Source organism: Halictus rubicundus, unplaced genomic scaffold (genome assembly GCF_050948215.1).
Source record: "Halictus rubicundus isolate RS-2024b unplaced genomic scaffold, iyHalRubi1_principal scaffold0022, whole genome shotgun sequence".
Lineage (NCBI taxonomy): Eukaryota > Metazoa > Arthropoda > Insecta > Hymenoptera > Halictidae > Halictus > Halictus rubicundus.
In genome coordinates this window covers 909,434-981,522 of record NW_027488563.1, presented here as the reverse complement: position 1 = coordinate 981,522, position 72,089 = coordinate 909,434, and the positions used below count along the sequence as shown (strand labels likewise).

Below are 72,089 nucleotides of genomic sequence, written 5' to 3'. Positions count from 1 at the left end.
GTGCCGTCGCGAGACGGAAATCTTCGACGCGGACGACGGAGATCTTGACGCGAAGCAGAAGGCTCGTAACGCGGCGCGAAAGAGCGCGAGAAAAATACAAACGAGTATTTTTCGAGAGCGCGAGAGATCAGCGAACGGGCGCGAGAACTATTACTGTGCGAATTGAATATACCTTGGCGACGGCAATTGACGAACGTTACGAGAGCGATGCGAGAGGCGAACATTAAGAGAGCGAGAAGGCACGCGGGACCCACCAGCGGAAACACGAAACTCCGTCGGACGTTCGACGAAAATTTTTCTAAGTCCCACCGCTAAGAGGAAACTTTTTCCGTATCGGTCCTAGACGATTTTCGACGTGATATCACTGTAATATAGACGGTTTCTAACAATATATATCATAACACCAAACTCGCTACAATTATTATTTATCGAGTTATTAGCAAATAATGGAAGGATGTACTACTCCGTCGGACGTTCGACGAAAATTTTTCTAAGTCCCACCGCAGGTGCCTTAAATAACAAGGACCATCGAATGTGGAGCACCGTGATTGGTGCTCCCGAATCGGATAATCCTTGTTTGTCTCGATTTGAAGGATTCAAGCGTTGAAATTCGGCCAATGAGAGACGAAACTGTTGCTACGCGGTGTCGAGCAACGGCGACACGCGTTCTTGCCGCGTGTTGACATGCGAGACAAAAACCGTATGAAACAGCGGTCGCCAGCTAAGACAATAGCCGCCGAATTCCAACGCTTGAATCCTGAACAAAATCTAAGTCTAAAAAATCTAACAATCTAAATTTACCGGGGGGGGGGGGGGGGGACTCGACTTCCTTCGCTCGCTCGCACCTATATCTATATTATCGCACGCCAAAATTTTTTGTGTAAAACTATAATCTAATCTAAGCTAAGTTAACTTAAAAATTATTTTAATTACAGTTTCGTTTGTTACCCTAGAGGTAGGTCTCGCCAAAGCCTCCGTATTTTGCAAAAAACCGCGTTTTTCGTGCTCGGGGCAAGAGCAAACAGGGGTTTTTTGGGTAATAAAACCTGTAACCGTTCTTTCCTTCCGTTTCTACCGATTCGCGTACGCTGTTACTCGTATCTCTACTTTGCGTCTCGAGACTATCCCTAACCGTCTCGCAGGGTCGGTTACTACCCTAATTTCTCGAAGCTTGCACGTCCGCGAGCAGGAATGGATTCGTGCCTCCAGGCACTGGAAAGCGGCGAGGTATGGACGAGTTAAATGAGATATTCGTAGCCCAGATAAGGTAACAAAAGATGATATATTCTCGTAAGAACCATCGTGTGTGTTTGGATACAGTAATTCCAGGTAGCGTGTGGAACAATAGGTCGGCCTCCCGTGCCGACGGCTCGCGACAAAGTATTATGAACGCGTGAAAGACGCTCGCTCGACTCTACGCCCGGTTTTCGGAATCGGTTTAGAAAATCACTCAGCACGGATCGCGCCCCGCGACAAGCAGTTCGTGACCCGTCTGACCGTCCCTACACTCGGCCGGATAATCGTACGAGTGATCAGGATGGAGACAAACACGAAATCGCCGTCACTCCACGCTTCCAATGATTCTGCTCTTCGGCACGTAATCGTGGCCTCTAAGCAGTCTCGGGCGAGGCGGCGGCAGAGTGTCAGTGTCCGTGCAAAGTCCGATCGCTCCTATCTGACCCGAAATCCGCGATCGAACGACGTCGTACCCGTCAGACCATCCAGGCACCTGGACGATGTTCGGACAAGTGGCCTGAGTGGAGACGCACACTAAACCTTGGTCACTCCACGGAACGCACGAGTCTACCCTCTGGCATGATACATGGCCTCGGAGTATTCTCGGATATTGGTCACGGCAGAGTGTCCACGATCGTGCAAGGCGCGATCGTCTCGATTCAGTAGAGACGTGCACTAAACCTCGATTATTCCACGGGACCTATAAGTTCACCCTTTGGCACGATACGTGGCCTCGGAGTGATCTCGGACAAAGGTCACGACAGAATACTCGGGATCGTGCGATGCTCTTTCGTACCGATTCGGGGGAGACTCGCACTAAACCTCGGTCGCTCGACGGGACCCAGGAGTCTACCCTTCGGCACGATACGTGGCCTCGGAGCAAGCTCTGATAAGGTCACGACAGAGTAGCCGCGATCGTACGAAGTACAATCGCCTCGAACCTGGTCGAGACCCACACCAAACCTCGGTAATTCCACGGGACCCAGAAGAGTACCCTCTGGCACGGTGCGTGGCCTCGGAGTACCCTCGATTAAGGTCACGGCAGAAGAACCCTGATTGTGCGAAGTGAAATAGTCTCGATCCAGACGAGACTCACAGAAAACCTCGGCAGTCCCTCGGAACCCAGGAGTTTACCCTTTGGTACGTTTCGTAGCCTCAGAGTACGCTCTGTTGAGGTTTCGGAAGAACCACCGCGATCATGCGATGATTGACTGTCTCGCTTCGACCCGTATAGTACGTACCGTATCTTTGAAACAATACTTATACGTACCCTATACTAATATTTATATTTGAAGGACGAAGTGAATCTACTGTGTCTGTTCGACGCGATGATCGCACGCTTCGCGACGCGTTTCTATCGCTGCGCGACGCAGTTCTCTAAATTTTATAAAATCGTGTCGTACCGACACACGGCGCCTTCCACTCGCCGTCGCTCCTAAATCGTACTCGCGATTTGCTCGCTGCAAGTGATCTACACTGACACTAGTACCGCCTCACTTCGGAATCGATAATTAAACATTTCTCGATCAATCTTTAGGCGAGTGAAAATTATGTAATTTCGTTTGACTACTACGCGGTCACGTCCGAGAGTCACGAAGCTTTATATAAAACGTTTCGACAGTGCCACGGCGCGGTTTGCGCTCGTGACTCCTCGGTTTGAGGCGCGTACGCGTTGAGAGCAGGAAGGACGGTTTGCCTTGCTCTGCCGAGTCGGTTTGACTCCTCGAACGGGTACCGTGTTTCGTCGAACAGACACAATTCTTAAACGCGTGTTTCTCGGACCGCTTCCAGACGTAGAGTGCTCGATCGCTGGCTCGCATCGACCTCCTTCGATCATTATCGAGTGGGGATCGATGCGTGCGCAACTCGACAAGGATCGCGATATCTCGCGATCCCTCACTATCTCTGGACTCGCGAACAACGTAGTATGGTACGGTGGTGGGGTCGTATCGCCGACCGATACGTGCGGTATGTGTGTATGTAACCGACACGGTTACAAACCCAACTTTTTTTGGTCTTATCGTAGAGCCCTAGGGCTTCCTATCACCCGCACTAACCAGTATTTTTTCCTAAAATCGTGTCTTTTAGTTCGCAAAAGCCGGAATTTCGTTAAAAAGGGGGGGTTTTCGGGTGTCGGTCTCAAGACGGGGTCCGAACCCCACCCCTTATCCTTCTCCTAAAATCTCCCCTACAACCGGCCCACGCCCTCAGTTTTATTATTTTCTTCCGAACTACTAATTCGCCACCCGGTATACAAATTTTTCAACTTGCTCCGATTTGCGCGTTCAAGGGCTCGTTGGATAGGTCTTGGCCACGCCTACCGAGTAATGTACACGGCTCCCTTCCAACTCCCAAAAACGACCCTCCTATCCTCGATATCTCCTGGGGGGGGGGGGGGGGTTCGGGAAATGGTTTGCAAGGGGGAGAAGATTTCTCCCTTTTACCCCCTACTTGCTCGTCATCCTCGAAAATAGCCCCCTATAAATTTTCAAGTCGATCGGATCAAGTTTGTCTTTTCGTCCCCCTCACCCCTTCTACCTGCTCCAAATCTGTTTTCACCGGGTGTCCTAGTGAGAAAACTATCGCTGGTAATCTTTTCCTACTAAGTTCCCAATGACGCACCCTCTACATTCCTGGGGTCCCAACCTATATTTCAGGTTCTATAACATGAACTCATCGTCGTCCACCTCCCATGCCGGTGTGCCACATCCACAATCCAAATCAACTCCGAACTCCATCCTGAGATCTTTCAATTTTTCCTCCATCTTCATCCTAAACAGATGCTTGCTCCACACCCATTCCGGGTAGATTGGGGGTGTTTCCCCCCAATCTACTCCTTCCTCTGCACAGCGGCGGCCTCGAGCTGCTGTTGGGCTTCTTTTGGCCCATGTTCTTCTACCCCAGATGGGGTGGCTATCACTTTCCCGCTCACTGTTGTTATCTGCGGGTCCGTTATCTTGATCGGAACCTGCCAGTCTGGATCTTCGAAATTCTGATATATTCTCTGTTCCGCCGGGCGGACCGCACTCAGCACCTCTTTTTCCCTCTCTAACTCCAACATCCTTTTCGTTCTCAGTTCGTCTTTGATGTTGGGGACCTCGGAGGCAGCATCGGGCGCTGATACTCCCCCTCTTCCTTTTAACCTCCCCTTAAATGTTGGGTCCTTGACTCCTATCGCTCTCTCAAGGTAGTGTTGGTTTATACCGGTGACTGGAGGATCGGCACTGCCGTAGTACAGCATGGTCCCGGAACTGAACCCTGCCGCCATGATAACATTACCTGTGCCTCTAGGGATGACTACTGACTTGAGACTCTTCTGTTGATAATCTTTTATGAGAGTCTGCAAACCCCAACCCCATGCGTCTTCTTTCGGCACTCCCGCCCCCCGGTCGTGCCAGCCCATACTGTACGCCAACACTCCGCCGAACGCCGAATCGACGGGGAAACAGATCCCACTAACCTCCGTATAGTTCGGGTGATCATCGTATGGCAACCCCCAATCGTGTGCGTCATACCGCAATAAGTCTAATCGACACAGCGCCCGTTCAAGTTGAGGGTCGTCCTCCCCCGGGCCGAGTTGCCTGTAGCAACCCTCCGACCAATGGCGACCCGCGTCGTCCAGGACATATTTGTCGTTCACGGGTCGTCCTGTGCCCGCTATGCAGAACCCACTCCATTCTGTGTTCTCTTTACTACGCATCCACCCGGAGATGGTCCGCACCCCCGTTAAAGTCCCAACCCCCCCTATAGCCGGGCAGAGGTTCATATTCCAAAACCAAGAGATCCCCGCCATCAGGAAATTCTCGGCAAACCACGTGACGCACGCACCATCCACACCTATACGCCGGATTATTCCACTCCAGAACCGTTCCACTCCCGGAACGTCTCCAGGAAAGGCTACCCTATCGGTTTGTCCTGCACAGCGTTTTCACTGCTCAAAACAGCAGCGGAGGAACCTACCCCTGCAGAGCCTACCAGCGGCTCCACTAGCCGTCCTAGCCATCCTCTGCACCTTGTCACACTCTACAGGAATATCCAGAACTGCGTAACCACTCGCCAATGCCAAGCTCACCTCGTTGGGCCATGCACCGACAGAGAACATGGGATTCATCCGTGCTTTTGATTTCTGGACAAATCTTTGATCCATTCCGTTTACTGCCCCACTCCCGCCATAATCCGCGTACGATTCGTTTGTGACAGCAGGGTCCGGCTTTAAGCCCATAGCCTCTAATACTCCCTTAGGCGCTCCGACACATTGGAACTCTGCACCCCCGGGCCCAGAGAAAGCCTCAATCCTTTGGTGCCACCTCACTGTTGACACCACGGACAGGGCATTCACGGCCACCCAATCCACACCTTTAGGAACCCATGGGGTTATGTAGGCCTCAAAGGCCGCCCTCAACGAAATAGATGACCGCAGGACTCCCTCCACTATGCGGCAAATACTTCGGTCAACGTTTACCGTGGGTATTACTGTACGCTGAGGCAGTGCACCGTGTCTGTCCGTCGATATCACGTTGTAATTCCTTCCCCCAAGCAACACGCTCCCCACATTCTTCTGAATCGACACGAAGATAATCTTATCTGCTTTATCGTGAATGTCTACTAGTCCTGCCGTCCTCGCGAATATTTCAGTTCTTGATTGTTTGCCCCCGCCAACAACACGCATGTCAAACGCATCAAATACCATACTCAGTGGATATTTTAAGTGGACTAAAACCCACATATCTCTCCCTACGCCCCCTGGATCGTTGTCCCCTAGCGGAATGATTCTGATTTTTTCATCGTTCAGCGCCCAGAGTTCTCCCCCTTGTCCGTTTACCCTCAGCAGACTCTGGGTCCGTAATGCGTCGTTAAGCACATCCATCGTCACGAAGACGGCCTCGTACGACCATCCTCCCATGCCATTCATGTGCACTATTTCGGGCTCCTCCCATCTTGGTATCCCTCCCATGGTCGGGCTCCGCCCACGCGTACTCAACGCCGCTCGGTTGGGCCATCCTCTTTCCCCTCAGTTCATCGTAGAGATCCACCTTGAGAGCCAGTCCCCTAATGTCGGGCTGGCATCCGGTTATAACACTATCTACTGCTGCCGCTAAGTGCGTTAACCCCACCAAGTATCCATACGCGATCGGGGCTTTCGCGACGTTTAACAACCCGGGTGCACTACACTGGGCGTTCGTGGCTGCTTCAATCATGTGGTCGCCAGAGCCTGTACGCACTAGATTCCCGCAGCTCACACCCGGATGAACCCCCACAGCCGCCCATTTCAACTTCTTAGCGCCCTCTTCGAACGCTTTGGCTCCAGCTTCGGTGATTTGCACGTCAAAATCATCCAGTAGCGATTCTTGTCCCACCTCACCATCTTTAACCATGCTGGTGACCGATATTGCCTTCGCTCGTGTGCGCGCTCGGAGAAGACTTGATCGCAACTTACCTTTCTTTGTACTTGTACTAGGACTTGCTGACCCCGCAGCATTCCCCGCGGCCTGGGACGAACCGACCGTCCCACCGCCTTCCTGATGGCCAGGTTCATCGCGACGCTCTCGCGTGGAAAATAACTGGTGTAGAGTCCCTGCATTAGTGTAGGCCTGGTGGCCACGTTGTGCTTCACGTGAGTAGTATACCTTCGGTAACTCACCCGTCAGCTTGACCACTGCAGAGCCCTCCCCTCTAACCGACTCATCCTGTATGGTAGCTTTATCCCAAAACATCCCATGCATGTAGTCCATTGTAAGCGACCGGCTCGGATGGTTTTCATAAATGCAATCAATATTGCCGTTGGTAGCGTGCATTTCCTTGTTATGTGCTGCAGCAGCAGCCTCCAGCCAGCCCTAATTGAGCAGGCCTCTCGCGAGGCGTTCCTCCAATTTGCCAGGCCCGTATTCTCGGCAAGCTCTCCCACCATATTCTACCACCTTGGGCACCTCCTCGCCCGACAGCTCGGAAAACAGACAGAACGGGCACACCCCGCACTCGCGTACGCCTGCAGCCACAGGGCTGGAGATTAGCATCCTAGAAAAGGCGTCACGAGCACGGATCACGTCCCCGGTCCACCGCTCACCGCCGTCAGCGAGAGGCATTCCCTCCATGGTCCTATCCCTCGTCATTGGTTCCCCTTCACCGCCCACGTCCTCTAACCCCCCCCCTACCGTTGGCCCATAACTCAACCGCATCCTTTACCTGTTGCGCGAATTGGCGACGATCCGTCCCGGCCCAAGCCGGTGCCCTGGCAGCCCAGCTGCGAAGGGTACCCTCGCCTATCCCCCCACGCAAAATCGCCCGTGCTACCTGGATCGCCCACCTGCGATTGTTGCCGCCGGCCCCGAGCACACCCATCACCCTCAAAGGGTCACTCTTGATTCTATCCGCCATGGCACCGGCCCGTAACCCCAAGGCCCTTTTCGGACGCGAGTGGCCCTCCTTCTTCTTCTCACCTTCTCCAGCAGAATTTGTAGCTACCCTTCCCTTCCTCTCTGCGTCTTTCCTGCTCTCAACTTCGTCCACACTGGGTGCCAACCGGTTTCCTTCCTCCTCCCACTTCGTCAGAGGACGTCGGTTAATATATGCGGGTGGTACCGCACCGGCTCCAGCATACATCGTCCAGAGCCTCAGGCGATCATACTCCGCTCGCTCCTCTAGCCTCTGCTCTCCTGCCAGCTTCAGGATCCTACTGGACATCTCTCCCAGGTCGCCCTGAAAGAACGGGACATCCCCCTCGCTCTTACCTGTCATGACATCCTTGCCGCATATGGGCAACGCGTCCCCACAGAAAAGCCCCGCCCCTCCAACACACTCCCCTTCCGTGGCATCTATGCCTCTACTGCTGACCTCTACTGAACCTGGCTCGTTTGCGTCTATCGCAACCTTCCCTTCAACCCTCCAATCTGAAGCTTGTATCACCCTGACCGGTATTTCCTCAAGCCTTAGCACCATATCGTCCACATGTCCGGTATTACTACCGGGCTGTGGGCTATGCCCATGCTGCTGGAGATACCCCCCCCCCCCCATACTGCGCCTAAACACACCCAATCTACTCATCACTTTACACACTGTCGCAACTCCCGTTTATGTATCCTTGGGATAAAGACAACACGGAACGCACAGCAAAGAACAGAGCATACAATTTTCGTACTAGTGTCACCATATGTCAGAGGGAAAAAAGAAAAAAGTGGACGTGTTCTTGATCACCTGCGAGAACACCCGAAAGAAGCAGGGGGCATAGACCGTCCTACGTCAACAACTGGTACCTCCGACAATCCCAGAATAAACGGGTGACGTGCTGACCAAGTCTAGATATCTCCCGGGGCCGTAGCTCCTTTACGCCCCCGAGAACAGGGCTTTACCCTAGACGGTTTGTGCTCCTCTCAATGAGAGGGCGCCACTGGCTGTACATGGTTCGGCTACTCTTCCCTCTGCTGTAGGATTGCTCCCAAAGTGGCCGGTAGGTGCCTGTTTTAGCAGGTAGGAGGGGACCCCTTTTTCTTGCACCAGCACCACAACAGCTTGGGGTTGTGCAACCTCCTTGCAGTACCCTAGCCTTGAGCATACACTACTCCAACCTTCTTCTCTTTAACATCCTGCACTACACCGATTGATCCTATGCACAGCGTGGGGGTCTACCCGGTCTGGGATGATCCCGGGTACTGCTCGCCGTCCTCTGGGTAATACTGCGCGAACACACCACCGCAAACCTTTCGGAGTATGCATCTTCACAACCTTTCATACAGAACCCCGTTCAGAAACGAGTATTATGGCTTATTTTCTACACGTCTCGGAGTTGCCAACCTCCTTACACCATTTACTAAAAACCCCCTTCTCTAATTCTAGAGAAGCGAGAATGGAACCTACGAGTGCTCGGAGGTTCCACTACCCTAACCCTAACCCTAACCCTTTTTTTTCGTGGGAAAATGCTTTACGAAAGCTTTTGGGTTCCGGGGGAAGTATGGTTGCAAAGCTGAAACTTAAAGGAATTGACGGAAGGGCACCACCAGGAGTGGAGCCTGCGGCTTAATTTGACTCAACACGGGAAACCTCACCAGGCCCGGACACCGGAAGGATTGACAGATTGATAGCTCTTTCTTGATTCGGTGGGTGGTGGTGCATGGCCGTTCTTAGTTGGTGGAGCGATTTGTCTGGTTAATTCCGATAACGAACGAAACTCTAGCCTGCTAAATAGACGTAACTATGGTATCTCGAAGGCCCCCGGCTTCTGTCGGTGGGTTTTTACTACCAACGTACAAACAAATCTTCTTAGAGGGACAGGCGGCTTCTAGCCGCACGAGATTGAGCAATAACAGGTCTGTGATGCCCTTAGATGTTCTGGGCCGCACGCGCGCTACACTGAAGGAATCAGCGTGTTTTTCCTGGCCGAAAGGCCCGGGTAACCCGTTGAACCTCCTTCGTGCTAGGGATTGGGGCTTGCAATTATTCCCCATGAACGAGGAATTCCCAGTAAGCGCGAGTCATAAGCTCGCGTTGATTACGTCCCTGCCCTTTGTACACACCGCCCGTCGCTACTACCGATTGAATGATTTAGTGAGGTCTTCGGACTAGTACGCGGCAATGTTTCGGCATTGCCGATGTTGCCGGGAAGATGACCAAACTTGATCATTTAGAGGAAGTAAAAGTCGTAACAAGGTTTCCGTAGGTGAACCTGCGGAAGGATCATTACAAATCAAACATCTGCCAGATCCATGAATATATATATATATATATATATACATACAAAAATGCTTTCAAAGCACACAGAAAAGACCAACAGGAGAGTACAAGGTTATAATAAAAGGAATTCACTCTCCTGTGTAATCATCGTATGATGAGAAAATAAAGAAAAAGGGGTGTAGGGGATGTGTATAGCGACGAACTACTCCCCATGCAACGGCTTACGTGTGGAGGTCATAGTTACGCATGGAGTACATAGTTACTCAAAGCGTACGATTCTCCCGTCCAAAATTAAGGCGCAGAGAGCCCGCCAGACCATTTGTGCACAAACACGGCAATATATAATATATGCACTCTTTCGACAATGGGACGAAAGATCTCAATGAGAATGACACACGAGGAAACAGAGGGTGCTTGCGTGAAGGTGGAGCATCGCATCGTTTACTTGTATTGGGGAGTGAGTGCGAAGAGCTGTACTTCGGGTCTTCGGGAATCGTCACCGACGTTCACATTGCAAACTCGAACGATCAATAGGGTGCGGTTTCCCGTCGGACGCTGAATGTTATAGCTTAACCACGAATATAGAAATACCCGTCGTTACGAATCGATGTTTTTCACCCGCCACCTGATGGATCGTGTTCTCTTTGATAAAAATACCTCGTGTCAAAGAGACGTGTATACTATAATATACGCCATTGGTCTGCCTGTGTGTAGGCTCTCGACAATTATATGGACAATTACGGTCGCAAGAACAGGGATGTAAGCGTCGATTCGAATCCACATATCGCGCTTCCTCGGTCTTCGCCTGTGGTGTCCGAGATACGTCCATTGGAAACGGTGGTGTTGTCTCTCCTCTAGAGAAAGAGAGGACAACAACAGGGTAGCCTGTGGAAAACTTGCGGTGAACGCGTTGTGTTCTGTCACGAACGTCGAGGAATAGGATGAGAGAAGGACCTGCTGTGAAGCTCGCTTTTAAAGCTGCGTGAGTCTGACACCCTACTCTGTGTGGCGATAGCGCACACACGAGCGTGGGACGAATGACCGCTGCCAGAGCCGGCTGTGAGTCCCGCTCTATTTATCGAGTTCGCGTATAACATAGAGCACAAAACGTCGCCGCATGCGTGTTCGTTGACGAACACGTATATTCGAGAGGACCGGCTGCGTAGCTCGCGTAAAGCTGTGTGCGATTCTGACACTCTACTCTCTGTGTGGCGATAATACAGTGCACAAGAGCTTGGGACGAACGATCGCGCACGGCCAGAGCCGGCTGTGAAGTCCGCTAGTATCGAATAATCGTTCTCCGTGCACAAGTGGAAATGTGTTTCGAGAGGACCGGCTGCGTATCTCGCGTAAAGCTGTGTGCGATTCTGACACTCTACTCTCTGTGTGGCGATAATACAGTGCACAAGAGCTTGGGACGAACGATCGCGCACGGCCAGAGCCGGCTGTGAAGTCCGCTAGTTATCGAGTTCATTCTCCAATAAGAGAGGAGGAGGAGAAGTGTCGGGATCCAGTATCGGGTTGTCTATGATCCCCGTCGTTTTGTGAATTCTCCTCCTGTGTTTTCCACTTTAAAGGTTTTTCAATGTATTTTCCGCCCGGCCGTCGGATACGTGTGCGCATTGCATCGCGTACTCGCGACGGTTTCCGTTTCTACGGACGATCGTGTGTCGTCCTTAAAAACGACGCCTGAATCTCCTTCGCGCGCTGGTTGGAGCTTTCAGGTATCGGCGTTCTTATGAACCGCAGAACAAGAGACATAATTATATATTGATTATAAATCAAATTATACGATTACCCTGAACGGTGGATCGCTTAGCTCGTGGGTCCATGAAGAACGCAGCTAATTGCGCGTCAACGTGTGAACTGCAGGACACATGAACATCGACATTTCGAACGCACATTGCGGTCTACGGATACAATTCCTGGACCACGCCTGGCTGAGGGTCGTTTACGTAACCAAATACTGCTTGCGTTGCTCTTGTAAGTCCCCGCCGTCGCTTACCTCTCCATCTCGAATTGTGGAGGGCGCAAAGAGCGTTTCTGAGTCGGGTTGCAAAGATGCTAGGTACGAGCGAACGATGGACGTTTCGTCGGCGTTTGACGCGGTTCTGTGAAAATTGCAAATTTTACATTGCGTCTAACGGTTTCGTGAGAAGAAGGGAATAGGAATGGGTATCACATTCGGACTTGCGTGAGTGTTTTGCGGCGTCGTGAGTCGTATTTTCAATACGACCGCCTGTGAACACCGCTCCGACGATCGAAATCTCTCTCTCCTCTCTCTGGAACGATTCGCATTGCGGAAGAAGCGTTTCACTCTCGAACATTTTACGCGCTCCCGACGTCGTCTGAAATGATGCGTATATGAAAGGTATAAGAGTCTCAAGAGACTACAGTGAATGGACACAAATAAAGAAGGAGATACCGGACACCCGTGTAAAATCTGTGTGCGCAACTGTGGTGTGCAACGTAAGCCCCAGGGAGATATATAAAATAAAATACGTCTGTGCGTGGATGTGTCTCTCTACACATAATTGCGGCGGAGGGTCGTCGTTGCCAGCGACTTCGACAAACATATTCTTAGAGTTCGCGAGACAGTGGTCTCTCGTTCTACGAACGCTTTGATGACTGATGGACATAGCAACATTTGGCATTGTGCGGGATGCGCACGCGTACTTGTATCGGGTCGAATAATTTCCCCGTCGTCGCGTGTCCTCGCTAATCCGTTGCGGATTCCATCGCCACGTTCGTTGAATTGAATGACGACCGAGATCTCGTGTCTCTTTGGTTTGATCGATGATATCGCGTCGTGCAGCGTTTCTGTACCCCCGTGTGTCTAGTGTAGTAGAGAAACCCCACCGGGTGTTGAAAATATATATATATACTCCTCTATGGAGTGGCTTTCGAACATCGTTGTCACCACAACGTGTTGTCACGCAGAGCACGAGAAGGTGAAGGTGAAAACAAACCTTTGTCGGTCGCCCCATGTCTTTTTTTCTTCATTGTCGATCGCGAGACCGCGCGATCTGTCGGTCGTCCAGTCCCCGGAAGTTCTTTTCGACGGACGTTAAAGTTAACCGGCCGATCGTCTAGCGAGAGTTTCCGATCGACGAACAAAATGAAGAAACCTCTACTATATATATTATATAGAGAAAAGACACTTTGGTGTGGCGCATAAGACATATGGTTTTGTTTTTTTTTTTTTTGTGCTCCTCTGTACGTTCTCGCGTACTTTTAAAGCTTTCGGTGAAATATACGAAACATTTTTTTTCACGTTTGACGACCTCAGAGTAGGCGAGATTACCCGCTGAATTTAAGCATATTACTAAGCGGAGGAAAAGAAACTAACAAGGATTTCCTTAGTAGCGGCGAGCGAACAGGAATGAGCCCAGCACTGAATCCCGCGGTTCCGCCGTTGGGAAATGTAGTGTTTAGGAGGGTCCATTTATCCCGTGACGTCGAACCGCGTCCAAGTCCATCTTGAATGGGGCCATTTACCCGTAGAGGGTGCCAGGCCCGTAGCGATCGGTACGCGTTTCGGGAGGACCTCTCCTTAGAGTCGGGTTGCTTGAGAGTGCAGCTCTAAGTGGGTGGTAAACTCCATCTAAGGCTAAATATGACCACGAGACCGATAGCGAACAAGTACCGTGAGGGAAAGTTGAAAAGAACTTTGAAGAGAGACTTCAAGAGTACGTGAAACCATTCAGGGGTAAACCTGAGAAACCCAAAAGATCGAATGGGGAGATTCATCGTCGACGAGGCTGGCTTCCGTTGGTGCGCAGATACCCCGTATGGGCCTTCGTGGTTTCCAGTGCGAGGGTACACCATCTTCGGCAAATGTTCCGGTCGCGTAGTCGTGCACTTGTCCCTTAGTAGAACGTCGCGACCCGTTGCGTGTCGGTCTACGGCCCGAGTTGTTGCCTGTCGTGTCGCTACGTGCGCACACGACAGACGCTCGATCGCCTGGCCGGCTGCGTGACGGTACTCTGACGGTATCGGGCCGCAACCAATCCATTCTCGAATATGTGTGAGTCAGGCCCACCGCAAGCTCGGTTAGTTTTACCCGAAGGTACGGACCTGGTGCCGGCTTCGGGCCTAACCAGCTGTTAGCAGGCGGTGTCCTCGGACTGGCCAAGCTTCGAATTACCGGTCAGCGACGCTACTGCTTTGGGTACTCTCAGGACCCGTCTTGAAACACGGACCAAGGAGTCTAACATGTGCGCGAGTCATTGGGACATGTAAACCTAAAGGCGCAATGAAAGTGAAGGTCGTACCTTTGCGTCGACCAAGGGAGGATGGGCCGCGTTACGATGCGGCCTCGCACTCCCGGGGCGTCTCGTTCTCATTGCGAGGAGAGGCGCACCCAGAGCGTACACGTTGGGACCCGAAAGATGGTGAACTATGCCTGGTCAGGACGAAGTCAGGGGAAACCCTGATGGAGGTCCGTAGCGATTCTGACGTGCAACTCGATCGTCGGAACTGGGTATAGGGGCGAAAGACTAATCGAACCATCTAGTAGCTGGTTCCCTCCGAAGTTTCCCTCAGGATAGCTGGCACTCGCTCGTTCTCTTTGGTGAACGTGTGCGAGTCTCATCTGGTAAAGCGAATGATTAGAGGCCTTGGGGCCGAAACGACCTCAACCTATTCTCAAACTTTAAATGGGTGAGATCTCTGGCTTGCTTGGATCAATGAAGCCACGAGATATTATTTGGATCAGAGTGCCAAGTGGGCCAATTTTGGTAAGCAGAACTGGCGCTGTGGGATGAACCAAACTCAGAGTTAAGGCGCCTAAGTCGACGCTTATGGGATACCATGAAAGGCGTTGGTTGCTTAAGACAGCAGGACGGTGGCCATGGAAGTCGGAATCCGCTAAGGAGTGTGTAACAACTCACCTGCCGAAGCAACTAGCCCTGAAAATGGATGGCGCTGAAGCGTCGCGCCTATACTCCGCCGTCAGCGGCAAGTGGGGTTGGACGTTTGCGCTGTTGCGTAAACGTCCTCCATGAAGCTCTGACGAGTAGGAGGGTCGCGGCGGTGTGCGCAGAAGGGTCTGGGCGTGAGCCTGCCTGGAGCCGCCGTCGGTGCAGATCTTGGTGGTAGTAGCAAATACTCCAGCGAGGCCCTGGAGGACTGACGTGGAGAAGGGTTTCGTGTGAACAGCCGTTGCACACGAGTCAGTCGATCCTAAGCCCTAAGAGAAATCCTATGTAGATGAGGTGTCCTAAGAGCAAATGTACAAACACAAAACACACTCCCATCGGGCGAAAGGGAATCCGGTTTCTATTCCGGAACCCGGCAGCGGAACCGCATACCATTCGGGCCCTCGTAAGTGTGTTCGTCGGGGTAACCCAAAATGACCTGGAGACGCCGTCGGGAGATCCGGGGAGAGTTTTCTTTTCTGTATAAGCGTTCGAGTTCCCTGGAAACCTCTAGCAGGGAGATAGGGTTTGGAACGCGAAGAGCACCGCAGTTGCGGCGGTGTCCGGATCTTCCCCTCGGACCTTGAAAATCCAGGAGAGGGCCACGTGGAGGTGTCGCGCCGGTTCGTACCCATATCCGCAGCAGGTCTCCAAGGTAAAGAGCCTCTAGTCGATAGATTAATGTAGGTAAGGGAAGTCGGCAAATTGGATCCGTAACTTCGGAATAAGGATTGGCTCTGAGGAGCGGGGCGTGTCGGGCTTGGTCGGGAAGCGGGTCTGGCTGACGTGCCGGGCCTGGGCGAGGTGAACACATTGATGGGAATCCGAGCTCGGTCCCGTGCCTTGGCCTCCCGCGGATCTTCCTTGCTGCGAGGCTTCCGTCTAGAACGGTCGTCCTCTTCGGCCGCCATTCAACTCTCAGCTCAGAACTGGCACGGACTAGGGGAATCCGACTGTCTAATTAAAACAAAGCATAGCGATGGCCCCCACGGGTGTTGACGCAATGTGATTTCTGCCCAGTGCTCTGAATGTCAACGTGAAGAAATTCAAAAAAGCGCGGGTAAACGGCGGGAGTAACTATGACTCTCTTAAGGCGATCCAGGTCGTTCAATCGGCGCCGTCCTCCAGCTCAGCCGTCCACCTGTCTCCAGGTGGACGTTGCCCAGCTCCCACCTCGTGGAGGTGTGGAGGAATGGGAGCCACATTCCATCATGTGGCGCCGATTGGACGACCGGTTTCGCCCGCGGAGGGTCATAGTTAGCAAGCAGCCCCCTTCTCGTGGGTCCCGCTGTCTAGTACCTCCTTAGGGAGGGAAGCTAAGAGCTGCCTCTGCGATTCAGGGTCTTGTGGGGATGCCAGCCCGCCTGACCACATACCGTTGGCCCAAACAATAATATCAATGCCTCCGACATGGAGCAACCAGGTCTCGGGTGTTCCATGACGGATTTATCCGTTCGGCAGGAGACCACCGTTGACGACCAGGCTAATGTTAAAAGGTTAAGCGAGAAATCTATCATGATTACAGTACCTACACCGGAGGAGGGCGTGAATTGTATCTTATGCCAAGAAAAGAACCGAAATCTAATGTTCACAGACCTCAAAAACTTTGTTATACACTGCCAAAATGAACATTTGATTGAGGAAATCAAGTGGAAGTGTGGGAGGTGTGAAAGGCTTTGGCCCGGCCTCCACAATTGGCGGTGCCACTTCCCAAGATGTAAAGGGGAAGTAAAACAAGTGAAGAGGTATGGTTGCGAAGAATGTGCAGAATGGTTCGACACATTGGTGGGACTCTCAATGCACGAAAGGCATATGCATCCCTCCGTCCGAAACCGAAAAAGACAAACGGCACATGAAAGGGAAAGGCTCCCAGCTGGTAGGAAAGCCACAGTGTGGACCGTAGAAGAAACAGCGCTGTTAGTCGAACTAGACGATAAGTACAAACATCTAAAACAACCTAACGTCGAAATTATAAAATATCTCCCCAATAAAACCCTGAGGCAAATCAGTGATAAGAGAAGACGACTACAGCCAGAAAGCAGAGAAACTATCATAATAAATAATAATGAGAATATGGGTTCCGATAGTTCCTCGAACGAAGAGCCACAAGAGCTATCTCGACCAGAATCGGGCACTGACACCTTAAATAATCCCAATCTCAGGGATATCAAAGAAGCGATATCCAGCAGACCCGAAAATCCTCCCGACGAGTGCAAAGATATATTCGACAAGATAGCAAACCTATGGGAGAAAATCGAGGAAATATCTGATGAATCAACATATGGCTCCGAAATAGATAAAGGGCCTAGCCGATTAAGATGGTCAAAACTGCCCTTAGAGGTTTTTCAATGATTAATGAATCATTCGAAAGCTGACCCAGAAGAACCCCTCTGAGCAAAATTTCAACCCCCTATCTTGCCCGTGAGGGTAGTTACAGGTTAAATTAGATTTCGCGCTTTTCCACGCATTTTCCACACTCTGATGCTTCCTAAAATTCTGAAAAAAATGTGGCATATTTTGGATCTTAGGACAGATTTTTGAGAATTTTTTCAGATTTTTTTCTTGCAAACTGTGATCGCAAAAAATGAAAAACCTCCAAAAAATCGGAAAAATGTACATTTCTCAAAAATATGAAAACATGCTATTTTGCTGTTTAGTGCCCCGATAAAGTACCATAACAGGCAGTGTCGTCAATTTTTTTTAGATTTTTTGTTGTGGGAAGTCCTTGTCAAAAACAAGAAAAACCGAATTTTTTCGCCGTTTCTGCTATTAGGAGGAAAGTTACACTTGTTGGTTTTATCACAGGTATATATTAAGTCATTTTAAACATTATTACATTGAAACAAGTAAATGTTTGACCTAAGAAATGTTTTAAGAGAAAAAATGGATTGTATTTTGTGCGGTATATACCAGAATGTTCGTAACGTTTCCAACATCGCCGGTTGGCACATCGGTTAGGGAGTCGGACTACGGAGCGGATACGCTGGGGTTCGAATCCCCTTGGTGGGAAAGTTTTTTTTCCATACGTCATCTTTATTTTTTCAATTTCTTATATGGTTTATTCATGTGATTTTAGCAATGAGGTGGGTAAGGGGATATACAATACCAGAGACTGTCCTCACTTCATTTATTACTGATATCGGTAAGCGCGAAGGTCAGTGCAGTGTTGGCGTTGTCGTCTCGGAGGCTTACTATCGACTGGCGACTCTCGTTGCAATCTTAAGCACGACGGAGTTAGAGAAGGCAAAAAGATAGGGGAGAAAAAGAAAAGAGAATAGAAAAGGAAAACTTGAGAAGACAGTGACAGCGATAGGGACAGCCGAAAAGAGTCATAAACAGAGAAAGTTAAGAGGTAGGCGAAAGACCGAGACTAACGAAAACCAGAACCCTGGCGACGTTCTCAAGGATGCATGGGAAATTCGTGAAGGGCCGGTTACCAAGCATGCGACTAGCAGACAGGAAATAGAGAATAATAGCGTGACAGAGTTAGAAGGGAAAGAGAAATTCTTAGAAGAAATATATGCATTGGCGTACGTGGTGATATTGCCACCACAGTACCCCCCTGCCAGTAATTGAAACAATTACGAAAAAGTTAATAACGCAAACTACACTGAATACCATAATTGTCGAATACAATGCAAAATAACATAAAATATGTAACGCAAAATGTAGCATAACTATGAATAAATACAATATACATACGCATAACCGCTTAAATTCATAAAACATATTACACACAAATACATACACGATACATAATATGAGACTCTAGATGTAATACTATGTCTAAACTTTACACATAATCATGATAAACACGAAAACATTGCGAATAAAACTGATAGAGAGAAAAAAGAATTCGTACCCACGCATATACTCTACCGAGTGGCTTGAAACCGGTCGGGAAAACGTACACGTCTACCAGAGCGTGTGACACGCGCTTGTAAATCTGGCGTATGCGTTGGCGTATTTATAATAGTACTGGGTACATCATGCACCGATGTAGGGTTCACATTGTCTTCCGCTAAAATATACGCGGGCTTTAATCTGTCAATAGATACGGTTACATCTTTTCCTTTAATATTTACAACGCAATTTTTGTCATCTCGACGAACTACGGCGTACGGACCCGTATATGGAGGTTGTAAAATGGTTTTAGCTGAATCTGTACGAATAAAAACGTGGGATGTTGTATGTAAATCTTTGAAAATGAACGATTTTTTTAGTGAATGTCGTGATCCGTTAACTGGGTTTAATTTTGCAAAATGATTACGTAATCTAGAAACGAAATTAGAAACATCCTCTGTATTTTCGGCTGAACCTGTAGATAAAAACTCTCCAGGTAATTTCAAAGGTTCGCCATAAACTAACTCGGCCGACGTTGTACTGAGGTCGTCCTTCCATGCCGAACGAATACCCAATAAAACGGTCGGTAATATTTCGGTCCACTTTTCGGATTGGTGACATTTAATTGCAGCTTTGAGCTGTCGGTGAAAACGCTCTACCATCCCATTCGCTGCCGGGTGGTACGCCGTAGTACGCAGATGCTTAGAGCCAATCAGGTTATTAAGGGCATAAAATAATTTGGACTCGAATTGTCGGCCCTGATCGGTCGTAATACGCAAAGGAGTCCCAAAACGCGATACCCAACCGTCATAAAAGGTTCGGGCTACCGTCTGGGCCTCCTGATCGGTCATCGGAAACGCCTCCGGCCATCGAGTGTACCTGTCGACGCAGGTCAGGCAGTATCGATACCCTTCGGACACAGGTAATATTACTATATCCAAGTGAATATGTTCAAAGCGGGCGGAGGGTTTAGCAAAAGCAGAAATGGGTGAATTTACGTGTTTTGTTATCTTAGATTTCTGGCACGGTATACAACAACGCGCCCAGGCACGAATATCGCTTTTAATCGACGGCCAAACATAACGCTGTGTTATGAGCTTGACCGTCGCATTAATGCCCGGGTGTGACAAACCATGTATTTGGTCAAAGACTGCACGTCGGAAAGGGAGAGTAATATATGGCCTTATATTTTCTAAAGATGTATCGCAGTACAATTCGGCACGTGAACCGGTCAATGATATTTTACGCAAGTGCAACCCTGACGTACTATTTATTAATTGCTGTAATTCTTGGTCGTGGGCTTGCGATTCTGCTAATGCCTCGAAATTAATAAACGAAGACACTGCGTTAATTCTAGACAACGCGTCAGCCACCACGTTTTCTTTTCCGGAAATATGAATAATATCGGTTGTAAATTGTGCAATGTAGTCTAAGTAACGGAATTGACGCGGGGAACATTTGTCTGGTTTTTGTCGGAATGCAAAAGTTATAGGTTTGTGATCTGTGAAAATACTGAAATGTCTGCCTTCTACCATATGTCTGAAATGCTTGATTGCCAAATAGATTGATAATAATTCACGGTCGTATGCAGAATATTTTTGCTCGGCAGTTCCTAATTTCTTGGAGAAGAATGCAAGTGGTTGCCACGTATTGTCGACATGCTGTTGTAACACAGCTCCCACGGTAAAATCAGAGGCATCGCAGGTAATGGCCAGAGTGGCATTGACCTCAGGGTGTGCAAGAAGGGTCGCACCTGCCAGAGCATCCTTGCAGGCAACGAAGGCCTGTTGCGCCTCAGGTGTCCAGGTCAGTGGAGCCTTGCCTTTTACGTTGCCCGCTAACAGGTTGTTTAGGGGTGCTTGGCTGATAGCGGCGTTAGAAATAAAACGACGATAGAAATTTAACATGCCTAGAAACTGTCGTAGGTCTTTTGCAGTTTTCGGTAACGGGTAATTTGTAATTGCCTCTACCTTATCAGGCAAAGGTTGTGTGCCTTGGCTATTTACACGGTAACCTAAAAATTTTACCTCTCCTTTTCCGAACGTACATTTATTGGGGTTAATGATTATGCCGTATTCCTTTAATTTGCCAAACAGAAGTTTCAAATGATGGAGGTGCTCGGCCGGAGATTCTGACGCTACTAAAATATCGTCTATATAAGCATAACAAAAATCGAATTCGCGTAAAACTTCATCTATAAATCTTTGAAAAGTTTGTGCTGCGTTACGTAAGCCAAATGACATAAAGGGGAATTCGAAAAGTCCAAACGGGGTAGCTATTGCGGTTTTCTTGACATCTTCAGGAGCGACGGGAATCTGATTATAAGCGCGGACCAGGTCTATGGTGGAAAATATTTGTTTACCAGATAACTGCTGTGCGAAATCTTCTATGTGACGTACGGGGTAACGGTCCGGTATTGAGCGTGCATTTAATGCTCGGTAATCGCCACAGGGTCTCCAAGCATCACCATCTTTCTTCAGCACCATGTGGAGCGGCGATGACCATGGGCTCTTCGACGGTCGCGCAATGCCCATATGCATCATTAATTTAAATTCTTCCTTAGCTGCCCTGAGCCGGTCCGGGGCAAGCCGCCGTGGCTTGCAGGATACGGGTGGTCCAGGGGTGGTTTGTATGTGGTGAACGGTATGATGCGTCGTTTCGCACGGCACTCCGCAAGGCCGGGTGAGCTCTGGCATTGTAGCCAGAAGCTCATGATATTCCGTATTTCCGAAGACTGTCTTTATTGAGGATATCTCCTCATCGGAATATTTTCCCCGAACCTTAACCGACGTTGTTCTGTCCACCAGGCAGCGGTTACGTATGTCGACCAGCAAATCGAAATAATTAAGAAAGTCGACTCCGATTATTGGTTTCGACACGTCTGCCACTACGAACCGCCAAATAAAATCGCGCCGGAGACCCAAACGTAAATTTAATGTTACGGTGCCGTAGGTGTAAATGATGCTTCCGTTTGCCGCCGTCAGTTCGTAGCTCGACCTTTCTCGCGGGCCGTGCAATAGTTTGCGCGGGTACACGCAAAGATCGGCGCCCGTGTCTATTAAAAATTGTACCTTGGTATGGTAATCGGTAACAAATAGACAGCGGGATGGGGGAAAAGGGTCGCTGGCCGCCATCAACGTCCTCCCTGGTCGTTTCCCGCGGCAGAACCGCTGAAGTTGCATGGCGACACGCATTTATGTGCATTCCCTCCATAACGCCAATGGTACCAACACTTTCCGTTGTAATCAGGAGGTGCCTGATACTCGTTGTGTCTGCGACTCCCTCGATCGCGTGAACCCGATGGCGAACGGTTCCGGGAATTCGATCGGCGGTGGTAAAAGGGTCTGCTTTGTCGTCCTCTATCCTGATAAATCAGCTCCTTCAGTTCCGAAATCTCTTGGCGTAAGGACAACGTCATCTGTGCCATCCTTGCATTCAATAATAACTCCGTATCCGGATTAACCGGTGTTACCGCACCGTGAGGCGAGGGACCCGGATGGCCAGTATCGCAAATATGCGCTCGCGGTGTCGTCGTGTCCGCTATGGCGTCCGCTAAATCGGCGACCTTGTTTAGTTCGGTGTCCTTTTGTGTAGCCAATATTACCTGCATATTGGTAGGCAACCGACTCACCCAAAGTGTGCGCAGTACGGAATCCGGCACGGTCGTACCTGCCAACCCCCGCAGGTGTCGCAAGAATTGCGACGGCTTGCGATCCCCGATCTCTTCGCGTTCAAGGAGCCGTCTCGTCTTTTGGTCTTGTGACGCGCCGATCCGACGAATCAATTCTTCCTTTAATTTTGAGAAAGGGGTCGTTGGGGGAGGGTTGATGATGATATCCCTCACTTCTGTAGCGTACTGGGGGGTCAGTGCCCCTAAAACGTAACCGAATTTCGTAGCTTCGGTGGTTATTCCGGACGCCTCAAAACTTCTCTCGACCATCGAGAACCACATTTCCGGATCGCCTGGACAAAACTCGGGTATTCTCACGCCCACTTTCGCTATCGCTGGCGCGGTCGTTTCCATAATTGAGGTTTATTTCGATATAAAGTCATTAAACTATGTCTATTATAACACGAGGCGTTACACACACAAATAGGTCTATGGAAAACAAACAAAAAAAATGTTAAGTCACTTAAATGTTACTATGTACACTTACACCACCAAAGTCTAAAGTTATTGTTATTATTAAGCACACTGACACTGAAATACATAAACCGCACAAACCGATCACGTCGGGGTCACCAATGAGGTGGGTAAGGGGATATAAAATACCAGAGACTGTCCTCACTTCATTTATTACTGATATCGGTAAGCGCGAAGGTCAGTGCAGTGTTGGCGTTGTCGTCTCGGAGGCTTACTATCGACTGGCGACTCTCGTTGCAATCTTAAGCACGACGGAGTTAGAGAAGGCAAAAAGATAGGGGAGAAAAAGAAAAGAGAATAGAAAAGGAAAACTTGAGAAGACAGTGACAGCGATAGGGACAGCCGAAAAGAGTCATAAACAGAGAAAGTTAAGAGGTAGGCGAAAGACCGAGACTAACGAAAACCAGAACCCTGGCGACGTTCTCAAGGATGCATGGGAAATTCGTGAAGGGCCGGTTACCAAGCATGCGACTAGCAGACAGGAAATAGAGAATAATAGCGCGACAGAGTTAGAAGGGAAAGAGAAATTCTTAGAAGAAATATATGCATTGGCGTACGTGGTGATATTGCCACCACAGCAATATTTTTTTAATGTTTTAAAAATATTGATTAACACTTTTAACTAACTTTTATTTACATCACTCTGATTTTACTTCGAATTTAATGATATTATTTTCTTGGATTAGGCAATAAATTAATATTTATATTATTGTGTTCGTCCACGATTTCCGCCAGATATGAAATTGCTTGTGAAAATTGGTAAAATTCCGTGAAAAGAATTTTTAAATCTACTTCTGTCATTTCCGGGAAATCAAGAGGATCTACCGAGGATACTGTTTGAAATGGAGTCTTTTTGCAGTTCCAAGTGTTTCCAATTTTTGGAAAGGTTTTGTTGTCTACTTGTTTGTGTAGAATGTTACGTATGGAGACGTTTCTCCACGTTCATTTCGATTAGAAGTTCTAATCTCTTTTCTGAGAACGAAAAGCGTCCCAACAGGCCCCTTGTTTAATGATTGTACTCCGGCTGGACGCAACTGGCACGAAGCATGATTCAGTAACAGCACCGTACGATTTCCTAAATTGGAAATCTTCAAAACATCCCCTTCTGGAATGTTTTGTCAAGATAGTCTTTGATAGGAAACATCGTGGCTAACCCTTCGTTTTACCCCTATAAACAAAAGATCCAGCTGCAAACCTTAAATTCACTTGAAACGACAAATACGAGTATGCGACCGTAAAATAAAACAGATACATTCCTCTCTCATTTTTAGGGTATATAAACCCATGCATTTTCATCCTCTTCGGTTAGTCGAGAAGCGGTTCAGTCAAGATTCAGACGCGGTTCAGTACTCGTGCAGTCACGTCGCGTCAAGTCTAGTGAGATCAGGTTAAGCCCCTTTCGAATCAAACGTAACCTTATAGATTCCGTCAGTTCGGTATATATTCTATTTGGCATTCAACAATCGCTATCTAACCCCGCATTGCCAGTGCGTCAACACCGTGCATCATTAGGTAACAATTTCTCTAATTGTACACTTACTACATCCACTCGCGACACAAACAATCACACTTGTAACTATTCCAAATCAGAATATATTTGTCTTGTTTGTTAACTCGCGTAATCTACAACCTTTAATTATTGCCTGATATCCTAATCTAATAATTGAACGTTCCCACATGATACAATCTTACCGCTCGGATTGTATCCATTAAATTATATATAAGTTACGAGGCTTACTAATCTTAGATTCAATTCAACGAAGATTTCTCCAACCTAGTGGCTCCCCGGTTTCGCATTGGGTGCGTCCACGAAAATTATACCATCCTAGCGGAACCCTGATTTCGCATTGGGTTCTTCCGTATCCTAGCAGCTCCCTGGTCTCGCATCAGGTGCGTCTGTGAGTTATCCACCTTCCTTTAAATCGGGTTCGCCGCGTGTCTCTCCTAGTGACTCCCCGATTCCGCATTGGGTGCGTTCACGAAGTTTCATCCTCGTAGTAGCTCCTCGGTTTCGCATCGGGTGCGTCTGCGTTTGACTCCAACCTTCCAGAGGTTCCCTGATTTCGCATCAGGTGTGTCCTCGACGTCAACTATCCTAGCGGCTCCCCGATCTCGCATTGGGTGCGTCCGCGTACCTAACTAACAAATTGAAACCATATTCCTGGGGTAACAACCCCTCGCCGGCCTCTCGCGTTGCTATCAGCCCTGGCTCGTAACAAAACTGGTGACAGCGGTGGGATTCATTCAATTATTTTAGGATCGCTTTAATTTTTGGTTTTTTACAAGTTAAATTACTCGTAACTGAGTATCGACAATATACTAGTTTTCGCTAGTCACGTCGTAATATTATAAGCAATATACTAGTTTTCGCTAGTTACGCTTTTATTAAAAAATTGTATACTAGTTTTCGCTAGTTACGTTTTAAAAAATGCTGAACGGAATAGCAAATACTTCTAACGCTGACATAATGAACTTGACGGTATCACTTGCAAATTCTATGTCGCTGTTGACGCAAAGGACATGTTTACAAAACGTTACTTCGACAATTCCGACTTTTAATGGGGAAGACCCACCCTTGTCTCGTTTCGCGCAGACTATAGAGGACGGGTTAACGTTGATTCCTGAGGGTACGGAAACCGAGTATCTAGCAATTGTTCTTACTAAACTCGTCGGGCCAGCACGTAGAAGCACATTAGAGCACAAGTTTACGACCGTAAAAGCATTAATTCAGCACTTAAAGAAAAGATTCGCGCCTGGCAAAAGTTTGTCATATTTCCAAGTGGAAATCGCGAAGTTACGCATCCGCGAAGGTGAGAGCCTACGACAATACATCGATAGGACAAGCCACCTAGTCTATTGTACGCGCGGAGCCATTAAGGAAAAATACGAGGTCCACGCTGAAGAATTCATCAAGGAAATGGAGAAGGACGTTCTGGAAAACTTCATCGATGGATTACCGGATCGTATTGCCTTGAAGGTGTCGGCTCTCCTAAAAGATACAGAAAATCTGGAGGAAGCTTACGACGCTGTGCTGCAAATAGATAAAAAACTAAGAAATCGAAGACGATCGCCTCGGAATGAATCACCATCAAGGTGGTCCCGCCGAGATTCTTTTGACCAAGATCCTCGTTATCGCGAACGTGAAGTGTCGTATCCTCTATCTCCGAGCAGATATGATCGACACAGAGATCGACGCACGAGACCATCTGGTTTTGAGGACATCTGGAAAGAGAAGAACGCGCTTCTGCCTGGACCTTGCGTCACAGGAGCCCCTCACACTCCCCCTCTAATCGCTCCGAGTCATCAATGGGTGATGACGGAGAAAAACGGTATACGATTCTAAAGGGTACCGATAAAAATCGCATCTCAAACATGTATTGTTGGCATTGCGGAACTTTCGGGCACGACGGGAAATTCTGCAGGAATCGTCCCCGTAGCCCGCGATTCCGACGAGATTCGCGAGATTCGCGAGATTCGTCCGTGGAATCAAAGAAATTTTTAAACTACGATCGCGCTCACCGTACAGGCGACACGATGAGCGAAAAGAAAGAAGATCGCCCAAGATCCGTCCGCTTCGAAGAGAAACCCTCATCAAGGAAGCACCTGCACCACGGATAAAAATTACGATCCCAGAACTGGAATCAGGAACGGGAGAATTTTTAATTGACGGTGGAGCGTCCGTAAATTTAGTAGTCCTCGACGCTCTAGAAAGAACAGCAGAGATTTCACGAGAGGAAATCGAAATAACTGGACTCACCACAACCCCGATTTTCACCGTAGGGACGACAATTCTTCATATCCATGAAGCCCCAGCAATATTTTATGTAGTAAAACACCTTGCCATAGAAGCAGATGGACTAATCGGAAGCCCATTCCTAAAACAAGAACAGGCTGAGATTTCCTATTACCATGGAACCCTGGTATTAAAGAACAAACCTATCAGGCCTATTCGATTTTCAAATTATTTAGAAGCACCAGAAAGAACAACTAAACACCGCATTCCAGCAAGAACCTCACAACAAATCGCTATTCACATAGCTAATCCGAAGATCAAGGAAGGCTACTTGCCTCGCATAAGCACACATGACCAATTGTACATAGGAGAAGCAGCTGTCATAAACGATCAAGGAAGGTGTCATGTTATGGCAACCAACACCAGCGAAGAAGACCTGGATATAGAAATAGAACCACAAATTTTGGAACCCTATGACATTGTAAGCACTTCGGACGAAGACATCTACTCAGAGGTACAAGGTCATGCTAATTTCAACAACAGAGAAGATAGGGCACAGGGAATCTCCCAAATGTTAAATCTCAAGCACTTGAACAAAGAGGAACTGTGCAGCATCACTGCTCTGTTAAAGGAGTTTCCCGACCGATTTTATCTCCCCGGAGATAAGCTAGGGAAGGCCTCCGATTTCAAACATTCCATACACACGACCGACGAAATTCCAATAAACACAAGACAATATCGCTATCCTCCGATACATCAACATGAGATAAAAAGGCAGATAGACGCATTACTATCCGAAGGAATAATAACTCCGTCGAAATCCCCATATAATTCACCTTTGTGGATTGTACCTAAGAAACCGGATGCACAGGGAAACAAACGTTGGCGTATGGTCATAGACTTCCGTGCGCTTAATGATAAAACAATTTCTGATAAATACCCGCTACCACAGATTACAGAAATATTAGATCGTCTCGGTGGAGCTAAGTACTTCTCCGTTTTCGATCTCGCAAATGGTTTTCACCAAATAGAGATGGACCCGAAAGATAGGCAGAAAACAGCCTTTACCACACCTAACGGACATTATGAATTTTCACGAATGCCGTTTGGTTTAAAAAATGCACCACCCACCTTCTGCGGAAAATAGACAAGAGATTATTCACGAAGCACACGATAGTTTAATCGGAGGACATAAAGGAGTCACAAAAACCTACAATCGTATTCGAGCAAGATTTCATTGGCCACACATGCGTAATGAAATTCAAGATTACATCCGAAAATGCAAAAGTTGTCAGGAACAAAAATTAGTCCGTGTAAAAACTCGTCAGCCTATGCTGATCACCGACACACCTTTGGACGCATTTGATAAAATTTCTCTGGATACCGTTGGACCATTACCAGTCACACCAGGAGGCAATCGATACATTCTTACTATGCAGGATAATTTAACCAAATATTGTATTGCAGTAGCAATACCCAACATCCGAGCCACTACCATTGCCGATGCTTTCGCAAGGCATTTCATCGCAGTTTATGGAACACCTCGAGCCATATTAACAGACAAAGGAACCAGTTTTATCGGAAGCCTCATGAAAAACTTATCTGAAATTTTCAAAATCAAACAGATCACTACTTCAGGATACCGACCGCAAACCAATGGATCATTAGAACGAAGTCACACCGTACTCACGGAATATCTTAAGCATTACATGGATAATTACGAGGACTGGGATTTGCTAATTCCTTTTGCAATGTTCTCTTACAATACCTCAGTTCATGAAGCCACCAATTTTACACCATACGAATTAATTTTTGGTAAACAAGCTCGGGAACCAACCTCATTTCCTACTGGTACGAACTTGAAAACGTATGGAGACTATTTAACAGAGTTAATAACCAATATAGTCCGAATACGTAATTTGGCTGCAAACGATCTTAATAAAGCAAAAGCTCGCTCAAAAAGCTACTACGATTGCAAGGCAAACCCTGCCACATTTAAAGTAGATGATTTCGTTTACGTACTCTTGGAACCTCGTACTAGCAAATTCGACCCCCATTACATTGGACCGTACGGAATATTAGACGTGACAGACTTGAATAATGTTGTATTACAAACACCAAACAAAACAATAACTAAACATCAAAATAAATTAAAACACGCTTATTTTGAACCAACAGCCGGGAATGACCATGATTCTCTTTTGCGTACTCCTGCTGCCACTGACAATGGGTCAACACCCGGGAAATAAAGACTCAACAATAGAGATATTACAACAAAACACTGGTTTATTCTTTGAGAAATTGTCGGACATCCGGATCTATCAAACACAATGGCGCCTAGTAACTTCGCTTGACGTCAACAAATATCTTACAACTTGTCATCCTTACTGCCAGAAATAACTGAGCCTCATATCAGAGTAATCGAATCGAACAAATCAAATGGAGAACCCTCCAGTAACCATTGGGAGCAACTTCCAGCAGCTATATCCCTCAGTGCAATAGAACAAGAGGTGAAGACAATTACAACACAGCGGGAAGTAACAAAACACCAACAATTTTCAACCTTTCCCACCATAGCAGTGATGACGACATTCCTACTCTTTGTTGCCTTAATCATCATCAAATTCCGAATATTTCGGAAACAACCAAATAGTGTTCAAGAACAAAAAGAAACAAACGAGATAGAGGAAGAACAAACACAGGCCTCGCATGCAGATGTCAAACCCTCTGCGTCGATCTTCTAAGGAGCAGGACCTACCCCCACCCTTCAGCAAGAGAGATAAGAGCATCCAGCCCTATATAAGCAGAACACCGATCCCTAGCAGCACATAGTCTCAGAACCAATGAGCCAGAACGCATCCACGCAAACTGAACCATCGGAAGGACGATCTAGTATTGCGATTCAGACGGGACAAAGCGGGTGGTGGGAAAAACCCAATAGAACGGGAAAAATCCTCACTGCTCGACCTTACCAACCTGCAAAGGGAGGCAGAATCGTGAAGGGTCGGAGCACTTCAACAAGGAAAGCTAAGAAAACTACAGCTCACACCCAAACCGACCAACGGAAGCGACCGTACCACAGCATCGAACTATTCGAAGTCACCGACCGAAACATCCGAGACTGGACCCCGGGAGAACCATGCCGGAAAAAGGGAGCAGCCTAAAACTCATCGGTTCCCGTAAGGTGGAAGCTTCTTTCCGCTACATCGTCCGTGAGGTCGAAGACCAGACAACCGTCTGGATCACAGCGGAGGAACACCCAGAGGAAGTGGTGGACTTCTTCAGGGCCTTTGCCAACCACATGGCAGAACGGCACCACCTATGCATACCGGTGCTGGCAGCGATCAAGCCGGGTCTCCTCGTGGCCGTGCGGGATGGTCCCGTCTGGCTGAGGGGCGAAGTGAGGGAGGTCGACGAACGAGCCGTCTCCATCTTTTTGGGCGACCGTGGTACCATCACGGTTCGGGAGATCACCCAACTCTGGATTCTCCCGCCACGTTTCCGGACCTTGCCCTGGCAGGCAGTAAGAATGGTGCTGAGGGGCGTCCGCCCCCGTAACAGCAGAGCCATCCACCGGATCAGCACCATCTCCAGGCTGGTAATGAGGGACCGAAAAGGCTACGCTAGCGGAGTGACCGTCACTAGTAGTGGCCACGCCGAGGGCCACCTCCTGTTGGACCGTCTACCGGATCAACCCCCACTGGATGTTGCAGAATTCTGGCTTCGAGTGGGCTACGCAGTCGAGACCACAACCAACCCTGAACGACACCTCCAACAGTAGAAGACCACATATAAATATAAGTACACTACATACTACACTACACTTCACTACACCCGGCATTTTTCTTTACCATAGCTCTCAGGACGTTTTTCTTTCTCAGATCGAAAGCATCACGCGAACCGCGATGTTTCATTTAAGGGGGGAGATGTTACGTATGGAGACGTTTCTCCACGTTCATTTCGATTAGAAGTTCTAATCTCTTTTCTGAGAACGAAAAGCGTCCCAACAGGCCCCTTGTTTAATGATTGTACTCCGGCTGGACGCAACTGGCACGAAGCATGATTCAGTAACAGCACCGTACGATTTCCTAAATTGGAAATCTTCAAAACATCCCCTTCTGGAATGTTTTGTCAAGATAGTCTTTGATAGGAAACATCGTGGCTAACCCTTCGTTTTACCCCTATAAACAAAAGATCCAGCTGCAAACCTTAAATTCACTTGAAACGACAAATACGAGTATGCGACCGTAAAATAAAACAGATACATTCCTCTCTCATTTTTAGGGTATATAAACCCATGCATTTTCATCCTCTTCGGTTAGTCGAGAAGCGGTTCAGTCAAGATTCAGACGCGGTTCAGTACTCGTGCAGTCACGTCGCGTCAAGTCTAGTGAGATCGGGTTAAGCCCCTTTCGAATCAAACGTAACCTTATAGATTCCGTCAGTTCGGTATATATTCTATTTGGCATTCAACAATCGCTATCTAACCCCGCATTGCCAGTGCGTCAACACCGTGCATCATTAGGTAACAATTTCTCTAATTGTACACTTACTACATCCACTCGCGACACAAACAATCACACTTGTAACTATTCCAAATCAGAATATATTTGTCTTGTTTGTTAACTCGCGTAATCTACAACCTTTAATTATTGCCTGATATCCTAATCTAATAATTGAACGTTCCCACATGATACAATCTTACCGCTCGGATTGTATCCATTAAATTATATATAAGTTACGAGGCTTACTAATCTTAGATTCAATTCAACGAAGATTTCTCCAACCTAGTGGCTCCCCGGTTTCGCATTGGGTGCGTCCACGAAAATTATACCATCCTAGCGGAACCCTGATTTCGCATTGGGTTCTTCCGTATCCTAGCAGCTCCCTGGTCTCGCATCAGGTGCGTCTGTGAGTTATCCACCTTCCTTTAAATCGGGTTCGCCGCGTGTCTCTCCTAGTGACTCCCCGATTCCGCATTGGGTGCGTTCACGAAGTTTCATCCTCGTAGTAGCTCCTCGGTTTCTCATCGGGTGCGTCTGCGTTTGACTCCAACCTTCCAGAGGTTCCCTGATTTCGCATCAGGTGTGTCCTCGACGTCAACTATCCTAGCGGCTCCCCGATCTCGCATTGGGTGCGTCCGCGTACCTAACTAACAAATTGAAACCATATTCCTGGGGTAACAACCCCTCGCCGGCCTCTCGCGTTGCTATCAGCCCTGGCTCGTAACAAGAAGCTGGTACTTTTGACCTAGTATACTATGAATTGCCTCTGCATCCCACAGAAAATAATGAACTTCCTGATCCGTATCATAAATGTCCACAGAACAACTCTTTCATTCAAGTAACTACAAACGGGAATTACTTCCTCATGTACCTTACAATAAAGAGGAATGGCTTAGGCTTATTTGTACCTGATACCTCACTTTCAAAGTAGTGGTAGTATGTAGCCCTTTTCTCTCAATTTGACAAAAACCAATACTTTGCTGCGTGTTATTTATTCAGAATTCTTCTTATTTCCTCCCTAATTTCTGAAGACGCAAGGCTTAGAAACTAGATTAATGAATTTTAATATTAAGAATATTAAACAGGACCGCAATGATGAACATATACAATTAGAGAATCGAGGAAATAATAGATACTGCAAAACTATTTTTGTATGTATTTTAGTTAAAAATGTTAATCAATATTTTTAAAACATTAAAAAAATATTGTTAAAGTCACATGAATAAACCATATAAGAAATTGAAAAAATAAAGATGACGTATGGAAAAAAAACTTTCCCACCAAGGGGATTCGAACCCCAGCGTATCCGCTCCGTAGTCCGACTCCCTAACCGATGTGCCAACCGGCGATGTTGGAAACGTTACGAACATTCTGGTATATACCGCACAAAATACAATCCATTTTTTCTCTTAAAACATTTCTTAGGTCAAACATTTACTTGTTTCAATGTAATAATGTTTAAAATGACTTAATATATACCTGTGATAAAACCAACAAGTGTAACTTTCCTCCTAATAGCAGAAACGGCGAAAAAATTCGGTTTTTCTTGTTTTTGACAAGGACTTCCCACAACAAAAAATCTAAAAAAAAATTGACGACACTGCCTGTTATGGTACTTTATCGGGGCACTAAACAGCAAAATAGCATGTTTTCATATTTTTGAGAAATGTACATTTTTCCGATTTTTTGGAGGTTTTTCATTTTTTGCGATCACAGTTTGCAAGAAAAAAATCTGAAAAAATTCTCAAAAATCTGTCCTAAGATCCAAAATATGCCACATTTTTTTCAGAATTTTAGGTAGCATCAGAGTGTGGAAAATGCGTGGAAAAGCGCGAAATCTAATTAACCCTGTAACTACTCTCACGGGCAAGATAGGGGGTTGAAATTTTGCTCAGAGGGGTTTTTCTGGGTCAGCTTTCGAATGGTTCATTAATCATTGAAAAACCTCTAAGGGCAGTTTTGACCATCTTAATCGGCTAGGCCCTTTATCGGGGAGGTCCTGACGCCTTTTCTTTTACAAAAAAAAAAAAAAACAGGTGTGGAGATCGGAGCTAGCTGAAGAAGAGGCCGCAGAGAGGGGGAAGGACCCTATCGGCGACAATGGGGTAGGCGACCAGGGGTGGGACGCCAGACCCCGGAGTTAGTAATTAAGCGACCGCCGGAGAGTGAGGTTGTCGGGAGAGTGTCTCTATAGTGTACACCTGAATAAATGAACTGAGTGTCGTAGCCCAACAGGATCGTACGGCGAGTATTATTTAACGACCCTAATACTAATAAAGACAGCATATCCCGGAATAACTTACGCGCTAAAACAACCAATAAAAAACGAGATAAAAACTTTAAAGCTAAGAACAATAAAAATAACAGAAATAAAACAAAATATGCGCGCTGTCAAGAATGGTTTAAAAATTGCCCAAGAAATTTAGTGGACGCGGTAATCTCGGGGGATTTAGAATGCACCATTAAACCACAAAAGCTACCGGATATAAATGCTATAAAAACACTATATGACAATCTATGGGGTGTAAAGGGCCCGGAAGAAATTAAAATTAAAACTGATGCAACAGCGGAAATTCCAACAGAACAAATAATAAGAAAAATAAAGAATGAAGAAATAATTGAAAGGATCGCAAAGATATCGAATAAGTCCGCTGCGGGACCAGATGGTATAAAGGTAGCACACTTGAGAAGAAATTATATCGATAGTATTTTGGCAAAAATATATAATATATTATTAATTAAAAGATACATCCCAAGACCATGGTTACAGAACCGGACAATCTTAATTCCAAAATTAGGAAAGACACAAAAGAGGCTAAAAACTGGCGACCTATAACCATCGGTTCACTACTGAGTCGAATATTTTCGGCACTTATTGACGCACGCCTGAGATCAAGTTTAAAACACAATATACATCACAAAGGCTGCGTAGCCAGCAATTGGTGCCTGAGTAACATTACCATCCTTAAGCATGCCATTAATGAGATGAAAAGCAACGATGGGGGAGTAATGATATCGATTGATATTACCAAAGCCTTTGATACGGTACCACACGCAGCAATATATGAAGCTCTAAGAGTCAAGGGCACTCCGGAACATGCAATAGAAATAGTAAGATCCATGTATTCAGACTGCACCACCACCATACGGGGAACAGAAGATACCAGCATAAATATAAAGCTCGAAAGGGGAGTGAAACAGGGTGATCCCTTGTCTCCTTTCCTTTTCAACACAGTGATCGACCATATACTAGACAAGATACAGAATACCACTGAAGGAATCTCACTCCCTGGAGGCAATGCAGCAATCCTAGCGTTTGCGGATGATATTGTATTATTGGGGAAAAACGCTTCAGAAGCGCAGAAACAAGCGCATATTCTTGTCAAGAAACTGCAAGAATTGGGCATGTCCATCGCGCCCGACAAGTGCTCTTGCTTTCAGGCGATAGCCATCAACAGAAGCTGGTTTATAAAGAACCCAGAAATTAACATCGGTGGGGATCTAGTTCAATACATCGGACCGGAAGAAACCTTTGCGTATCTAGGTGCTAGGATGGGCGCATGGAGAGACACTTATCGTAAAATAACACTTACAGAAATAAATAGGATAGTAAATAACGTTAAAAGATTAAAACTTAAACCTATGCAGAAAATAAAACTGATAGTGATGTATATTTTACCGAGATTTATCTATGAACTTACAACTTTCCCTTCTAGTAGTGGTACGTTAAAGATGATAGATTCCGACATTCGAGGCCATATCAAAGAAATCCTCCATCTCCCCGTTAGCACAGCTAACGGTCTCGTGTACGCGTACAAAAGGGACGGAGGATTGGGTATTCCCAAAATGGAGAACATTATAAAGATAGCGGCCCTCAATGCAGGGCTTAAACTAAAGGCCTCGAATGACCCCATCATTAGGGCCCTTGCGAATGAAGAAAACTTCAACAAAGCCCTAAAGGAAACGGCCAATTTGCTCAGGATCAACTGGCCAGCGGACGAGGTTGACCTTGCACATGCGAAAATAAGACTCAAAAGAAAGGCCTCGTTGGAATGGGGAAAACTTAAGTCCCAAGGACACGGGGTGAAAGAATTTCGAAATAACCCCGTAAGTAACACATGGCTTTATCGTCCAGAATATCTCCAGCCTTCGCGATTCAATGACGCGCTGAGGCTGAGAACGAATACAATCGGTACCAAGGTCGCCTTAAGCCGTTCAAAAAAGATTTCGGATGTAAGCTGCCGTAAGTGTAGATGCCAACCGGAATCATTGGGACATATCCTAGGCCTGTGCATAGCCACAAAGCCGTTAAGAATAAAACGCCATGATGAAATAAAAAATCTCTTAGCCGATAGAATTAGTAAGAGGGCAAACGTTTTGGTTGAAGCCTCGCATGATATGCAGTCAGGTAGCCTCAAACCAGACCTCGTAATAATACACGAGGAACGGCTGGACATAGTCGATGTTACTATCCGCTATGAACACAGGGAGTACCTAAAGACGGCATACGAAGAAAAATAAAAAAATATAATCGGCTAACAGAATTTTTAAAAAATAGATTTAAAAAGAATAAATTAGGGAAAGTCATACCAATCGTAATAGGTTGTAGAGGCGCGGTACCGGACTATACTATTAAGCTCCTAAAGGAGCTAAAAATAACAAAAAAAGACACCATCACCATGTCTATGATGGCACTCAGAGCGTCAATCGAGATCGCCAATATATTTATAGATTACGATTTCAATGCGTAAAATAATATAAAAAATATATATAAATATAAATTAACCCAATCGTAACAATAACTGGAGAGATAATAATAATCATTCGCGGCCTTCGACATATTTAGATTAAACTGAAAGTATTTTATTTTATTTTATTTTACTTTATTTTATCAATTGACTAAAGTGTAAATATAAATTTTATTAATTGACTAAGTATAAATATTTTATTATTGTAGATTATGAACGTATACATGACAAGAACGTGTACATTGACATGCAAACTATTATGACACGACTAATTGAAAATAGATTTGCTATGCAATTCAAAGTTTTATATTTTCTTTTAATTGAATCCAACAAGGGGAAAAAACCTTGGAAGAATGTCTCACAGTTTGCGCTGTAAAGACATAGAAATCTAGCCAAATGCCTCGTCATCTAATTAGTGACGCGCATGAATGGATTAACGAGATTCCCTCTGTCCCTATCTACTGGGTCTTATAAGCGTCAGGGACTTATATCATGGTATAACCCTGACGCACCAACCCCTCCTTCACGTGGTAGGACCTGGACACCTTCGGGTGACTAACGGGGCTCTGGTAAGAGAGTTCCTGCGTGAGTTCTCGCTCTGCGACGACCGCGGCTCTCGTAAAGAGAGTTCTTGCGGAGTTGTCGCTTTGCGAGGACCGCGGCTCTCAGAGAGCTCTGCGACAACCGCGGCTCTCTCATAAAGAGAGTTCTCGCGGAGTCATCGCTTTGCGATGACCGCGGCTCTCAGGGATCCCATGCGTGTGTTATCGCTTGCGATAACCGCGGCTCTCACCCGGAAGACTCCCCTCTGCCGCGACGACCCACCGGATACATCTGGTGGTATGTTGCAGAACGGGAGAAACGGGGGGCTTACCTTAACCGGTCGGCCCAACGGGGAGGCGAACCCCTTTTTTTTTTTTTTTTTTTTATCGTGAGGAAATGTTTTATACATACCCCGGCTCCCTGGGGGAAGCCGGGGTTATGTGGGATTCTCTCCGGGGGGCGGAGCCCCCGGAGACTACCCACTAAAACCTCACGCCCACCTAAGCTAAAGGGGAGGTGCCTGGATCACGCGAGTACTCAACAGGACACCTCCCAGCTATCATCATGCCCCGGGGGAGGGGTTAACCTCCCCCACTGCCTACGCTATAAGACCCCGGGCGGAGGGACCCGCCCGGTGTCCCCATCCCTGGAGCCTTCGGATTGGGCTTCCCGAGCCCCAGCTCGGTCCACCCACAGCTCCCGGAGTCCTCGTGTCCCGCTCGGGGCCGGTGTCCCGAAGGAACCAGCCCCGGCCGAGACAAGAAGACGCCGCCACCGGAAGGAAGGGCCGTCGGAGGCGCGATCCGGCACGCCCTGACCCTTCCTTTCCCCACACCCCCCACGTATCCCCCTCCCCAATCGGGGAGGGACGGACCGACACCCCCCTACATCGGGAAAATAACCCGGGGGTGTCGGCCTATCACGGGGGGAGCTATGCTCCCCCCCGGGGGCCCGGGTCAGCTCACACCCCGAGCCCCCAAGTTCACCGCCCCCAGTTGTGGGGGCATAACAGGGCGCGGGGAAACTCCCCGCGCCAGACCCACTCCGCCCCCCACCACCGGGGGCACACGTTGGCGCGGGGGAGACCCCCGCGCCCTCCCTACCCTCTCCGCCCCCCTCCTGGGGGGCACACGTCGGCGCGGGGGTCGTCCCCGCGCCCACATCCTCCTCGCGGAGCCCGGGTCCCGTTCCCGGGCCCGCTCGGCGGCCTCCTTCTGCTGAATAACTTCATCGCAGAAGGAGGCCGGGGAGGCGAACCCCTTGAACAAACCCTTAACCTCTAAGCTGAAGAACGCGGTGAGAGAGGTCCCGTGTTTTACACGGGCGGTCGGTGGGTCCACCGGCCATTAGCGTCTAACCTCAGGACACCTGGCGAAATCTTGAGCGAAATAGCCTTCTCCCCGGAAAGGGCGTCACCCGGGGAGCGACTGGTTTTCGTCTCTACTCGTGGGAACAAATATGGTATCCAGGAAACAAAACACAAAACGGAAGAAGGATGAAGGGAAGGGAGTAAAGGAAGAAGGAGGAAAAGCGGAGACAAAAAAGCAAGTCCAGGACTTAATACAATTGAACTCGGAGTCTGACAGAAACACAAGCTCCGACACGGAATCCGATACAGGCTCAGAACACTCTCGAGCAGGTCGACAAAAACCGAAAGGCAATAAGCGGAACAATGATCAACGATCCAGCGACACGGACACGCCGCTCTCGAACAAGAAAATTCCGAAAAGCGACCCCAAAGTCATTGATGAGGACGACTCAACACAAGACTCAATCATGACAAACAGCAGCATGGACTCTGACTCTGACCAGAGCCCATGCGAAAAACTCCGTACGCTCTTTGTCAAAATAGGCCTGACAAAAGAGCAACAAAACGAGGCCAACAAAATAATCTCTGTAATCGAAACCCAAAACAAAGCAATTATCCAGGACCGAATGGAAATGGAAAAACTCAAAAAGGAAATGGCAACTACAAGAGAGGAATTACAAGCATGAGCTCAGCTACTCCAGAAAGTCAAAACCATGGACGATAAATTTAACAGGCTATCTGAGAAATTAGATAGCCTGATGGCAACAAAACAACACACTTGCCAAAACATCCAAGCAACTAAGCCGATGTCATACTCGGGCATTACCAAAACGAACCGTAACACGAGAGCCGTTACGAAAAAGATGGAGGTAAAACAGGCAAAGCCAGTGGTAGCAATCTACCCTGGCAAAGGAAGCGATATCTCCAGCAGCGAGGAGACCAGGAAAGCTCTAGCGGATTGCATCAATCCAACAGAGCAAAACATCAGAATCCGGAACATAAGGAAGATAGGGAATTCCGGCATTCTGATAGAAACAGAAACAAAAGAGGACCTTGAGCAAGTCCTCAGAAATGAAAAACTCAAAGCAAAGATGGAAATTGGTCCCCTCCCAAAGAGGAGACCAAAAATAATAATACTAGGAGTTCCCTCGGAAACCTCAGAGGCGGAACTCCTCAAAGCAATAAAGAAACAAAACCTCGACCGAAACACAGAGGATAACATAGAGAAGGAGTTTAAACTCCTATTCAAAACGGGTCGCAAAGAAAAGGGAACCACGAACTGGGTGGCAGAAGTCTCCCCAGAAGCCAGGAAAACTCTACTAGGTAGGAATCGAGTCTTCGTAGGCTTCTACGCCTACGGAGTAAAAGACTTTATAATAGCAAGCCGCTGCTACAAGTGCCAGGCATTTGGGCATGTGTCCAAACACTGTAAGACAAAAGTTGACACGTGCGGCCACTGCGGCCAGGACGGGCACCAGTATAAGGATTGCCCGAACAAAACAGAAAAGCCCATTTGCATAAACTGCAAAAGGGCAAACAAGCCAGCCAACCACGGGTCCAGAGAACAGTCTTTCCCTGCGTACAAACACGCACTGGAAATTAGTATCAGTCGAATAGACTTTGGCAACGAATAAAAAAAGACCCATGGATAATAACGATAATTCCCACAATGTCTCAGACGGTGAAACCATACAACAACACAACTCAAATACAAATAAAATAACCATAGCCCAAATTAACGCCAGGAACTCTAGAGTTGTCATGGAGGAATTAAGGCTCTTAGCGGAGAAAGAGGACATTGATCTCCTTGCAATACATGAGCCCTACTCGTACACCAACACCTTCAATATAAGGTCCATGGGAAGTGCGGAAGTAATACTAGACACCAAGCTTTTCTCACAGAATATATCAAGGAACACAACCAAGAGCGCAATAGTCATCTTCAACCCGAATCTCATAGTACTTAAACTAGATCAATTCTGTAACACACACTTGACGTACGTCGAGGTCACAGCACCAGGTAAGACGTTCTACCTAGTCAGTGCATACTTCCAGTGCTCGGACAGAATAGAACCGTATATCCACTACTTAGACAACACATTACAAAAACTAAAAAGAGAAAACGTCATAGTCGCTAAATCAGTCCTCTGGTACAATCCAGAGACTGATAACAGAGGCTTAGACATGGAGGACCTCATAGCGCAACATAATCTGCATATTGCTAACCAACCATCAAGGGTCACAACCTTCGACAATGATCGAGGGAAATCTAATATTGATGTAACGCTCGCAACACACACATGCATAGACAATATTCACGATTGGCACATTCACGACAAAATCACAACAAGTGATCACAACTTGATTACCTTCAAGCTCCACATAACAGAAACCGTTGGACACACAGCGCAGTCAAACCGCTTCAACCTGAAGCGTGCCAATTGGGATAGATTCGACCGAATCCTTCAGCCTACAGAAGTCGATCTATGCACAGAAGAGGCCACTCCAGAAATGACGGCCCAGAGATCTGCCGAGCTTGAAGGGAAGCTAGTTTCTGCTTGTGAGAGATCTATACCAAGAAAAAGCAGATTCAAAAAATCAGTTCCCTGGTGGAACCGAGACCTCGACAAACTGAAAAAAGAAGTGCGTGAACTCAGAAGAAAATTCCAACAGACTAGAAACGCTACACAACAAGAAAGACACAAACAGCAGTACCGAAGTACCAAAAACAAATACACTGCACTAATCCGCAAAACCAAACCGAGTAGCTGGCGCTCCTTCGTCACAGACAAAGGAAACTCAGACCCATGGGGAATTGTATATAAATTACAAACAGGCAAAATCCAAACAGCTAAAGCCTGCAGCAACATTAAAGGAAATGGGCAAGAAACCACCTCCTGGGAACAGACCAACAGGCTCCTGCTAAACAGCCTGATTCCTGATGACAACTCAGAGACCGAAACGTCGTGGCAGAAACAGATTCGCTCCAGTACAGAATCCCCACCAAACACTGAAAATACACCGGCTTTCACGATGATAGAGACTCGGAATGTAATAGCACAGCTCAAAGTAAGAAAGCCCCGGGACTAGACCTCCTGGAGGCGGAAATTATCAAGAAGGCCTGGCCAAAACTGCACAGAGAAATTAGACACCTCTTTAACACTTGTCTCTTCTCCGGTACCTTCCCGGAGAAATGGAAAAAAGGAGTAATCAGGGTTCTCCTCAAAAGCGATGACAAAGATGCGTCTGACCCAAGGTCATACAGACCAATATGCCTATTGCCAATTCTCAACAAAGTCCTGGAAAAGCTAATAGCTATGAGACTCTCTGCCATATTGGATTCGCATCCGCATTCAGCCCAGCAACAATACGGCTTCCGCAGCGGCCGCTCAACGGAAGACGCAATTACCAATGTACGACAGACAGTTGCACAGTATAACGAGAAATATGCAATAGCTCTGCTATTTGACATATCCGGCGCTTTCGATAACGTATGGTGGCCAACTATACTCCAGCACCTGAAAAAGAGGAAATGACCACGAAATATATACAGACTAATCCAAAGCTATCTCTCAGGCAGAACAATGCAAATACACGACAAAAATTACACAATCTCCAAAGCAGCCACCAAAGGATGCCCGCAAGGCTCTGTCCTTGGGCCCAAATTTTGGAACTTAATATTCAACGATCTGCTGAACACAGTCGAAAGTAACAATATAGAACACGTCGCATATGCAGACGACCTAATGGTGATAATACAAGGAAATTCCAGAATAGAAATGGAAGTGAAAGCCAATAATGCAGCAAAAATAATCACGGAGTGGTGCAATAAGCACAAGCTAACACTCTCCAAACAGAAAACAGAAATGATACTCTTGAAAGGACTCCTGGACATTAGAAGGCCACCTACTGTTAAAATAGGAGACACCTCCATCCTCATGAAAAGTACCGTAAGATACCTCGGTATACATTTTGGAACTAGATTCAATGTCACGCCACATGTGCAACATGTGACCAAGAAAAGTAAAGTCATATTCCATCGGTTCGCACAAGTAGCGAAATCCTACTGGGGACTTAGCTACAGAACCACGATGACAATGTACAAGGGCGTCTTCCTAGCCATCGCGTGCTATGCGGCCGCCGGCTGGAGCGACAAACTAAACGTGCACCACATCAGGAAACTCCAATCAGCGCAAAGATATGCCCTCCTTAGGGCAACTAGAGCATACCGCACAACTTCCAATGAAGCGCTCAGAATAATCGCAGCCGCTCCACCTATCGACATAGTAATGTCGGAAAGGAGGAGAGCTATATATAACATCAGAAAAGGCTTAGAAACCAAGTTCGGGGATAAGCTATTCAAACCCCCCAGTACACAGGACCAAGACTTAGCACAATTGGAACTGAAGGAAATAGAACTACAAATCAGGCACCACACAGCGGTCCTATGGCAAGACCGATGGAGTCAGGCGCACCTTGGTCTATTCACCAAGGAGTACTTTCCGAATGTCCAAAGCAGACTAGACGCAAAACACATGAACCCAGACTTCTACACCTCACAGCTCCTCTCAGGGCATGGGAAAATAAACAGCAAACTGAGGAAACTAAATCTGATTAGCTCCGACCTCTGTAGCTGCGGAGAAGCAGACACAGTAAAGCACATAATCTATGACTGCCCACTAAACCACAACGAAAGACAAGAGCTGGCAAAAGACCTAAACGAGTCTCGAATCACGTGGCCGTGTGATCTTCAGAAGTTGGTCGAAATCAATGCGTTCAAGCATTTTCGGAAATTCGCAACAACCACCATGAGACGTAGAGAATAAGGAAGAGTCAATAACATACAAGGCAACCACCCTGACGATCCCTCGCACAGGTGATACCCCCGGGTATTGGAGATCGTAGGGTTTAACAAGCAAGAACGGCTACCATACCGTCGCCGCAACCTGCTAGAGACCGAAGCGCTAAGCTGGTAACTCCGCCTCCTCGTGGCCCCCGCTGGTAACGCTCCTGTGTCGGTGCAAGCTGACACGGTAGCGGCTAAGCGAGTAACTTCTCGTACGGGACGGTCTACCCTTGTGATGATCCTTAAATGGTGAACGAGGGGTTTTTCCAAGTCAGTCCATAACACCTAAGGACATACGGACCCTCTGCAGTTGTTTCTAAAGGCTAGAACCCAACAACGCCGGTATAAGACGCCTAGAGCGACTTCGGTACGGCAAGAGTGAGCGTAGCACCATAGCTCTTTATGTAGACAATAAACTGTTCCTATCTACTGGACTTCACCGCTAGGTGGCGCAGAGTACTGACGCGTCTTCATGTCGCTCCGTATTAAAAGTGTTATCTAAGGAATAATTAATTAAAGTTATTCAGGAAGCAGTATTAGTTGTTGTGAACACTTATGCGAAAAATCTCAGTGATCAAATCAGTGCGGAGAAAGTTATTAGCGAAAATCCGGTTGGCGTCGGTCGGCAGGACGCCGTAGTGACGCGCCGAAACTAATAACGGACATCTCCCGTATTCAAACGATAGGAAAGTGCTGCATTCACCCGTGCACGCGATACTAGTGTAGTGAAACACGACGCGAGTGTTTCCATGACACAGGAAGGCCTCAGTGAATAATTATTAAGAAATTAGTAAAGTGACGCGCGAGTGACCGTCATCTTGGACGCCATATTGGCCTTTATCCCGCCAATTTTCCCACCATCTGGACGCCATCTTGGACGCCATATGGGACGCCATCTTGGACGCCATACCGAGCGCCCCCCGAACGCCATCTGGAATTCACACTCCACACCACACCGAAAACCGCCATAACACGCAGGCTCACCAACTACGGTAGCGCCACCCCACCGGGTAAGCGCCGAACCGAAAAATGACTCCGTCGTCATTTTTAAAAAAACCCGCGAAGAAAACCCAGGAGGATAAGACGAAACCGGTGAAAGGCATGCAGAACAAACAGAAACAACGACTAAAGACAACACCAATGACAGGAAAGCCCACAAACGGACAAGTACCAATGGAAACAGATACACAAAGTAATAAACGACCAAAAGACGACTCCTCAGACGAGTCGGACTTATCGCCACAGCGAGAAAACACAAAAAAGACGAAATCAAACACAGACGGGCTATCCACGGGAACAAATTATCAAAATACTGACATGAATTCGGAATCTGACACAGAGGCAAATATCTACCCAGAGACAGACCTCAAAAAATGCTGCAACCGGAACCAATGCTGCAGGGACGTCGAAACAACGGACAAAAAACAAACTGCTAAGGAAAAGGCAGACAAAATCACGACAGAACTCATGAACACCCTCACAGCCGAAGGAAGCGGAATCCAGAAACCCACCCTCACCAAAATCAGCAAAAGCTTCACGGAGATGCAGAGCTTGATAACCGAGGTTCTGATGGACAACAACCACCCCGAGGGCCAACTACACTCCACCATCAGAGATAACGAGAAGAGCACCAGGCCGCCCACCGATCAGCGACCACCGACCTTTGCCGAGATCGTGGGTATAAACTCGAAAACAGCGGCGCTGTCAACCCTGAAACAAGATCCCCCCAGCGTTATAACCATCAGACCAAACGACAGCATGAAATACAGCTCCAGCGACACAACAAAGGAAGCAATAATGAAAATGATCTCCCCGGCCAGGCAAGCCCTACAGGTCAAAAATATCAGAAAGATTCAGGGAAACGGAATCCTAATCGAGACTGCGAAGAAGTCCGACATACAGAGCATATTGAAGAATAAGGAACTAACGGAAGCAGGCTTCTCCATGACAGCACCAGCGAAGAAAAACCCGCGCATTATCATCTACCGGGCCCCACGCATGACGGACGACGAACTGTTGGACAGCATAACCGCGCAGAACGACGTACCCATCGAGGCCAAAAACAAATTCAGGCAGCAAACCAGGATAGCCTTCAAGACCGGCGACAAAGACAAGGACACCTGTAATGTCATCCTGGAACAACTTTAATCCCGAAAGCCGGGAAAGATACCAAAGACGCCAAAAATTGGCGCCCGATCACAATCGGTTCACTGTTGGGTAGGATTTACTCCGCGATGATAGACGCAAGACTGCGGAGGGCAATCAGGAATAGCAGGAGGCAAAAAGGATTTACCACGGAGGACGGTTGTAAATACAACGTCTCCATTCTAGACAAGGTGGTAAAGGAAATGAAGGAAAGGTCGGGAGGAGTCATCATAGTCGTCGACATCTCCAAAGCGTTCGATACGGTCCCCCATAGGGCTGTGGGGGATGGGCTACGTATAAAAGGTCTGCCGCCAACAGTTTCAAACTACATCGAAAGGATTTACGACGACTGCTGGACGGAAATTAAGACCAAAGAAGAAAATATAAGGATCAAATTAAATAGAGGGGTAAAGCAGGGCGATCCACTATCGCCACTGCTATTCAATACAATCATAGACCCCATTATTGACAATGTGGACGAGACGACGGAGGGTGTTAAGATTGGAGACGAGAAAGTCTCCATTCTTGCTTTTGCGGACGATCTGGTCTTGATAGCCGAGTCCGCAAAAGAGGCAACACGCCAAATAAATAAAGTATGCAATTATTTAGATAGTCTGGGCATGAGCATACAAGCCGATAAATGCGCGACGTTCCAGATCGTCCGCAAATGCAAAACATGGCACTTAAAAGATCCTAAAGTGTGGATGGGCGAGCAATGCTTGCCAGCATCAACGCCAGATGATATAATTAAATACTTAGGCGTATACCTAAGCCCATGGTCGGGAATGCAGCGAGTGGAAATTCGCAATATACTCCAGGCAGCAGAGAACATAAGGACGATGGGGCTTAAACCTCATCAGAAAATAAACTTAATCAGAGTTCATATGCTGCCGAAATATATACATGTGCTGGTCGCGAGTCCGCCGCCGCTAAACCTCTTGGAGGAATTAGATTGTAACGGTTGCGTCTCGCTTGCGTGGAGGCGCGAGCGAGGCGCGCGGTCCCTCCCCTGGATTCGCTCAGCGACCAGGGTTCGTCGGGGAGGGAGGAGGAAATGGTTTAATAAAGTAAGATGCGCTTGGTGGTAAATAAACTAATTTTATTCTTAATGAGAATGCTTAATAAGAGCCAAACAAAATAACTAATTTTTCAAGTGCCAGCAAATGTGAAATAAACTCAAAGATAAATTATAAAGAACGCGGAGCGGTCCGTGGGCTATCCGCCCGGATTTCCCGACGGTCCGGCGACGGGCTGGTGAAGGCCGGTTGTCTCTCCCCGGGCCTATTGACAATTAAATAACGAGCAGTCAGTGGACCGTAACGGTGGATTCTGACGCGGGTGGCTTATCACTAATTATACGGCTTAGTCTACGCGAAAAGTATAATCTACGGTAACCGCGGGACGCCGGCACGGTTTTCGAGTTTCGACGGTATACGCGGGAAATACGCGACGCGGGCGAGACGCGCTCGCTGGAACGGTGCCTGCCGTCGGACGTCCTCGGCGCGGTTCGGGTACGGTCGCGACGCGTGTAGAGAACGCGGTGTGCGGGGAGCGCGGGCGAGCCGGACTCGCTAACGTGATTGTGATTCGGGCGCTCTCGGCGCGATCCCGAGCTCTCCCGATCCTCGAGGTGGTGTATCCGCCGCGGCCCAGCGAACGATAGTGAATCGGTTGTTTCCTGGTGGCTGGGCGCGCGGGGCGTGGAGAGGAGAGGGTAAGGGATCCGCGGAACCCCCCACCCGTCGTCCCCGCCTCGACCGCGGCTCGAGCACGTAGGCACAGACGTAAACCTAATGCCTACGGCCCGAAACCGGCGAGGGCGCTCGTCTCCGGTAGTATACCGAGAGGCGAGCTCCACACGCTGCTGCGGCCGATCGACGACTAACGTGCGGAGCGCGACGCTGGATCCCTGAGGGGAGTGCGGGACGCGGGAACAGGTCCAGGTGGTAGGGATGACGGTCCGGAGTGTCGTATCCTCGGTGCTCTGAAAAGAGCAAGCCGGTGATCGACTGCCTCCCAGGATCCCGGTCGCGGTCTCGGTTTCGCGTAGGGGACGTAAACCCACTTACGCTCTGCCGATTCCAGCGCCTCGTCGTATTCGCCCGATAGTATACCGCGGCTAGCACGAGTTGGCGCGGCTGCGAGAGGATCTGGGCCCGGGTGTTCACCCGAGAGCTGCTCCAGACCAACTCCGGCTTCGGCTGGTTCCGTCGCGATCTTTATAGCCCGAACGCGGACCTCGTGTGCTCATTCGCGAATCGTCGGCACACTGCGATTGGTCCGCGCTCGGGCTGGATTCCGCGGATTGGCGCGCGGCTATCCCGCACCGGTGATTGGTGCGGGCTAAGGTACAGAACGACTCGCAACGAGACACATACGTCTCGTTGCAAGATCAAGAGGTAAAACAAATCATAAAAAAGATCCTGCATCTCCACCCGTCAACAACGGATGGATTACTATATACAGGTAAAAGGAACGGAGGCCTGGGTATTCAAAAGATTGCGGACATAGTCCGCATCGCAAAACTCCGCAACGGCCTCCGAATGGGAAATAGCGAGGATCAGGCGGTGGTTGAGGCCTACCGAAGACAGGAGGATATTTTAGCCAAGTACGCTAGATCGGTAGGCCTCCAGTGGCCAGTAACAGAGAAAGAACTGGAATCCACTCGCTGCAAATTGAAAAGAAAGTGCTATGAAGAATGGGGACAGCTCATCTCCCAGGGCCAAGGCGTATTCGAGTTTGTCGACGACAAGCACGGTAACGTCTGGCTATATCGGCCAGAACTACTGAAGCCATCTCGCTACTTAGATGCGCTCAAGATTCGGAGTAATACTTTCGGCACAAGAGTAGCATTAAGGAGAACTAGAAGGGAAATAGACCCAATGTGCCGAAAGTGTAAGATTCAGGCAGAAACACTGGGACACGTGTTGGGTAATTGTATCCACACGAAACCATCACGAATTCACAGACACAATGAGATCGTGAATCTAATTGAAAAGAAGGCGCCAAGAGGTTCCGCGGTATTTACGGAGCCCACGGTGAACGTGGCCGGAGAACTGAAGAAGCCGGATCTGGTTATCAAAGACCAGGAAGGCAAGCTCCTAGTAGTGGACGTAACGGTTCGCTACGAGGATAAGGATAATCTCCGGAAAGCTCGAATTGATAAAATAGAAAAGTACAGAGACACCGCGGAACTCTTAAAAGTGAAAATGAAATGTAAAACAGCTGAAGTACTACCAGTGGTAGTAGGCTGCAGAGGCGCCATACCAGCAGGGACCGTAAGGAACCTGAAAATCCTGGGTTTCAAAAAGAGCGACATTGTCACAGTAGCAATGATTGCCCTCCGTTCGTCGATAGAAATCGCGAACACTTTTATCGACTACGATTGACGATAATCGTTGAATATATTTATTTTACTCTACGTGTCGTAGTTGTCCTATTTATTGAACTGGACGCGGCTTCGGCCAAAGAAAGGTTTTATTACTGACACGGCACAAGCTAAGAATATTTTTTAATGCTTTTAGGCCTTGGACAAGGCCTATGGCCAAATGACGAAGCAGCTGCCAGCTGAACGAATTGTAGCCCGCTTGGCTCTTTACACCAAGCGGTGCGAGTCTCCGGTGACACTATTGTGCAGCGAGGCGCGGGCGGATTCTATGGACAATGGACTTAGAATCCGGGGCGACACCTCCTCGCGGTTTTCCCTGGACGCGCGTCTCTGCCGCACGACGAAGTTCGCCTCCCGAAAGGGTACCCGTTACTAATTTTTCCAAGTGCCGAGGCAGGCCCTTTGGCAGTGGCCTAGAAAGTAGGCCTCGGATATGACGTTACTCCATTCTTGGAATGTTTGTATTTATTTTTATATACCCAACGAGGGGGTCAACCTCGGAAGTCTACGGCTGCGACGGCAGTTCGTACAGGAAATAGCCAAATGCCTCGTCATCTAATTAGTGACGCGCATGAATGGATTAACGAGATTCCCTCTGTCCCTATCTACTGGGTCTTATAAGCGTCAGGGACTTATATCATGGTATAACCCTGACGCACCAACCCCTCCTTCACGTGGTAGGACCTGGACACCTTCGGGTGACTAACGGGGCTCTGGTAAGAGAGTTCCTGCGAGAGTTCTCGCCATGCGACAACCGCAGCTCTGGGAAGAGAGCTCTTGCGGAGTTGTCGCATGGCGGGGACCGCGGCTCTCAGAGAGCTCTGCGTGAGTTGTCGCTCTGCGACAACCGCGGCTCTCTCATTAAGAGAGTTCTGGCGGAGTCATCGCTTTTGCGATGACCGCGGCTCTCAGGGAGCCCATGCGTGTGTTATTGTTCGCGATAACCGCGGCTCTCACCCGGAAGACTCCCCTCTGCCGCGACGACCCACCGGATACATCCGGTGGTATGTTGCAGAACGGGAGAAACGGGGGGCTTACCTTAACCGGTCGGCCTAACGGGGAGGCGAACCCCTTGAACAAACCCTTAACCTCTAAGCTGAGAACGCGGCGAAAGAGGTCCCGTGTTTACACGGGCGGTCGGTGGGTCCATCGACCATTAGCGCAACCTCAAGACACCTGGCGAAATCTTGAGTGTAAAAGCCTTCTCCCCGGAAAGGGCGTAACCCGGGGAGCGACCGTCTTTCGTCCCAACTCGTGGGAACAAACATGAATAAACTGACCAAAACACTTAATAAAAAGAAGAAGACGGGAGGAAAGAAGGAAGAAAAGAAAGGAGAAAAGAAGACGGAAGAAAAGAAGACGGGCTGGGAGGTGGAAAAAGAAACGACCCAGACAGACAGGGACATAGCTACTGTCTGGGACGACGAATCTGACGAATACACGGACGATCCCTACGATACAGAGTGGGACATGAGTCAAGATGACTTTAATTGGGAATTTCCCAAATGTAGAAAAAGGAAGAACAAGCGACCAGGTGACCCGTACAACGAGTCACACAAGAAATTAGTCAAAGAGGTAAAAATTGAGCTGGAGCGGCTCGAAGAAAATCTAAGACCAGAGGAAGAACTCAGAAGGTTCCTCAGGGGACTCACAGAGCCCGAACGTAAGAAAGGAGAAGAACTCCTAAACGCCCTTCTTAGGGAACACGAGGAGGATAAGACGGAAGCGAGGGAGTTCAATATCGAACTCATTAGAGACAACAAGTCTCTAAAGGAAAAACTGGAACAGCAAAAGGAGCACAGCTCCATGCAGGACCAGATGGACAAAGTCACAGAAAAACTCAACGAGCTATCTGCAAAGATAGACTCGATGCCTGAGAAGAGTCGCGGCCAGGAGGTTCCACCCCCGAAGCCGTTGCTCTACTCAGACATAATAAGAGCAAACAAGGCAACTAAGCAGCTGGCCAAGAGGACCCCTGTAACAATGTCCAAGCCAGCTGCAGCAATCTACCCTGTAAAGGGTAGTAAGATAAAGAACAGCGACGAGACCAAAAAGGTACTGTCGGATTGCATCAATCCGACAGAACAGAAAATAAGAATACGGAACCTGAGGAAACTCGGGAACTCCGGTATTCTTATAGAAACTGAGACAACCGAGGACCTTGAGCAAGTCCTCGGAAATAAGAAACTAAAAGAGAAAGTGGACATTGGTCCCCTCCCCAAGAGGAGACCAAAGATCATAATATTTGGAATCCCCTCGGAGACATCCGAGGAGGATATCCAAAAAGCAATCAAGAACCAGAACCTGGAACTTGACTCGAAGGCAAAACTAGAAGAGGAGTTTAAACTCCTCTTCAAAACAGGCAAGAAGAACAGTGAAACCACCAACTGGGTGGCAGAAGTATCAGTAAAGACCCGGAAAATCCTGCTGGACAGGAACCGGGTCTTCATAGGGTTCCAAGCCTACGGGCTCAAAGATTACATTGCTGCGACACGTTGTTTCAAATGCCAGTCATTTGGGCACGTGTCAAAGCACTGCAAAGCAAAAACCGACACGTGCGGGCACTGCGGTAAAGACGGGCATAGTTATGACAAATGCCCGTCGAAAGAAGAGAAACCGTCATGCATTAATTGCAAGAGAGCAGGCAGACCATTCAACCATGGTCTGCGAGACAAGAACTGTGCAGCGTTTAAACACGCAATTGAATTGTGCCTTAGTCGCACAGACTTCGGCACTTAGAGAAATAAAGGCAAAATAACCCTGACGATCCTTCGCAGGTAATACCTCAACTACTGGGTATTCGGGATCGTAGGGTGAAATAGTCATGAGAACGGCTACCACACCGTTGACGAAACCTGCTAGAGACCGAGCGCTAAGCTGGTAACTCCGCCTCCTCGTGGCCCCCGCTGGTAACGCTCCTGGGTCGGCGCAAGTCGATTCGGTAGCGGCTAAGCGAGTTACTTCCCGTACGGGACGGTCTACCCTTGTGATGATCCTTAAGTGGTGAACGAGGGGTTTTTCCAATGCCCAAGTCCACAACATCTACGGGCTGTTCCCTTTGCATGGTCAGCCGGAAACCATACTCCACCAGTAGTGGGGTGCAACTGCACTCCAAACTGGTACTCAACTTAGGTTGAGGTGCCCTGATCGTGCATCAAAACGATCCCTATCCCTGCGTTCCGAACGCCTTTAGGAACAAAGGGGAGGCGTGTTGGCCAACAGGCTAAGGTACCGCCTTTGGAAAAAACGTAAACCTCTGTCCCTATCTACTTTCTAGCGAAACCACTGCCAAGAAGACCCTGTTGAGCTTGACTCTAGTCTGGCATTGTAAGGAGACATGAGAGGTGTAACATAAGTGGGAGATGGTAACATCGCCGGTGAAATACCACTACTTTCATCGTTTCTTTACTTACTCGGTTGGGCGGAGCGCGTGCACCGAGGTCTTATGACCCGGTTGTCACGGTGTTCTAGAGCCAAGCGTGTAAGAGTGGCGTGAGGCTTAACGGCGGATCGCCGACAATACTCCCGCGTGATCCGATTCGAGGACACTGCCAGGCGGGGAGTTTGACTGGGGCGGTATATCTGTCAAAGAATAACGCAGGTGTCCTAAGGCCAGCTCAGCGAGGACAGAAACCTCGCGTAGAGCAAAAGGGTTATCTTATCTTTCAGCCCGTGATTGGTTGGTCTTCCTGCTTTCTTGCAGTTTATGCAAGTAGGTTTCTCTTCTTTTGTCGGGCATTCCTTGAATGAATGCCCGTCCTTACCGCAGTGCCCACACGTGTCGGTTTTTGCCTTACAGTGCTTTGCAACGTGCCCAAATGACTGGCATTTGAAGCAGCGTGTTGCAGCTATGTAATCTTTTAACCCGTAGGCATGGAATCCTATAAATACCCGGTTCCTGTTTAACAGGATTTTCCGGGTTTTGGGGGAGACCTCTGCCACCCAGTTGGTGACTTCTCTGTCTTTCTTCCCTGTCTTGAAGAGGAGTTTGGACTCCTCTTCTAGTTTTTCCTCCGAATCCAGTTGGAGGTTTTGTCTCTGTATTGCTTTAAGGAGTTCCGCCTCTTATGTCTCAGAGGGGACTCCAAATATGATTATTTTTTGTCTCCTCTTGGGGAGGGGACCAATGTCTAGTTTCTTTCGCAGTTTCTCATTGCTGAGGACTTGCTCAACGTCCTCAGCTGTTTCGGTCTCTATCAGAATGCCGGAGTTCCCGAGTTTCCTCAGGTTCCGGATTCTGATTTTCTGTTCTGTCGGATTGATACAATCCGACAGGACCTTCTTGGTCTCGTCACTATTCTGTATTTTACTACCCTTTACTGGGTAGATGGCTGCACCTTAATTATGTCCGAGTATAGGAGCGGCTTAAAGGACAGGGCCTCTTGAGCACGACTCCTCTCGGACGAAAGCTTGTCTATTTTGGCTGAGAGCTCATCGAGTCTCTCTGTTATTTTCCCTATTATTTGTTCTTGCATGGAGCTCTGCTCCTTTTGCTTATCTAGTTTTTCCCTCAGAGCCGTGTTATCTCTGTGGAGTTCAAGTCTGAACTCCTTGGCTTCTGTTTCCGCTTCCTCATGCTCCCTGAGTAGGGAGTTTAGGAGCGCCTCTCCTCTGTTACGTTCTGAGTTAGTAAAACTAGTAAGACTAATACTACAGAGGAACCTTCATCAACCGTTCATCAAACCGCTCTAATTCAATTTTGACCTCTTTGATCAGCTTTTTGTGTGACTCGTTGCACGGGTCACTTAGCCGCTTATTCTTCCTTTTCCTGTCTTTGGGAAAATCCCATTTAAAGTCCTCTGGACTTAGATCCGAATATGAATCGTCTGTGTATATGTCCAATTCGTCGTCCCAGACAGTAGCTATGCCCTGTTCTGTCTGGGTCGTTTCTTTATCCACCTTCGTCTTTCCTTCAACTTCCTTTTTCCACGTTCCTCCTGCCTTCTTCAATTTTGGTTTTGATATTTTAAGCTTATTCATGTTTGTTCCCACGAGTTGGGACGAAAGACGGTCGCTCCCCGGGTGACGCCCTTTCCGGGGAGAAGGCTATTTCTCTCAGGTTTCGCCTGGTATCCTGAGGTTAGACGCTAATGGCCGGTGGACCCTCCGACCGCCCGTGTAAAACACGGGACCTCTCTCACCGCGTTCTTCAGCTTAGAGGTTAAGGGTTTGTTCAAGGGGTTCGCCTCCCCGTTGGGCCGACCGGCTAAGGTAAGCCCCCCGTTTCTCCCGTTCTGCAACATACCACCGGATGTATCCGGTGGGTCGTCGCGGCAGAGGGGAGTCTTCCGGGTGAGAGCCGCGGTTATCGCGAACGATAGCACACGCATGGGCTCCTGAGAGGCGCGGTCATCGCAAGGCGATGACTCCGCAGGAACTCTCTTTATGAGAGAGCCGCGGTTGTCGCAGAGCGACAACTCACGCAAAGCTCTCTGAGAGCCGCGGTACTCGCGATGCGACAACTCCGCAAGAGCTCTCTTTCGAGAGCTGCGGTTGTCGCAGGGCGAGAACTCACGCAGGAACTCTCTTACCAGAGCCCCGTTAGTCACCCGAAGGTGTCCAGGTCCTACCAGGTGAAGGAGGGGTTGGTGCGTCAAGGTTATACCATGATATAAGTCCCTGACGCTTATAAGACCCAAAAGATAGAGACAGGTAGTGTTGTAGATTATGAGTCGGGTTGCCCCGGCTGCGCCGTACCTCGAACATACAGTTCATACCGGCTACTACTACATTTCGTCATGCCAGATCTTATGGCTCTACTCTCTCGTCGCCTGCCTTATTGGAGGGACATGCAACGTCGATTCCACTGCCACCTCGATGCCAACCCTTTCCAGGAACTCCCGCTATAAGCGGGAGGGGCTTGAATCCTGGCCCGAGGAGTTAAGATCCCGAAGGATCTTAACCGCTGGTGGTGTTCAATCGTTCACGCGTTCGACTCCACTTTAGTTTTACTACGTCTCGCGCGAAGTTCCGGAAGCTCTTGAATAGAGCTTCGCTTACCAGGAGTGCTGGCTGCACCGGCCACGAGTGACCTTTAGCAGCAGCTTCCTGGCGTAGGAGTTCTCGCGCTTGATCGTACTGTGGACAAGCGTACAAGATGTGGCTAGGTGTTTCCACTTCGCCGCACTCGCAATGCTCGTCCTCCACCAAAGTGAATTCCTTGAGCTTCGCACGGAAATCTCCGTGTCCGCTTAGGAATTGTGTGACGTAGTGATCGGTGATCACCCATCGCGCGCGGAGACGGTCTGATACATCGTTGAAGTATTGGAAGGTAGTCCTTCCCTTCCTCGATGACGACCATCTCCGTTGCCACACCGCCAGAGCTGCTCGCCTTACCTCAGCTAGTGCATCGGTGGGCGTTACAGCTCCGGAAGCCAGATCGGCTTGACTAATACGACATGTCTCAAATTCGATATCAAGTTCTTTTCGTATCTTGTAGGCGCATATTCGCTCCGCTATCACCAAGTCTATCGGTACCGCACCGGCGATCACGGGGACCGCATCCGTCGATACCGTTCTATAGGCCTTGATGCAGCCAAGCAAAGCTCTCCTCTGCGCTTTGATGAGAGCTTTTCTCGATACAAAGGTGAGAAGGTCTGCCCAGCCCGCAGCAGCGTACGCCACGATTGGGACGAATAGGCCACGGTACATAGTACGCATGGCCCGGTGTCCCAATCCCCAGTTCGAACGAGCAATCTTTGAAAACGCATTACACGTCTCCATAGACTTAGCACTCACGTACGCAACATGGGAGGTAATTCCCAGTTGCTTGTCAAAGTGTACGCCGAGGTACCGAATGGTATCCTTTACGGCGATACTTCTTCCATCAATCCTCACCACAGGCGGCCTTTCTCTATGCAGAGAGCCTTTTAGCAAGATCATCTCGGTCTTAGGAGCAGATAGCGATAACTTTTGTGATTTGCACCACGCAGAAATCGCATCTGCTACCTTTTGGCCTTTGAGCCGGAGTTCCTTCCTCGTGTTGCAACTGACAAGTACGAGGAGATCATCCGTATAGGCTATGGGCTCGCAAGCGAGCCCGGTGTTCGATAAGAGCTGTAGAACTCCGTCAAAGACTAAGTTCCAACAGCTTGGACCGAGAATTGATCCCTGTGGGCAGCCTTTGGTTACGACTTTCCTCACTTCTCCGTGATTAGACACTATGGTCACCACACGGTTGGAGAAATAGTCCACCATTAGCCGAAAGAGATTGCGTGGACAACCTCGCCTCCTCAGCTCGCTGAGGATGCTCGGCCACCAGACATTGTCAAATGCACCTGAGATGTCGAAGGCGAGCGCCAGGACATACTTATCTTCGCAGCTGGATACCAGACCCCTCAGCTTTACCACGGCATCTTCCGTGGATCGCCCAGGTCTGAATCCGTATTGCCGGTCAGATGCGTATTCCGGGCTTAGGAACACTTTAGCTAATCGCGTAGCGATTACCTTGCTCGTGAAAACTGGATCGTCTTCACTCGCCGGCTCGGTGGTGGCTTCCCGTCTGACTCGCGCTTGTTCTGGAGTGTCGCTCTCGGACGAATCGTCCGGGATTAACGCATCCAGTAGCGCGGACGCGGTGGACTCGAAGTCCACCGTATGTCCTTGGTCTGTGCGAATGTTGGACATCACTGTTCCAACATTCAGCTTGTCTCGTGTGATCTTGTAAACAAGACCCCACGGTTCTTTGTTCCCCTGCTCGGTTACAAAGTTTTTCCAACTTTGTATCCTCGCAGCTCGCACGGCAGCCGTGTAAGCTTTTCTCTGCACGAGATACTCAGCCTTCCGTTCTGCCTTCTCGACCTCCGAACATCTCGGGTTTTGGAAGGCGCGTCTACATTTGTAGACCCGCTTCTTCCGTCTCGTCAGATCTGGTGTCCACCATGGGACAGATTTAGAGTGCCACCGCTTGGATCGCATGGAGGATTCGCACGCTTGGATAATCGATTGCTCGACTACCAGTGCGAGGCGTTCGACCTCCTCTCGGCCGTTAGGCCGGAGGGTTAAGTTCCTCCTGCTTTCCAGCGTTCGTTCGAATCTGGGCCAGTTCGCAGTGTTCAGGTTGAACCGCCCCAATTGGCCCCGGTTCTCCCTTTCTACTGCGAACTGCAACGAAAACTCAATGACTCGGTGGTCACTGGACGTTAGGTCATGGACCTTCCAGTCTTGCACTTTGTCGGACATGTCGCTAGTGTTACGTCCCGCGGGTCGCGATTGTCTTTTTAAAAAGGATCGCGAGGGATACCGCGGATAGAGACGTTAATTGACCTGACTTTGGTCCACGCGGCACGTACGTCCGTCGTATGACCGGGATTCGCGATATAACTATTGTCGGCACTTACCTTTGCTGTCTTGCTGCCCTGCTGACGGAAGGTAGATTTATGGCCTTGTTTACGCCAACGGCCCTCGTCCTCGCGTACAATTCCCTCCTCGGGTCTCCCTCAGGTATGCGGGCGACTTCGTGGATGACCGGCTGGAGAGTAATGGGCACCAGCGCGTAACGTGGCCTCAAAGGGTTGGCGTGATTGAATTCCCTCAAGGGAAGCCTGGCTTCCTGTCGTGGATGCTGCTGCTGGGCTGGAGCTGGACCGGTCACGATGCGGATCTTCGCGGAACACGCGGTTTCGCGAATTATGCGCGGCGCGGATCGAATGCCAACGTATGGGCTGAAGCGATAGTTTTCTACGTCCGAAACGTATTCGCGGGCAAGGCGTCTCAACTGGTACTTACGACCTGCGCGGCGCGGCATGAAGTGTACTTGTATAACAATCACGGTTTAATGAGATAGTAATATGCATGTGAGAGATCTTCCGTTTAACGTGTCGAGACTACCTGGTGAGCTCAGACACACGTGTAAAGGGGAGACTCGGTTTTAGCGCGCGTATTTCCGTCGAAACACCGAGACTGCCTGGTGGGCTCTGGCGTGCAACGAGGGAAATAGATGGATTAATAATATGATGTCGAATCGCGAGACACTTCACTTCGCGTAGGTTAGGCGTTAGAATGATCAATACACATTTAATATAACAACTAAGATTTATTAATAATAACTGAATTGAATACAAGAACGGTTTAAGAGTACGCGGTATAACACAAGATATAGAAACGCAAGATGTAGAAGAACTAGGAATAGTAATCGCGAGATATAGAAGAGCTGGTGAAAAGCGAGATGTAGGCGCGACTAAGGCGCGAGCACGATTGAATGTACAAGGAGCTGCTCGGACCTCCTTCGCTCGGTGTGCGAGTGGAGGGGCGGATGACGCAGCTAGCGCGGTGGTGGGGCGCGTGACGCGCGCTTGGCGCGAGAGTGGGGCTCGCTAGAACGCGATGACGTAATAGCGAGCGCTTTCGCGCGTCGTGAGGCGGAATATCGGACTTAGAATTATTTCGTGAACGCTATAGAAATGAAATGAATAATATTAAAAATACAATGATATAGAATATGACTTATAAACTATGAATATGTAACGATAGAGTATAAATGTTATGTACATATATATATATATATATATATATATATATATATATATATATAAGATCTTATTGCTAACTTATCCTAAGGTGCGTCGCGGATGACGTCACCGTCAACACGTCGGTCAGCCGACGTGACACTAGTCACTAATGTGACATCGATATAGGAGTCTCCCAGTGAGCTGGAGTACGTGGGTATACTACCAGCTTCGTTCAAAATAACTAAGTCGTGTCGGGCCATGAACTCTTCGAGCTTTCGGCCTCTCGCGTCTGTCTTCGAATTCCCCCAGAGGGTAGATTTTCCGTTGACGTCGGCTGCAATCACGACTCGGTTATGGTTTAGCACCGTAAGCACATTCTCCACTCGAGCCAGACTTGGTTCAATGTCCTCCGAACATTGAAAGTACTGGCTGACTAGGTAGACGTTTCCGAAATTGCCTTTAACGCTTACACAGGAGAGATGCGTGTCGCACAGATGCGCGAGTTTGACCGCGGTTAGATCCCGGTCTATGACAACTGTTGCCGCCATAGGTTGGTCTCCTTCCGTGTACACTCCCGCTGAGCCCAGTCCGGGCAATTTACCCCGCCAGCTGTACGGCTCTTGCGCTAGTAACACATCGGGTCTCCTGGTATCCAGCAAAGATATGATTTCATCGGTCACGACCCGAGAGCGCTGCATATTATGCTGCACAACTCGAATCTGCCTATGAGATCGTCTATCTTCGGTGTGTCTAACCATAATTGGTTCGAGCTACTACTTGCTGTAACGCGACCTGATAGGACTCGCACAGCTTGTCTCTCGACTTATGATCGTGCGGCTTGTCTCGATCCTTACAATTAGAGCAGACGGGTCCGCTCTTCTTGTTCTTGCACGAGGCAAAGATATGCCCCGATTGGGCGCAGTGACCGCATACATCTTCTTTGTGCTTGCATCGTTTGGCCGTGTGGCCGAACTTCTGGCACTTGAAGCACCGAGTTACCGAGACGTAGTCCTGTACACGACAGCACGACCAGCCCTTGTATACTCGGCCTTCCCCACTTTTCAGCCGCCGGCGAACCTGCGGACTCACTTCGATGACCCAGTTGGCCGCCTCCCTTCCCTTGGGACCGACTTGAAAGCCGACCTTCAGGTTAGAGGCAAACTCTTTCTGGGTCATCTCTGGAAGGTTTTGCTTCCAGAGACTGGAAGCAACCTCGTCCCTCATCAACTCTCGAGGAACATCGTACACGATGAGTGACGGGTTCCTCTTGGTTGGCAGAGAGACAGAGAGTCCTGCATCTTTCAGGCTGCTATTCCCCGTAAGGGCCTAAAGATCCTCACTGCGTTCAGTCTCGACGACTATGCCTCCGGAGTGGATGCGTCGAACCGACTTCACGCGGATCTTCTCCTTGTTGGGTTTCACCAAGGAGAGGACAGTACGCTTGGTCGCTTCGCTGTCCTGCTTCTTGCCCTTCGGCGGGAAGATCTTCACCACATGCTGTGGTGGCTTCACCGCGTCTTGGGAGACCTTCTTGCATTCGACCTTTACCTTGTCGGCGTAGGTCGATTGCACGCGCTTACCAGCTTGGCCGGTCGGGATTGACCGCGGGGCAGTCAGCGACACAGTCTTTGCACTCACCGCAGTTCGAGCCTTCTCTGCTCTAGCCGCTACGAGCTACCCTTCGAGGTAGCCATTCCGAAGAATGAGCGCCATCACCAGCTCGTTGAGTGCGTTCGCTTGTTCAATTATCTCCTTAGCCGTGATCTTTGCGAATCGCGATTTCCCGCGCACGCAGATCTTCGTTACTTCGGAGACTTTTTGAAAGGCCTCTTCTCTTATGAGATCGAGGTTCCTTTCTTTGGGCCCAGAAAGCCGCCTCCTTCGGCTTCTTTCCCTTCTTCTTTTTCTTCCCCTTGCCTGGTGCTGGCTTGGGGTCGAATTTGTCTTTTTCGGAGGGGACCGGTTCCTTATCCCCTCCTTTTATATGGTCATCTTCGGGCTCTGGCTTATCATCCCCGTCGAGCACCGTGCCATCTTTGTCAGAGACAAGGTTAGCACCTTGCTCCTGACCTTTTGGGCTCTTCCCGGACGATGAGGAAGAGCCTTTCTTTTTTGGCGACTTGGTAGCCTTCTTTTTTGGTTTCGGTTCCGGTTTTGGTTTTGGCTTAGGTACATCCTCTTCCTTCCCATCAGCCTCGACCTCGACCTTCACCGGCAAAAGTGCATCGCACCTTATGAGGGGCACACAAGGTGTCAAAACGATTACATCGTTATCTCCCTCGGCCCTCTCGGTTTTGGTTGCGGTGGCTACACCCCCGGCAGTGCCGGGCGCTGGTCCTACCGTCTTGACTCGCTTTGTTTTCTTTGTAATACCCATATGATATTGTGAATATTTCATTCCGCTGCGTGTTCCGGCCTCCTCGGACCCTCAAATGGAACCTGCATCCCGCTAGGTTAGGACATCACCCGGAATATAGTCCGCGGATATTGGTGCAGATTACTCGAACACCATCCACTTCCTCGCCCAAACGGAACACCACTCGCTAGTAGCTCATGATATTCCAAGCCGATTGACTAAGCATAGGGTTACTTTATCTCGCTTAGCCGCCCATCTAGTCGAAGCAGATGGCCAAAGGTACGTGTTGGCGACGTCTCTCCCGCAGGTGAGGGCTCCCTCAGATCCCAGGATCCTCTTTTCCGACGACAAGGGTCGCCACGCACGGCAAACACGTGGGAGACGTGGACTTTGAGTGGTTGTCTCCTCCACTCCACTGCGCTTCGTTTTGTTCGCTCGACTCCGAAGAGCCTGCCATCCAGCGGGACCACGTGGAGGCACAAGCGCAGCTAGGACACATAGTGTCCCTTAGCAAATCCTCCCGGACACGTATTGCTTTACTTGTAGCGGCATTTTTCTTGCTGGGGCCGTGTCCCTCAGCGGCTGAAGGTTGGCAGTAATGATTCCTTCAGCCTGTATTTACAATATACGCATTGCCGCTACGCTGGTTCGCTTAGATGAGCGCGTAACCAGTCTCGACCGGGCTTTGCCGGTCGTACTCACTTTTATGTCATAGCCACCGCACCATAGCGGCTCTGTGAGTGCAATACGGTCTGTTTGGACTGCCAGAGGCGCTCCTTTCGACCCATGAGAAAGCCAAAAAGCTGTCCCCGCCAAAAGATAGAGACATTTAATGTAAATCCGGCCACCTCGATGGTGACGTCGGATATGCGACCTCGCCTTTAAGGCATACACAGTCTGTCCCATTTCCAATGAGACTGGTCGAAATTAACAGCAGATTGCAGCGTCATCTATTGATTCATCTATTGAATTTTGTAGACACATCTTTCATCTATCTTCACACCAAATTTCTTAGCATTTCAATTGTTCTGTCAATAGTTACGACATTATAACTAACCGTCCACTGTGTCGGTCTGTCGAAAAATCGCTATGGAGCAAAGAGCGAATATCAAGTTTTGTTTTAAGTTGGGCAAAACTGATCAACAAACATTCGAATTGATGAAAAACGTTTACGGTGACCAGTGTCTATCCCGTGCACAAGTATTCCGCTGGTTTGCTAGATTTCGTGATGGTCGTGAAGACCTTGAAGACGACGAACGCGCACCGAAGCCGAGAACCTCGAGGAATGAAGAAAACATTGAGAAAGTCAGGCAAATTCTGCGCTCTGACCGTTGTGTGTCCGCGAGACTTATCGAGGAGATGACTGGCATTCCTAAGAGTGTGGTCCATCGCATTCTGACCGAGGATTTGGGAAAGAGAAAAATCTGCGCGCGATTTGTGTAATGCGCCGTCGCACAAAGCCCTACTTGTACGCGAGTTTTTGGCCAAAAAAAGCATCATAACGCGCGACCACCCGCCGTACTCGCCTGATCTAGCGCCGTGCGACTTCTGGCTATTTCCTAAACTCAAATTAGCGTTGAAGGGGAACACTTACAGTACGATTCCTACCATCCAGAAGGCTTCGACCGACATCCTGCAAGCTAATCCGGCCCCCGAGTACCAGACATGCTTCGACAAGTTTTATGATCGGTTTCAACGCTGTATTGACTTGGAGGGGGATTATTTCGAATAAATACGATGGAAGAAATGCCCTGTAAAGCGTCTTCTTTTTTATTTTTGAGCAGTCTCATCGGAAATGGGACAGACTGTGTACGCAACAGAGAATTTATATCTACTTTTTTCGCTACACCCCTGTCGAGCAGAAGGGGCGATGGAAAAATCCAGCAGTGCCACCGAGACGTATGCGGTGGACGAGTTCTTTGGCCGCAGGTGGCTGGGCGAGGATTGCTCCACGCCCAGTCACCTACGCTCACGGGGAACCACGGGAAGGCGAACTCGCTGCGTGCCGCTCGCACGCACACCCTGACCCTGTAAATGTAATACTTTCATTAGGGTTTTCCTCTTTCCTAACCCTAACCCTAACCCTAACCCACTGTGTCCAATGTTACTGTGTCCAAAAGAACCGTGTGTCCAATAATACCGTGTCCAAAAAACCGTGTGCCATGCCGTCGTGCGCAATCGTCTGTGCGCAAAAGAGCCATCCCCGAGCGCTACGATGCAGCTCGGGTGGACGCTCCGAGAAGTCTATCTTATATCTACGGCGCTCGCATGCCTGTCCGGCTTTTCTCTCCTCTTCTCCTAGTGGCCTATAAAGCCCTTTAGCCAGAGGGCTTCGCGACAGTAGTCGACGAGCAGAGAGAATGCCTCTGGAGACGACACGAAGTGTTGTGCCGCCTCTGGCCACCTCCACTCGCCGGCAGGGATGATGTCCCGCAGAGCCTCCCCCTGCGGGTCGAATAGTGGACATTCGAGGAGGAAGTGGCTCACCGTGTCCTCCTCGTCTCCGCAGACGCAGCTGCTGTTGTCGGCGACTCTATACGCGAAGAGGCGCGCCCCGAAGTCGCCGTGACCAGTGAGCACCTGCGTCACGTGGTGACTCGGCCTCATCCACTCTGCTGCCATTCGCTCCTCGATGCTACTGAAGAAGGCGTATGTTGTGCGGCCCAGGCGGGAGGACGTCCACCCAGTTTGCCACACGTTGGTCGCCTCGCTCTCCAGCAGTGTTCTCGTGTCGTCGTCTCCCGCGCGAACGACGATGTTCCCGAACCTGGCGTCCTTCCCTCTTCGCGTGTCGAAGAGGGCCCTACGCTGCCTCAGCAGGATGTCGATCGGGACCGCACCAGCCACTACGCACACGCTATCCCACGATGCCCATCTATAGGCACCGGTCACTGCGTCAAGTGCTCTTCGCTGTGCGTACCTGAGTCTTCTTAGGTCCTTCTCCTTACACCGGTCCGCCCACCCAGCGGCAGCATAAGTTACCACTGGCAGGAAGACACCGCGGTAGATCACGGAGAGGGTGCTGAATCTAAGTCCCCACCGGCTTCTCGCGAGTCTACCGAATTTCCTGAAGAGCGACCCGACCTTGTCGCTTAAGTATTTACAATGGGATTAGACACCCATGTTCCTATCGATATGGACGCCAAGGTACCGCACGACGGACTTCATTTCGTTTCCTGTCTGGGCGCGTGCCTCCTCGTCTTCCTATTCTTTGAAGCTCGATGTAGCTGCTTTTAAGCACGATTGCTTCTGTTTTGTGAGCTGACAACTCGAGCTTCGCCGCCCTACACCAGCCTAGGATCTGGTCGACGATACGTTGACCTTCGATCTCTAGGTCTCTTCTACTATTGCCGGTTACGAGTACGAGTCGATCGTCTGCGTACGCTATGAATTTATTCTCGACTGAGGCTTCGAGCAGCCTCAGGAGACCATCGAACATGAGGTTCCAGCACGCTGGTCCGAGGACAGAGCCCTGGGGGCATCCTCCAGTGGCGCGCTTGGAGATCCTCTCTGTTCCAATTGCGAGGCTTACTCTGCGGTCGTCGAAGTAACTTGCGATTACTTCGAAAACATTCCGCGGGCAGCCTCGCTCTTTGAGACTATCTAATACTAGGGGCCACCAGACATTGTCAAAGGCGCCAGAGATGTCAAAGAGCAGTGCTATTGCATTCCGATGCTCTGTTGTCTCTACCATGCGACGGAGCTCTACGATTGCGAGCTCCGTCGACTTTCCAGGCATGAAACCGAATTGCCGTTCTGAAATCTTCCCGGGCGCCATTGCGGTCTGGTCTAATCTCCTTTTAAGGAGTTTCTCGAATAGTGTTACGGATTGGGACGGAAAATAAACTATGCTGTACGGGACGAGCACTTTATTACCGTCTAGCGGTTCGTCACTTACGAACTTTACACCGAATATGTACAGGGTGAAGCCAACTGCCCGGTTGGACTTCAAAATATCAATAAATGTATGAAACCGAATTAAACTTATGATTATTCTCAGCTTAGCGGCTGAGAATCCGATACCGAATCGCTGTAGATAGACCGGTCCCACGACGCGCGACGTCTTAGCTACTAATTAACGATTTCGAGAGAAACTATATCGCAATGATCACGGTTTGAGATGAACTAACGATCTGATCGTTGGCGAGTCGCGAGCGGTTTTCTATCACCGCCGGAATGATGATTTGCAGAATTTGAACCCGGGCCAATAGAATTCTATTAGCGGCGTCGATAATCGATCCGGCGGCGACAGCCTATGGCACGACTCGTCGTCGATCGACCGTCGATCTCGCGGCGACAAGAGCACCTGCCAATAGTGGGGCGGCGCGGTGGATCTCGCGTTCGAGATCTGACGCCACGCGCAGCCAATCCCAAACAGCTGGGTTCCAGAGATGCCGGTCCCGATGGGTTTTGCCTCGACGCTTGTCTCCTTCTTTCGTTCGGTTAGAACGCCAGAGGGTGGCGGATGCGGTGCGTCGGCTTGGGGGGTTTGGTCGGGATGGGGATATGGGTAGTGGCTAGGTCTCCCCCTGTCTGGAGCAGGTCATGGCCTCGGTCTTAGGCACGAGCGCTTTCCGCCGCTTGACTTTCGATGAGGCTCTCTTCCCGCGGTCTCGCGGTCTCTGTGCTACTCCGTAGGCCACGGCTATGCGTGCTCGGTGCCGGCTCCGACCGTTGGTGTCCCGCTAGACTCCCGATGGGGTTCGGAACCGCGGTCACGATGTGACTCCGCAGGGGTTTCGGACCTCGGTCCACGGGGCCTGTGGTTGGGCCGTGCACTACGTGCTGCATAGCTCCCGATAGAGCTCTATGTTTCGGTAGCAGCTTGATTCCGCATTCCGCATTAGATTCGATGGGATTCGGGCCTCGTCCGGCGGCGACCCGCTCGGTGTAGCCGTGGTTTCTGCTCGACTCTCGATGGAGCACGGAGCCGCGGTCACTTTGTGACTCCGCAGGAGTTCCGTGCCTCGGTCGGCATTGGTCCACTGACTCTCGATGGGGCTCGGGACCGCGGTCACAGGGTGACTCCGCAGGAGTTCCGAGTCTCGGTCAGCGGTGGTCTGCTTTCGACGGGGTTTCTGGCGTGCTGGGTGGGATTCCCTGGCAGCCAGCGGGCAGTTTAGGTTTCCCGACCTTCGTTGAGCGGCTCCGCGGGGGCTCCGAACCTCGGTCAGCAGCATGTTGCTTTTGACTCGCGATGGGGTTCGGGGCCGCGGCCGCTCTGCGACTGAGTACTTCGGCTGCCCGTGAACCACGGTGCCGGTGTTCACGTCTTGCTGGGCGCTGTGGCATTGACGGCTCTCTCGCAAGGGCCGACCCTTCACCACTTGGGTGTTGGTGTTGGCCGCGGTGCCGTCGTCGTCGGCGTGACCACGCGTGACTCCGTTTGGCCCGTGGGAGACGTGGACTTAGAGTGGTTGTCTCCTCCACTCCACTGCGCTTCGTTTAGTTCGCTCGACTCCGAAGAGCCTGCCATCCAGCGGGACCACGTGGAGGCACAAGCGCAGCTAGGACACATAGTGTCCCTTTACAGCTCCGGCTTCTCCGGGGCTGGGGCCCATCCCTGAGCATGTCCTTTCAGACGCGTATTGCTTGCTATTTTTGGGTTTTGTAGCGGCGTTTTTTCATCATTTTTGTTCAATTCGATCCGATTTGTATGCATCATTTGTAGCGGCGTACTACTTTCATTCGTAGCGCTACATCTGCTTGGCGGTCGTTTTGCTTTTCGGCGTCATTTTTAGCTCCTTTTTCTTTTAAAAATTTCTTTTAAATTCCTTTAGGTTTGGGTCCTACGGCGTGTTGTTTTCCCCCCAAATAGAAAAGCGCGGGCATGTGGCGTCCCCGTGGCTTTTACACCTCGGTTCGTGCCCATGCCCGCGCAACATCGAAAGCCTTTCTTCCTGATTCTAGTATCCATCGGCGTGCCAATTTTGCCTTAAATAGAAAAGCGCGGGCATGAAATCGTGCCTGTCGACACGACCATGCCCGCGCTACACTGAGGGATTTCCTTCCGCCGCCGGTGAACGCACCGGCGACGTATTGCCGTTTTTCCCTTAAATAGAAAAGCGCGGGCATGAAGTCGCGTCTATTGACACGACCATACCCGCGCTATGCCGATAGATTTCCTTCCACCGCTGGACAAGTTCCAGCGGCGTATCCCTTTTTCGCTTTTTGCTCAAATAGAAAAGCGCGGGCATGTAGTCATGTCTGTTGACACGCTCATGCCCGCGCTACGCCGGTGGGTATTCTCTCGCCGCTGTAAGTTCCAGCGGCGTATCCCTTTTTTGCTCAAATAAAAATAGCGCGGACATGTAGTCGTGTCTGTGGCTATTATACCGCAATACACGCTCATGCCCGCGCTTAGCAGAAAGGTTTCCTTTCGCCGCTACGCTGGTACGCTTGTTGCGTTAACCAGCCTCGATCGTGCTTTGCCGATCGTACTCACTTTGTAACGGGTATATGGAAGGCCCGCGACTTCCCCGCCTAACACCGCGCCTACCACCGCCCCACACCCAGCGAGCGCGCCGCGAGACCACGGCCGAGCACAGCCTCCCGTCGCGGCCACGAGGTGGCCACCGCGACGATACGGCTGCTCGCGAGTGGAAGTGGGCGGTGGGAGGAATAAATAGGCCACGAGAACAGCAGTCGTGGCAGTTGAGGCAAGGCGTCCGATGCGAGTCCGAGAACCTATCTCCGCCGAGCACCGCTACCGCCACATAAGACCTCCGCTGTACCTCCAACCCGACCGCACCCCGTTCCTACCGAAACCACCGTTCCCGCCAGACACCCCCGTTCCCGCGTCCGAGCCGGCACCGTGCAAACGGGCCGGAATCCCTCCCCCGAGGGGCGTAAGCCTGCGGGACCGTCCTGCTAAACCTGACCGACTCCCCGACACCGAGGCGATACCGCCGCAGGACCGCCGCGCTACCTATCCGCCGCCGCGACCACGCCACCGGAGGGCAACCGTTGTACATAACAGGGACAATAAAGACACGAGTATTTTACCAGAAAAAAGGCTACTCTTCATTCCTCCTCGAGGCACTACCGACCCCTGGCAGCCGGCTGAGTCGGCACTTCCTCCACCCCGACGGATACCCGTCACAACATCTTTGGTCATAGCAACCTTGGTGAAGATCTCCGGTCGCTCTTGTGAGTGCAATACGATCTATCAGGATTGCCAGGGGCGCTCCTATCGACCCATGAGACAGCCCAAAGCTGTCCCCGCCCAAAAAATAGAGACATGTAGTATTGACCACTCCCCGTGAGGGGAGTTCCGTACCTCGGGGATTTGCCCCATACCGGAAATAGATAGAGACATTTAATGTAAATCCGGCCACCTCGAGGGTGACGTCGGATATGCGACCTCGCCGTAAAGGCATACGCAACAGTAAAGTTTATCTACTTCTTTCGCTCCTCCACTGCCGAGAAGAAGGGGCCATGGAAAAATCCAGCTGTGCCACCGAGACGTATCCGGTGGACGAGTTCTTTGGCCGCAGGCGGCTGGGCGAGGATAGCTCCGCACCCAGTCGCCTACGCTCACGGGGAACTACGGGAAGGCGAACTCGCTGCGTGCCGCTCGCACGCACACTCTGACCCTTGAAATATGCAGCTGAAAGTGTAATTTTCTTATTAGTTGCAGGACCTATTGGGGTCCGACACGACAGTTACCAGCGAAGTGTTGTTAGGCTGTCGTGCCATGCCCGAGCGCTACGACACAGCTCGGGTGGACACTCCGAGAAGACTATCTTAGTCTAAGGCACTCGCATGCCTTTCTGTCTGCTTTTTTAGCCTATATATCCCTTTAGCCAAAGGGCTTCGCGACAGTAGTCGGCGAGTACGGAGAATGCCTCTGGAGACGACACGAAGTGACGTGCCACCTCCGGCCATCTCCACTCGCCGGCAGGAATAATGTCCCGCAGAGCCTCCCTCTGCGGGTCGAACAGTGAGCACTCGAGAAGGAAATGGCTCACTGTGTCCTCCTCGTCTCCGCAGACGCAGTCGCTGCTGTCGGCGACTCTGTACGCGAAAAGACGCGCCCTAAAGTCGCCGTGACCAGTAAGCACCTGCGTCACGTGGTGATTCGGTCTCATCCACCTTGCAGCCATTCGCTCTTCGATGCTGCTAAAGAAGGCGTATGTTGTGCGGCCTAGGCGGGAAGACGTCCACCTGGCTTGCCACACATTGATTGCCTCGCTATCTAACTGTATTCTCGCGTCGTCGTCTCCCGCGCGAACGACTATGTTCCCGAACCTGGCGTCCCCTCCTCTTCGCACGTCGAAGAGGGCCCTACGCTGTCTCAGCAGGATGTCGATAGGGACTGCACCAGCTACTACACACACGCTATCCCACGATGCCCATCTATAGGCACCGGTCACTGCAACGAGTGCTCTGCGCTGTGTGTACCTGAGTCTCCTCAGGTCCTGCTCCGTACACCGGTCAACCCATCCAGCGGCGGCGTAAGTCACCACCGGCAGGAAGACACCACGGTAGATCGCGAAGAGTGTGCCGAATCTCAATCCCCATCGCTTTCCCGCGAGTCTTCCGAACTTCTTGAAAAGCGACCCGACCTTGTCGCGTAAGTATTTGCAATGGGTTCGGACACCCATGTTCCTGTCGAAGTGGACGCCTAGGTACCGCTCGAGAGACTTGAATTTAATTCCCTGTTCGTTTTCTCCTATCCGGATGGTCGGTGGCCTACTCGCCAAGTTCGCCTTATGAGGTCGAATGGCTTTTCGCTTCCCGTCTGGGCGCGTGCCTCCTCGCCTTCCTACTCTTTGCAGCCCGACGTAGCTGCTCTTAAGCACTATGGCTTCTGTTTTTCGAGCCGAAAGTCCGAGCTTCGCCGCCCTACACCAGCCTAGGATCTGGTCAACGATGCGCTGACCTTCGATCTCTAGGTCTCTCCTACTGTCGCCGGTTACGAGTACGACTAAGTCGTCTGCGTACGCGATAAACTTATTCTCAACTGAGGTTTCGAGCAACCTCAGGAGACCGTCGAACATGAGGTTCCAGCACGCTGGTCCGAGGACAGAGCCCTGCGGGCATCCTCTAGTGGCGCGCTTGGAGATCCTCTCTGTTCCTATCGTGAGGCTTACTCTGCGGTCGTCGAAGTAACTTGCTATTACTTCGAAAACGTTCCGCGGGCAGCCTCGTTGTTTAAGACTGTCTAGTACTAGGGGCCACCAGACGTTGTCAAAGGCGCCAGAGATATCGAAGAGCAGCGCTACTGCGTAGCGATGCTCTGTTGCCTCTACCATGCGACGCAGCTCCACGATTGCGAGCTCCGTCGACTTCTCCTTCATGAACCCGTATTGTCTATCTGAAATCTGCCCTGGCGCCATTGCGGTCTGGTCTGGTCTCCTTTTTAGGAGTTTTTCGAAAAGTTTTCCTACGACTGAGAGGAGGCAGATGGGTCGGTATGACTTCGGGTCCTTCTCGTCTTTTCCTTCTCCCTTCAGCAGGACTCTAAGCGAGCCCTCCTTCCAAGCTGAAGGGAAGACGCCCCACTGAAGGCACCCGTTGAAGAGCCGTACCAGCTGATCGGGAATTGTACTCACTGTGGCTTTGAGGGCACAGACTTCAATTAGGTCCGCCCCTGGCGCTTTCTTATTCTGGAAAGTGGCTGCTGCTTTCCTAACTTCCTCCTCGATGAATGGGGAGGAGAGTGCTGTGTTAGGTGTCAGTCTTGCACTATTTCTAATCTCACGCTGCTCGGGCGTGTCTTCGTCTTCCCGATCTTCGGGGACGTGTGCTTCCAGCAGTAGGCTGGCAGTCTCTGCTGCGCTTGCTGTGCACTTATTGCCTTGCCGGAGTGTGCTAAGCACGCTCTCAACTCGGAGTTTCTTCGCCTGGAGCTTGTAGACGATGCCCCAGGGCTCCGAGTTCCCGTGCGACGTTACGAACTTTTGCCAGCTCTCGATCTTCGCCTTTTTCACCTCCTTGCTGTACTTACGCAAAGAGGAGCGGTAAGCCAGCATTTTGTGGAGCCGAGCTGGCTCGTATCTTTCCCGCTGGAAGGCACGTCTCTGCCGGTATACGGCCTTCTTGAGCTTTGTTAGCTCTCTTGTCCACCACGGGTTGGACCTTCTAAACTTTCGCTTGCGAGGCATCGACGCGGTGCAGGCATCAATGATGGTGCCTGTGAGCGTCTCTGCCATTCTCTCTACGTCTTCAGCGGACTCCAGTCTAAGATTGTCCAGCCTCGATCGAGAGAGATCGGCCAGGCTTTCGGCGAACCGTTCCCAATCGGCCCGACGAACATCGAATCGGTTGTTCGCGGCACTCCGTTCCGCCGCTAAGGCTTTTGGCAGTCTCAGTCTGATGTCCACAGCATTGTGGTCACTGGTTGTCCAGTCGCACCTGACATTCCATCCCCGGATGAATCGGGACATGGAAGGCGACGCCAGAGTAACGTCGATGAATGACGAACCTCGTGGCGTCCAGAAAGTTGGTGGTTGGGCAACGTCGTTCACCACTTCCATGCCAAACGCTGCGACGAGGGATTCGAGTTTGGCTCCCTTGTCGTCGCTGCTCTGCGGGCCCCAGAGTGACGACCGCGCGTTGGCGTCTATCGATACTAATAGTCTCTGCCCCCTCAGGGAGCGGAACACCGTTTCGAGGTGCCTGAGGTGTTTCTCAATTCCTTCGAAGTGTTGGAAATAACACGACGCGACGAAAAATGAGGAACCGGGAGCCAGTATTTCCGCACAAGCACAGTGGGAGTAACTGAGCTGCGAGACGAAGATTACGTCGAGGCGGGGATTACATACGGCTACTGCAGCCCACGGCGTTTGCGAGTGCACTGCCGCTATCCTCACCCCGGTTCCTAAGCCACAAATGGTGCTGCTTGTGCCTTGCTTCCTTACGTATGTTTCCTGTAAGAGCAGGACGTCTAGTCGCTTCTCAGCTATTAGCTGACGCACCTCGCTAGTTACTGCAGCTGAACGTCGCATGTTCAGCTGCATCACCCTAAGCCCCGTGGTCGCAGTCGCGGGTGCGGGCTCCGAGAGCCTTTCTCCATTTTCTTCGTCCGTGTGGGTTTGGGGTTCGGTCGCTTGTGGAGACGGAACGCTTGCGGGCATGGAAGCCCTGGTCGACGCGGTTTCGCACGCGGTCTTTATTCTGTTCGCGGAGCTGTTCGCGGAGCTATCTTTTGCCTGTTTCCTTTCAGCTTTTGCCTGTTTCCCTGCTTTGATTTCGTCGCACCTCACTAGGCGGACTTGAACAGCACGAAGGCTGCAACCTTGTTGGGTCCGCACCACTGTCGGCGCGGATGGAGAGGGAACCCGCCCGGGAGCGGGTTCGCGGTGTCGAAGACTTGCGAGTGCAGCGGTCATCGAGCGCGTCACCGGGCGGTTCCGCGTCTCGACTGGTGGTGCGACCGTCTGTGTCCCACGTTGTCTTCGTATCTCTGGCTGGCGACGTAATACCAACCGAGATCTTCTCATCACTTCCATGTTAGTCTCCCCCAGTCCAGCCCCCTCCCGGAGATCCGAATGGGGGGCTAGTTTACCTCCGGAATCTTTTGAACTTGAGGAGACCATCATGTTTGAAAATTTTGTCCGGCTGGATAAACCCCCAGTTCCCAGGGTTGGCTGGAAAAGAAAGGAGAGGAATTAGTACAGGGAGGGTCCCCCAGTTCCGTCACCTCATCCACTATTCGAGAAATGGAGTTTTGGGTTTCAGAGATGCTGGTCCCGGCGGGTTTTGCCTCGACGCTTGTCTCCTTCTTTCGTTCCGTTGGAGCGCCAGAGGGAGGCGGATGCGGAGCGTCGGCTTGGGGCAGTTTATCGGGAGAAGGATGGGAGTTTTGGTTGGGCTTCCCCTGTCTGGTGCGGGCCGTGACCACGGTTTTGGTTCGGCGATGCTTGCCGCGTGACTCTCGATGGGGCTCTTGTCTCGCGGCCCAAATGCGACTCCGCAGGAGCACCGGGCCTCGGCCGTGCATGCTCAGCCTCTTCTCGTCCTTGTCCGCAGCGAGACTCACGATGGGGTTCGGAACCGCGGTCAGTATTTGACTCCGCAGGAGTTCCGAGCCTCGGTCCGCTACGGCTTTGGCCGAGTCGAGCCCCAGCATTGCACGGCTCACGATAGAGCCCGGTGCCGCGGTCGAACTTGGCTTCGCTTTGAGTTCGAGCCTCGGTCAGCGGCGATCCGCCCTGTCCAGCCGTGGTCTCTGCTCGACTCTCGATGGGGCCCGGGACCGCGGTCACAGGGTGACTCCGCAGGGGTCACGGGTCTCGGTCGGCAGTGGTCCGTTTC

The 72,089-nt window shown here is 49.8% G+C and overlaps 1 long non-coding RNA gene and 1 other non-coding gene across 2 annotated transcripts; one reads left to right on the top strand and one right to left on the bottom strand.

The window, feature by feature from the left end:
- The first annotated feature begins 11,695 nt into the window (after positions 1-11,695).
- Positions 11,696-11,850, top strand: LOC143363134 (5.8S ribosomal RNA). The gene has a single exon (XR_013083745.1). It is a non-coding gene; the product is annotated as a 5.8S ribosomal RNA (ribosomal RNA).
- Positions 11,851-14,890: 3,040 nt separating this feature from the next.
- Positions 14,891-51,677, bottom strand: LOC143363121 (uncharacterized). Its single transcript, XR_013083741.1, has 3 exons — positions 51,278-51,677; positions 36,173-36,238; positions 14,891-15,904 (listed from the first exon to the last, which is right to left on the bottom strand). It is a non-coding gene; the product is annotated as an uncharacterized LOC143363121 (long non-coding RNA).
- Positions 51,678-72,089: the final 20,412 nt, after the last annotated feature.